Source organism: Nothobranchius furzeri, chromosome 15 (genome assembly GCF_043380555.1).
Source record: "Nothobranchius furzeri strain GRZ-AD chromosome 15, NfurGRZ-RIMD1, whole genome shotgun sequence".
Taxonomy (NCBI): Eukaryota; Metazoa; Chordata; class Actinopteri; order Cyprinodontiformes; family Nothobranchiidae; genus Nothobranchius; species Nothobranchius furzeri.
Window position 1 is genome coordinate 16514587 of NC_091755.1, and position 72089 is coordinate 16586675.

The following is a 72089-nucleotide window of genomic DNA, read 5'->3' on the forward strand; positions in this document are numbered from 1 at the left end:
CCAAAGGTCACCGGATCTGGTGTCAATTTAAAGAAGTAGTCCAGTTACACATTTGTGGGCTTATAACTTGGCTTCTGAATGTCCTAGAGCGATCAGGTTTGCTTTAGTGTACTCCAATCAACAGCCCCTACAACCACAAAAAGGAATGGAGACATTAGCACTTATGGTTTTTAAATGGCACCCAGAATTATGTTGCACGAAGCACAATTTCACATCATTCTGGGTTCATTTGTGTGAAAACAAGGTCCAATCAGGCTGAAACAATACAGGAAGGTAGAATCTATTGAGTTGTAAGTGATCTGAACGTTTCATGATGATCGCACTTTCCTAAGGGGGTCAAACCATGTCCCAAAGGTCACCGGATCTGGTGTCACTTTAAAGAAGTAGTCCAGTTACACATTTGTTGGCTTATAACTTGGCTTCTGAATGTCCTGGAGAGGTCATGGTTGTTTTAGTGTACTCCAATCAACAGCCCCTACAACCACAAAAAGGAATGGAGTCATTAGCACTTATGGTTTTTAAATGGCACCCAGAATTATGTTGCACGAAGCACAATTTCACATCATTCTCGGTTCGTTTGTGTGAAAACAAGGTCCAATCAGGCTGAAACGTTACAGGAAGGTAGAATCTACTGAGTTGTAAGTGATCTGAACGTTTCATGATGATAGCACTTTCCTAAGGGGGTCAAACCATGTCCCAAAGATCACCGGTTCTGGTGTCAATTTAAAGAAGTAGTCCAGTTACACATTTGTGGGCTTATAACTTGGCTTCTGAATGTCCTAGAGAGATCAGGTTTGTTTTAGTGTACTCCAATCAACAGCCCCTACAACGACAAAAAGGAATGGAGTCATTAGCACTTATGGTTTGTAAATGGCACCCAGAATTATGTTGCACGAAGCACAATTTCACATCATTCTGGGTCCATTTGTGTGAAAACAAGGTCCAATCAGGCTGAAACGTTACAGGAAGGTAGAATATATTGAGTTGTAAGTGATCTGAACGTTTCATGATGATAGCACTTTCCTAAGGGGGTCAAACCATGTCCCAAAGGTCACCGGATCTGGTGTCAATTTAAAGTAGTCCAGTTACACATTTGTAGGCTTATAACTTGGCTTCTGAATGTCCTAGAGAGATCAGGTTTGTTTTAGTATACTCCAATCAACAGCCCCTACAACCACAATAAGGAATGGAGTCATTAGCACTTATGGTTTTTAAATGGCACCCAGAATTATGTTGCACGAAGCACAATTTCACTTCATTCTGGGTTCATTTGTGTGAAAACAAGGTACAATCAGGCTGAAACGTTACAGGAAGGTAGAATCTATTGAATTGTAAGTGATCTGAACGTTTCATGATGATAGCACTTTCCTAAGGGGGTCAAACCATGTCCCAAAGGTCACCGGGCCTGGTGTCACTTTAAAGAAGTAGTCCAGTTACACCTTTGTGGGCTTATAACTTGGCTTCTGAATATCCTAGAGAGGTCAGGTTTGTTTTAGAGTACTCCAATTAGCAGCCCCCATTACCACTAAAAGGAATGAAGTCATTAGCATTTATGGTTTGTAAATGGCACCCAGAATTATGTTGCACGAAGCACAATTTCACATCATTCTGGGTTCATTTGTGTGAAAACAAGGTCCAATCAGGCTGAAACGTTACAGGAAGGTAGAATCTACTGAGTTGTAAGTGATCTGAACGTTTCATGATGATAGCACTTTCCTAAGGGGGTCAAACCATGTCCCAAAGATCACCGGATCTGGTGTCAATTTAAAGAAGTAGTCCAGTTACACATTTGTGGGCTTATAACTTGGCTTCTGAATGTCCTAGAGAGATCAGGTTTGTTTTAGTGTACTCCAATCAACAGCCCCTACAACCACAAAAAGGAATGGAGTCATTAGCACTTATGGTTTGTAAATGGCACCCAGAATTATGTTGCACGAAGCACAATTTCACATCATTCTGGGTCCATTTGTGTGAAAACAAGGTCCAATCAGGCTGAAACGCTACAAGAAGGTAGAATCTATTGAGTTGTAAGTGATCTGAACATTTCAAGATGATCGCACATTCCTATAGGGGGTAAAACCATGTCCCAAAGGTCACCGGGCCTGGTGTCACTTTAAAGAAGTAGTCCAGTTACACCTTTGTGGGCTTATAACTTGGCTTCTGAATGTCCTAGAGAAATCAGGTTTGTTTTAATGTACTCCAATCAACAGCCCCTACAACCACAAAAAGGAATGGAGTCATTAGCATTTATGGTTTGTAAATGGCACCCAGAATTATGTTGCACGAAGCACAATTTCACATCATTCTGGGTTCATTTGTGTGAAAACAAGGTCCAATCCGGCTGAAACGTTACAGGAAGGTAGAATCTATTGAGTTGTAAGTGATCTGAACGTTTCATGATGATAGCACTTTCCTAAGGGGGTCAAACCATGTCCCAAAGGTCACCGGATCTGGTGTCAATTTAAAGAAGTAGTCCAGTTACACATTTGTGGGCTTATAACTTGGCTTCTGAATGTCCTAGAGCGATCAGGTTTGCTTTAGTGTACTCCAATCAACAGCCCCTACAACCACAAAAAGGAATGGAGACATTAGCACTTATGGTTTGTAAATGGCACCCAGAATTATGTTGCACGAAGCACAATTTCACATCATTCTGGGTTCATTTGTGTGAAAACAAGGTCCAATCAGGCTGAAACAATACAGGAAGGTAGAATCTATTGAGTTGTAAGTGATCTGAACTTTTCATGATGATTGCACTTTCCTAATGGGGTCAAACCATGTCCCAAAGGTCACCGGATCTGGTGTCACTTTAAAGAAGTAGTCCAGTTACACATTTGTGGGCTTATAACTTGGCTTCTGAATGTCCTAGAGAGGTCATGGTTGTTTTAGTGTACTCCAATCAACAGCCCCTACAACCACAAAAAGGAATGGAGTCATTAGCACTTATGGTTTTTAAATGGCACCCAGAATTATGTTGCACGAAGCACAATTTCACATCATTCTGGGTTCATTTGTGTGAAAACAAGGTCCAATCAGGCTGAAACATTACAGGAAGGTAGAATCTACTGAGTTGTAAGTGATCTGAACGTTTCATGATGATAGCACTTTCCTAAGGGGGTCAAACCATGTCCCAAAGATCACCGGATCTGGTGTCAATTTAAAGAAGTGGTCCAGTTACACATTTGTGGGCTTATAACTTGGCTTCTGAATGTCCTAGAGAGATCAGGTTTGTTTTAGTGTACTCCAATCAACAGCCCCTACAACCACAAAAAGGAATGGAGTCATTAGCACTTTTGGTTTGTAAATGGCACCCAGAATTATGTTGCACGAAGCACAATTTCACATCATTCTGGGTCCATTTGTGTGAAAACAAGGTCCAATCAGGCTGAAACGCTACAAGAAGGTAGAATCTATTGAGTTGTAAGTGATCTGAACATTTCAAGATGATCGCAAATTCCTATAGGGGGTAAAACCATGTCCCAAAGGTCACCGGGCCTGGTGTCACTTTAAAGAAGTAGTCCAGTTACACCTTTGTGGGCTTATAACTTGGCTTCTGAATGTCCTAGAGAGGTTAGGTTTGTTTTAGTGTACTCCAATCAACAGCCCCTACAACCACAAAAAGGAATGGAGTCATTAGCACTTATGGTTTGTAAATGGCACCCAGAATTATGTTGCACGAAGCACAATTTCACATCATTCTGGGTCCATTTGTGTGAAAACAAGGTCCAATCAGGCTGAAACGTTACAGGAAGGTAGAATCTATTGAGTTGTAAGTGATCTGAACGTTTCATGATGATAGCACTTTCCTAAGGGGGTCAAACCATGTCCCAAAGGTCACCGGATCTGGTGTCAATTTAAAGAAGTAGTCCAGTTACACATTTGTGGGCTTATAACTTGGCTTCTGAATGTCCTAGAGAGATCAGGTTTATTTTAGTGTACTCCAAACAACAGTCCCTACAACTACAAAAAGGAATGGAGTCATTAGCACTTATGGTTTTTAAATGGCACCCAGAATTATGTTGCACGAAGCACAATTTCACATCATTCTGGGTTCATTTGTGTGAAAACAAGGTCCAATCAGGCTGAAACGTTACAGGAAGGTACAATCTATTGAGTTGTAACTGATCTGAACGTTTCATGATGATAGCACTTTCCTAAGGGGGTCAAACCATGTCCCAAAGGTCACTGGATCTGGTGTCAATTTAAAGAAGTAGTCCAGTTACACATTTGTGGGCTTATAACTTGGCTTCTGAATGTCCTAGAGAGATCAGGTTTGTTTTAATGTACTCCAATCAACAGCCCCTACAACCCCAAAAAGGAATGGAGTCATTAGCACTTATGGTTTGTAAGAGGCACCCAGAATTATGTTGCACGAAGCACAATTTCACATCATTCTGGGTCCATTTGTGTGAAAACAAGGTCCAATCCGGCTGAAACGCTACAAGAAGGTAGAATCTATTGAGTTGTAAGTGATCTGAACGTTTCAAGATGATCGCACATTCCTATAGGGGGTCAAACCATGTCCCAAAGGTCACCGGGCCAAGTGTCACTTTAAATAAGTAGTCCAGTTACACCTTTGTGGGCTTATAACTTGGCTTCTGAATGTCCTAGAGAGATCAGGTTTGTTTTAATGTACTCGAATCAACAGCCCCTACAACCACAAAAAGGAATGGAGTCATTAGCATTTATGGTTTGTAAATGGCACCCAGAATTATGTTGCACGAAGCACAATTTCACATCATTCTGGGTTCATTTGTGTGAAAACAAGGTCCAATCCGGCTGAAACGTTACAGGAAGGTAGAATCTATTGAGTTGTAAGTGATCTGAACGTTTCATGATGATAGCACTTTCCTAAGGGGGTCAAACCATGTCCCAAAGGTCACCGGATCTGGTGTCAATTTAAAGAAGTAGTCCAGTTACACATTTGTGGGCTTATAACTTGGCTTCTGAATGTCCTAGAGCGATCAGGTTTGCTTTAGTGTACTCCAATCAACAGCCCCTACAACCACAAAAAGGAATGGAGACATTAGCACTTATGGTTTTTAAATGGCACCCAGAATTATGTTGCACGAAGCACAATTTCACATCATTCTGGGTTCATTTGTGTGAAAACAAGGTCCAATCAGGCTGAAACAATACAGGAAGGTAGAATCTATTGAGTTGTAAGTGATCTGAACGTTTCATGATGATCCCACTTTCCTAAGGGGGTCAAACCATGTCCCAAAGGTCACCGGATCTGGTGTCACTTTAAAGAAGTAGTCCAGTTACACATTTGTTGGCTTATAACTTGGCTTCTGAATGTCCTAGAGAGGTCATGGTTGTTTTAGTGTACTCCAATCAACAGCCCCTACAACCACAAAAAGGAATGGAGTCATTAGCACTTATGGTTTTTAAATGGCACCCAGAATTATGTTGCACGAAGCACAATTTCACATCATTCTCGGTTCGTTTGTGTGAAAACAAGGTCCAATCAGGCTGAAACGTTACAGGAAGGTAGAATCTACTGAGTTGTAAGTGATCTGAACGTTTCATGATGATAGCACTTTCCTAAGGGGGTCAAACCATGTCCCAAAGATCACCGGTTCTGGTGTCAATTTAAAGAAGTAGTCCAGTTACACATTTGTGGGCTTATAACTTGGCTTCTGAATGTCCTAGAGAGATCAGGTTTGTTTTAGTGTACTCCAATCAACAGCCCCTACAACGACAAAAAGGAATGGAGTCATTAGCACTTATGGTTTGTAAATGGCACCCAGAATTTTGTTGCACGAAGCACAATTTCACATCATTCTGGGTCCATTTGTGTGAAAACAAGGTCCAATCAGGCTGAAACGTTACAGGAAGGTAGAATATATTGAGTTGTAAGTGATCTGAACGTTTCATGATGATAGCACTTTCCTAAGGGGGTCAAACCATGTCCCAAAGGTCACCGGATCTGGTGTCAATTTAAAGTAGTCCAGTTACACATTTGTAGGCTTATAACTTGGCTTCTGAATGTCCTAGAGAGATCAGGTTTGTTTTAGTATACTCCAATCAACAGCCCCTACAACCACAATAAGGAATGGAGTCATTAGCACTTATGGTTTTTAAATGGCACCCAGAATTATGTTGCACGAAGCACAATTTCACTTCATTCTGGGTTCATTTGTGTGAAAACAAGGTACAATCAGGCTGAAACGTTACAGGAAGGTAGAATCTATTGAATTGTAAGTGATCTGAACGTTTCATGATGATAGCACTTTCCTAAGGGGGTCAAACCATGTCCCAAAGGTCACCGGGCCTGGTGTCACTTTAAAGAAGTAGTCCAGTTACACCTTTGTGGGCTTATAACTTGGCTTCTGAATATCCTAGATAGGTCAGGTTTGTTTTAGAGTACTCCAATTAGCAGCCCCCATTACCACTAAAAGGAATGAAGTCATTAGCATTTATGGTTTGTAAATCGCACTCAGAATTATGTTGCACGAAGCACAATTTCACATCATTCTGGGTTCATTTGTGTGAAAACAAGGTCCAATCAGGCTGAAACGTTACAGGAAGGTAGAATCTATTTAGTTGTAAGTGATCTGAACGTTTCATGATGATAGCACTCTCCTAAGGGCGGTCAAACCATGTCCCAAAGGTCACCGGGCCTGGTGTCATTTTAAAGAAGTAGTCCAGTTACACATTTGTGGGCTTATAACTTGGCTTCTGAATGTCCTAGAGAGATCAGGTTTGTTTTAATGTACTCCAATCAACAGCCCCTACAACCACAAAAGGAATGGAGTCATTAGCCTTATGGTTTGTAAATGGCACCCAGAATTATGTTGCACGAAGCACAATTTCACATCATTCTGGGTCCATTTGTGTGAAAACAAAGTCCAATCAGGCTGAAACGTTACAAGAAGGTAGAATCTATTGAGTTGTAAGTGATCTGAACGTTTCATGATGATCTCACATTCCCATAGGGGGTCAAACCATGTCCCAAAGGTCACCGGGCCTGGTGTCACTTTAAAGAAGTAGTCCAGTTACACCTTTGTGGGCTTATAACTTGGCTTCTGAATGTCCTAGAGAAATCAGGTTTGTTTTAATGTACTCCAATAAACAGCCCCTACAACCACAAAAATGAATGGAGTCATTAGCATTTATGGTTTGTAAATGGCACCCAGAATTATGTTGCACGAAGCACAATTTCACATCATTCTGGGTTCATTTGTGTGAAAACAAGGTCCAATCAGGCTGAAACGTTACAGGAAGGTAGAATCTATTTAGTTGTAAGTGATCTGAACGTTTCATGATGATAGCGCTTTCCTAAGGGGATCAAACCATGTCCCAAAGGTCACCGGATCTGGTGTCAATTTAAAGAAGTAGTCCAGTTACACATTTGTGGGCTTATAACTTGGCTTCTGAATGTCCTAGAGAGATCAGGTTTGTTTTAATGTACTCCAATCAACAGCCCCTACAACCACAAAAATGAATGGAGTCATTAGCATTTATGGTTTGTAAATGGCACCCAGAATTATGTTGCACGAAGCACAATTTCACATCATTCTGGGTTCATTTGTGTGAAAACAAGGTCCAATCAGGCTGAAACGTTACAGGAAGGTAGAATCTATTTAGTTGTAAGTGATCTGAACGTTTCATGATGATAGCGCTTTCCTAAGGGGATCAAACCATGTCCCAAAGGTCACCGGATCTGGTGTCAATTTAAAGAAGTAGTCCAGTTACACATTTGAGGGCTTATAACTTGGCTTCTGAATGTCCTAGAGAGATCAGGTTTGTTTTAGTGTACTCCAATCAACAGCCCCTACAACCACAAAAGGAATGGAGTCATTAGCCTTATGGTTTGTAAATGGCACCCAGAATTATGTTGCACGAAGCACAATTTCACATCATTCTGGGTCCATTTGTGTGAAAACAAGGTCCAATCAGGCTGAAACGTTACAAGAAGGTAGAATCTTTTGAGTTGTAAGTGATCTGAACGTTTCATGATGATCTCACATTCCCATAGGGGGTCAAACCATGTCCCAAAGGTCACCGGGCCTGGTGTCACTTTAAAGAAGTAGTCCAGTTACACCTTTGTGGGCTTATAACTTGGCTTCTGAATGTCCTAGAGAGGTCAGGTTTGTTTTAGTGTACTCCAATCAACAGCCCCTACAACCACAAAAAGGAATGGAGTCATTAGCACTTATGGTTTGTAAATGGCAACCAGAATTATGTTGCACGAAGCACAATTTCACATCATTCTGGATCCATTTGTGTGAAAACAAGGTCCAATCAGGCTGAAACGTTACAGGAAGGTAGAATCTATTGAGTTGTAAGTGATCTGAACGTTTCATGATGTTAGCACTTTCCTAAGGGGGTCACACCATGTCCCAAAGGTCACCGGATCTGGTGTCAATTTAAAGAAGTAGTCCAGTTACACATTTGTGGGCTTATAACTTGGCTTCTGAATGTCCTAGAGAGATCAGGTTTGTTTTAATGTACTCCAATCAACAGCCCCTACAACCACAAAAAGGAATGGAGTCATTAGCATTTATGGTTTGTAAATATTGACGTCTGTGTCAATACAGGACTCTCTATAAGCCGGGAGCTGGACGCTAACGACCCGTGCATGCGCCACACAAAAGGTATCGTACATGTGTTAACCCACCTGTATGCGACAGACTTTGTGTGTTGCATGACATCGAGATGTATTGACGTCTGTGTCAATACAGGACTCTCTAAGCTGGGAGCTGGACGCTAACGACCCGTGCATGCGCCACACAAAAGGTAACTCGACTAACTACAAAACAAATATTGTGATGTAGAAAGTTGGCTCGACTGTTTGAATCAGCTGCAGCTGCGGTTTACTCACGAAGTGAATCGCACGCTTGTTAGAAGTACATTCGGAGCACTTAAAAAATACATTGCTCTCATCGAGTTCTGTCTCAGCGTTCACCGGCTGATGTGCAAGAGCGTGACATGGGATCGCCAGGAACTTACTTAAGGACTATCATCTCATTTGGCATTTACTCACGGACCCAAGAAACCAGTTCCGAAAAATGGTCGAGAATTATAACTTGTCTAATAGCAACTGGAAGATATGTTGCGTCATAAGCCTCTGATGGTTCACAAGGTGCACGGTCCACTCGAAATCCTAATGCTGTATTTGTAGTACATACACTAAGTCTTCTCTGTTGATGTCAGACTAGAGTTTTATTAGAGTTTTACTTTGCAACAATGGGATTCGAGCAATTGATGTGTATATTTTTAATAGCCTATTCCTAGGCTGAATGTATGACATGGCTCTTATGTATCATTATGTATCGTTTCCATTAAGTACTAATTTAAATAAAGTCCCTCTGTCCTCAGTGCTAGGTTGTGGGTTTAATACACATTATTATGATCAACCTGTTGAATAGTATAATAACAATATTCCTGTAAAAGTCATTTAGTAATGAACAACCTCAGTTCTTTGAAAGAACATCATGTCTCTGATGTGTACACTGCAGGCCTGACCAGGGTTTGCACGCAAGGGCCTGTGTGTGTGTGTGTGTGTGTGTGTGTGTGTGTGTGTGTGTGTGTGTGTGTGTGTGTGTGTGTGTGTGTGTGTGTGAAACAAATAAAGATAAATATAGCTAGTGCGGCCACGAGCGGTCGTGCAGGGTAGAGGCTGCGCGAAAACGCCTCTAAAACAAGCGCGTGCCCACGCCCGATCCGTGGAAGCACGTAGAACTAGCAAACATACTAGCAGAAATCAACGATCGCACACGGGTCATTGAGTGTGTACAGGGTTCGTCTGCATGTGTGGCATTGGGCAATCTAGCGGCAACCGAGTGGCCTGAAGGCGGAACCGGCCAACCCGTCGCCCTCACCATCGTTGCGCTTCGAGATGAACTATTGCTAAAGATGATCGTCCTCGTCAACCACGGCGCTACCAGAGTTACCACGATATGCGCCTTAAAAGCGTTCTCGTTTGGGTCAGCGCCACCAGAATTGAATCGGCAAGTCAGCGGATATTACACAACTCGTAACGAAGACCCTCTCCGCGACCTCGCGGCCAGTGTGCGCAGTGTACAGCAAATGACAAACGATGTTGCGAGCGATATATCGGAAAAACTTTGCACTGACTCGACGGTCGCCACTGCAGGTTGTGTGAGTCTCGCGCAAAGTGCCATATCAAACGTGCGCAAGCTAGTGACAGGCAACTTCACCAGATCCGTAGATTCTGCATACGCTTGGATACGAATGAAAGTATCGAGAGATAACACCGACACGAGTTGCGCGACGGCGCTGGCTGCAGTCGCTACAACACTGGATTTATTAATCAACGCAATTGTGATCGTAATGGCGTATCGAGTGTGCACCAGAAACTACAACCAGTACTACAGAAAACTGGCATGAGGGTCGCGGTCTAACGTTATGTTGGTGTCTCGCATCGACCGTCGACAGCCGTTTGCCAGCGGCTGAAAATGGCACAGTTGACGAAATGGAAACGCCGACCGTCGATAGTGCACTCTCGCAAGTTCCAACCGCACCATCTCAGGAGACTTACCACAGAGTCATATTAGCGGAGGGTAGATAGAAAATGCGCAAACCGCCGCAACCGCCCATATACATACTATACGAGTTCAACATAGAGTGGAGTAAGAAGTTACTACCGATTGTATTTCCAACGTGCAAGCAGCTGGTGTGTGACGCTTTACTTGAGTATCACAGAGGTTGCGATGTCCTGTGTTCCACGAGCGCATGGAAACAAGTGAACGAACTTCTACGGACCGTACTGTTGGGGTATGAGCGAGCTGTAAAATCAATACAACCTAGACACGCGGACTTTGCCGCCTTACTGGACACGCATATCGCCACAACAAAACCGGGTCAAGTGTTCGGGGCGTCACCGCGCTCGACTATACAGGTCTTGGCCTACCACGAGTACATGAGCCCACAGATCCTAAGCGAGGTCGAAGCCGTTGTGTCTACCCAACGCAAATTCAGCACAGCCGTGCGCGCTAAGACAAGTCACTCTAGACTGCTGGAAACTTTGGAAACGTGGAAGGCTGGCGTGTACGCGCTTTCTACACATCTCAACGGTATGATCGCGATACTCTCGGCCGCACAACAACTAATGGTCATGTGTTCGGAAGGTCTGATCAGGTCTGACATGACCGGTTGTCAATCGCCGTCGAGCGTGCACTCACACACGGATATCCTGGCGTACAGTAAAGCGACAGCGACCTCTACGCTCACGTTGATCGCCGATGTTTCGAAGGGCAATCGAGTGTGTTGGGCTGACGAAAGCTATGGTGACCGACGGTCGCGTCGACTACAATGTGCCTCATTGCGACTGGAGAGGCGTATGTGATCCTTTGCAAATCGACAACACCACCGCGGTCGAGTGCGAAGTCACGGTCGGCGGCGTGTTGTCCTTACTGTGCCCCATACAATGTGACGGTCCGTGTCACGGACCGGTGTGTTACGACCCGACTAACGAAACGTACCAGGTGATAACATTGCATCTGCCCATTACAGCGGAGCGAGCTTTTGGTCACACTCCCAAACCAAGGTTAATAGTTGTAGAGCACGCCCTTTCGGACCTCGGTGCACGCGAAACACTGGCGTACACTCACAACATCACGCTCGAGACAGCTCAAGCGTTACGCGAAACAAAGGACGTCTTCAAATCCATAGAGAATATACGGTCTTTAGCGTATGCGTATATAAAGAAGGTCGATGACATTTACAGACCCGGCGGCGTGGGCACCACAGTAGAACAACAAGGTGCTCTCAAGCGCACACAGATACTGGCCACATTATCACTCGCGATGTCTATCCTGACATGCCCGTTTCTGATTTTTATGTATATTAAATTGTGACAAGAGCTACGGTGGTTACGATTACACTCTGACCACGTGCCTTAGTTTCTGCTAGTGACCTATAAATACATTTGACCACTTCCTCTCACTGCCATTAAAGCGGCTGTACCCACACGTACAACACCCAAGAAAAAAAATGATCTCGCTGTCTGAACTGGGTGTACTCTCAGTAGTCGCAGTTGCTCAGGCCATGGTGGTATGCTCACATAACACCTCTGAGATACGTCCAATCACACCACCTCCTAGACTACTCGCGAAGGAGTATTCAACACCCCCTTTGTACGAAGACAACCATTATAACGAGCACAGCACAACGCTTGCCGCACGCGAAGACAACATGCAGGAGACAACGCTACCACCTGTCGTGAAAACAACGGATTCGAGTGACAACGATCGCGACTATGACGAGCACATTACAACACCCTCTGTGCACGAAGACCAGGTGCAGGAGACAACGCTACCACCTGTCGTGAGAAACAAGAGTTTGGTTAACAATGATCATCGTCGTGTCCCATTGTAAACGGGCGCGCCATTGCACACATCGTACATGTGTGTTAACCCACCTGTATGCGACAGACTTTGTGTGTTGCATGACATCGAGATGTATTGACGTCTGTGTCAATACAGGACTCTCTATAAGCCGGGAGCTGGACGCTAACGACCCGTGCATGCGCCACACAAAAGGTATCGTACATGTGTTAACCCACCTGTATGCGACAGACTTTGTGTGTTGCATGACATCGAGATGTATTGACGTCTGTGTCAATACAGGACTCTCTAAGCTGGGAGCTGGACGCTAACGACCCGTGCATGCGCCACACAAAAGGTAACTCGACTAACTACAAAACGAATATTGTGATGTAGAAAGTTGGCTCGACTGTTTGAATCAGCTGCAGCTGCGGTTTACTCACGAAGTGAATCGCACGCTTGTTAGAAGTACATTCGGAGCACTTAAAAAAGACATCGCTCTCATCGAGTTCCGTCTCAGCGTTCACCGGCTGATGGGCAAGAGCGTGACATGGGATCGCCAGGAACTTACTTAAGGACTATCATCTCATTTGGCATTTACTCACGGACCCAAGAAACCAGTTCCGAAAAATGGTCGAGAATTATAACTTGTCTAATAGCAACTGGAAGATATGTTGCGTCATAAGCCTCTGGTGGTTCACAAGGTGCACGGTCCACTCGAAATCCTAATGCTGTATTTGTAGTACATACACTAAGTCTTCTCTGTTGATGTCAGACTAGAGTTTTATTAGAGTTTTACTTTGCAACAATGGGATTCGAGCAATTGATGTGTATATTTTTAATAGTGCACAATGCTACTGTTCCTAGGCTGAATGTATGACATGGCTCTTATGTATCATTATGTATCGTTTCCATTAAGTACTAATTTAAATAAAGTCCCTCTGTCCTCAGTGCTAGGTTGTGGGTTTAATACACATTATTATGATAAACCTGTTGAATAGTATAATAACAATATTCCTGTAAAAGTCATTTAGTAATGAACAACCTCAGTTCTTTGAAAGAACATCATGTCTCTGATGTGTACACTGCAGGCCTGACCGGGGTTTGCACGCAAGGGCCTGTGTGTGTGTGTGTGTGTGTGTGTGTGTGTGTGTGTGTGTGTGTGTGTGTGTGTGTGTGTGAAACAAATAAAGATAAATATAGCTAGTGCGGCCACGAGCGGTCGTGCAGGGTAGAGGCTGCGCGAAAACGCCTCTAAAACAAGCGCGTGCCCACGCCCGATCCGTGGAAGCACGTAGAACTAGCAAACGTGCTAGCAGAAATCAACGATCGCACACGGATCATTGAGTGTGTACAGGATTCGTCTGCGTGTGTGGCATTGGGCAATCTAGCGGCAACCGAGTGGCCTGAATGCGGAATCGGCCAACCCGTCGCCCTCACCATCGTTGCGCTTCGAGATGAACTATTGCTAAAGATGATCATCCTCGTCAACCACGGCGCTACCAGAGTTACCACGACATGCGCCTTAAAAGCGTTCTCGTTTGGGTCAGCGCCACCAGAATTGGATCGGCAAGTCAGCAGATTACACAACTCGTAACGAAGACCCTCTCCGCGACCTCGCGGCCAGTGTGCGCAGTGTACAGCAAATGACAAACGATGTTGCGAGCGATATATCGGAAAAACTTTGCACTGACTCGACGGTCGCCACTGCAGGTTGTGTGAGTCTCGCGCAAAGTGCCATATCAAACGTGTGCAAGCTAGTGACAGGCAACTTCACCAGATCCGTAGATTCTGCATACGCTTGGATACGAATGAAAGTATCGAGAGATAACACCGACACGAGTTGCGCGACGGCGCTGGCTGCAGTCGCTACAATACTGGATTTATTAATCAACGCAATTGTGATCGTAATGGCGTATCGAGTGTGCACCAGAAACTACAACCAGTACTACAGAAAACTGGCATGAGGGTCGCGGTCTAACGTTATGTTGGTGTCTCGCATCGACCGTCGACAGCCGTTTGCCAGCGGCTGAAAATGGCACAGTTGACGAAATGGAAACGCCGACCGTCGATAGTGCACTCTCGCAAGTTCCAACCGCACCATCTCAGGAGACAGACCACAGAGGCATATTAGCGGAGGGTAGATAGAAAATGCGCAAACCGCCGCAACCGCCCATATACATACTATATGAGTTCAACATAGAGTGGAGTAAGAAGTTACTACCGATTGTATTTCCAACGTGCAAGCAGCTGGTGTGTGACGCTTTACTTGAGTATCACAGAGGTTGCGATGTCCTGTGTTCCACGAGCGCATGGAAACAAGTGAACGAACTTCTACGGACCGTACTGTTGGGGTATGAGCGAGCTGTAAAATCAATACACGCTAGACACGCGGACTTTGCCGCGTTACTGGACATGCATATCGCCACAACAAAACCGGGTCAAGTGTTCGGGGCGTCACCACGCTCGACTATACACGTCTTGGCCTACCACGAGTACATGAGCCCACAGATCCTAAGCGAGGTCGAAGCCGTTGTGTCTACCCAACGCAAATTCAGCACAGCCGTGCGCACTAAGACAAGTCCCTCTAGACTGCTGGAAACTTTGGAAACGTGGAAGGCTGGCGTGTACGCGCTTTCTACACATCTCAACGGTATGATCACGATACTCTCGGCCGCACAACAACTAATGGTCATGTGTTCGGAAGGTCTGATCAGGTCTGACATGACCGGTTGTCAATCGACGTCGAGCGTGCACTCACACACGGATATCCTGGCGTACAGTAAAGCGACGGCGACCTCTACGCTCACGTTGATCACCGATGTTTCGAAGGGCAATCGAGTGTGTTGGCTGACGAAAGCTATGGTGACCGACGGTCGCGTCGACTACAATGTGCCTCATTGCGACTGGAGAGGCGTATGTGATCCTTTGCAAATCGATAACACCACCGCGGTCGAGTGCGAAGTCACGGTCGGCGGCGTGTTGTCCTTACTGTGCCCCATACAATGTGACGGTCCATGTGACGGACCGGTGTGTTACGACCCGACTAACGAAACGTACCAGGTGATAACATTGCATCCGCCCTTTACAGCGGAGCGAGCGTTTCGCCACACTCCCAAACCAAGGTTAATAGTTGTAGCGCACGCCCTTTCGGACCTCGGTGCACGTGAAACACTGGCGTACACTCACAACATCACGCTCGAGACAGCTCAAGCGTTACGCGAAACAAAGGACGTGTTCAAATCCATAGAGAATATACGGTCTTTAGCGTATGCGTATATAAAGAAGGTCGATGACATTTACAGACCCGGCGGCGTTGGCACCACAGTAGAACAACAAGGTGCTCTCAAGCGCACACAGATACTAGCCGCATTATCACTCGCGATGTCTATCCTGACATGCCCGTTTCTGATTTCTATGTATATTAAATTATGACAAGAGCTACGGTGGTTACGATTACACTCTGACCACGTGCCTTAGTTTCTGCTAGTGACCTATAAATACATTTGCCCACTTGCTCTCACTGCCATTAAAGCGGCTGTACCCACACATACAACATCCAAGAAAAAAAAGATCTCGCTGTCTGTACTGGGTGTACTCTCAGTAGTTGCAGTTGCTCAGGCCATGGTGGTACGCTCACATAACGCCTCTGAGATACGTCCCATCACACCACCTCCTAGACTACTCGCGAAGGAGTATTCAACACCCCCTTTGTACGAAGACAACCATTATAACGAGCACAGCACAACGCTTGCCGCACGCGAACACAACATGCAGGAGACAACGCTACCACCTGTCGTGAGAACAACGGATTCGAGTGACAACGATCGCGACTATGACGAGCACATTACAACACCCTCTGTGCACGAAGACAAGGGGCAGGAGACAACGCTACCACCTGTCGTGAGAAACAAGAATTTGGTTAACAATGATCATCGTCGTGTCCCATTGTAAACGGGCGTGCCATCGCACACATCGTACATGTGTGTTAACCCACCTGTATGCGACAGACTTTGTGTGTTGCATGACATCGAGATGTATTGACGTCTGTGTCAATACAGGACTCTCTATAAGCCGGGAGCTGGACGCTAACGACCCGTGCATGCGCCACACAAAAGGTATCGTACATGTGTTAACCCACCTGTATGCGACAGACTTTGTGTGTTGCATGACATCGAGATGTATTGACGTCTGTGTCAATACAGGACTCTCTAAGCTGGGAGCTGGACGCTAACAACCCGTGCATGCGCCACACAAAAGGTAACTCGACTAACTACAAAACGCATATTGTGATGTAGAAAGTTGGCTTGACTGTTTGAATCAGCTGTAGCTGCGGTTTACTCACGAAGTGAATCGCACGCTTGTTAGAAGTGCATTCGGAGCACTAAAAAATACATCGCTCTCATCGAGTTCCGTCTCAGCGTTCACCGGCTGATGGGCAAGAGCGTGACGTGGGATCGCCAGGAACTTACTTAAGGACTATCATCTCATTTGGCATTTACTCACGGACCCAAGAAACCAGTTCCGAAAAATGGTCGAGAATTATAACTTGTCTAATAGCAACTGGAAGATATGTTGCGTCATAAGCCTCTGATGGTTCACAAGGTGCACGGTCCACTCGAAATCCTAATGCTGTATTTGTAGTACATACACTAAGTCTTCTCTGTTGATGTCAGACTAGAGTTTTATTAGAGTTTTACTTTGCAACAATGGGATTCGAGCAATTCATGTGTATATTTTTAATAGTGCACAATGCTACTATTCCTAGGCTGAATGTATGACATGGCTCTTATGTATCATTATGTATCGTTTCCATTAAGTACTAATTTAAATAAAGTCCCTCTGTCCTCACTGCTAGGTTGTGGGTTTAATACACATTATTATGATTAACCTGTTGAATAGTATAATAACAATATTCCTGTAAAATTCATTTAGTAATGAACAACCTCAGTTCTGTGAAAGAACATCATGTCTCTGATGTGTACACTGCAGGCCTGACCGGTCTTGCTGGGGCCTCTCTCCTGGAGGCGCTCAATCAGACCCAGTGGTGACACGTGGCAAGACGCTCCTCGGGGCGCGTCTTGCTTGGGCCTCTCTCCTGGAGGCGCTCAGTCAGACCCAGTGGTGACATGTGGCAAGAAGCTCCTCGGGGCGCATCTTGCTTGGGCCTCTCTCCTGGAGGCGCTCAGTCAGACCCAGTGTTGACACATGGCAAGACGCTCGTCGGGGCGCGTCTTGCTTGGGCCTCTCTCCTGGAGGCGCTCAGTCAGACCCAGTGTTGACATGTGGCAAGACACTCCTCGGGGCGCGTCTTGCTTGGGCCTCTCTCATGGAGGCCCTCTGTCAGACCCAGTGTTGACATGTGTCAAGACGCTCCTCGGGGCGCATCTTGCTTTGGCCTCTCTCCTGGAGGCGCTCAGTCAGACCGAGTGGTGACATGTGGCAAGAAGCTCCTCGGGGCGCGTCTTGCTTGGGCTTCTCTCCTGGAGGCCCTCAGTAAGACCCATTGTTGACATGTGGCAAGACGCTCCTCGTGGCGCGTCTTGCTTGGGCCTCTCTCCAGAAGGCCCTCAATCAGACCCAGTGTTGACACGTGGCAAGACGCTCCTCGGGGCGCGTCTTGCTTGGGCCTCTCTCCTGGAGTCGCTCAGTCAGACTGAGTAGTGACATGTGGCCTGAAGCTCCTCGGGGCACGTCTTGCTTGGGCCTCTCGCCTGGAGGCGCTCAGTCAGACCCAGTGGTGACATGTGGCAAGACACTCCTCGGGGCGCGTCTTGCTTGGGCCTCTCTCCTGGAGGCCCTCTGTCAGACCCAGTTTTGACATGTGTCAAGACGCTCCACGGGGCGCGTCTTGCTTGGGCTTCTCTCCTGGAGGCCCTCAGTCAGACCCATTGTTGACATGTGGCAAGACGCTCCTCGGGGCGCGTCTTGCTTGGGCCTCTCTCCTGGAGGCGCTCAGTCAGACCGAGTGCTGACATGTGGCAAGACGCTCCTCGGGCCGCGTGTTGCTTGGGCTTCTTTCCTGGAGGCCCTCAGTCAGACCCATTGTTGACATGTGGCAAGACGCTCCTCGGGGCGCGTCTTGCTTGGGCCTCTCTCCTGGAGGCGCTCAGTCAGAACCAGAGGTGACATGTGGCAAGACGCTCCTCGGGGCGCGTCTTGCTTGGGCCTCTCTCCTGGAGGCCCTCTGTCAGACCCAGTGTTGACATGTGGCAAGATGCTCCTCGGGGCGCATCTTGCTTGGGCCTCTCTCCTGGAGGCGCTCAGTCAGACCCAGTGGTGACACGTGGCAAGACGCTCCTCGGGGCGCATCTTGCTTGGGCCTCTCTCCTGGAGGCGCTCAGTCAGACCCAGTGTTGACACGTGGCAAGACGCTCCTCGGGGCGCGTCTTGCTTGGGCCTCTCTCCTGGAGGCGCTCAGTCAGACCCAGTGTTGATATGTGGCAAGAGACTCCTCAGGGCGCGTCTTGCTTGGGCCTCTCTCATGGAGGCCCTCTGTCAGACCGAGTAGTGACATAAGGCAAGACGCTCCTCGGGGCGCGTCTTGCTGGGGCCTCTCTCCTGGAGGCGCTCAATCAGACCCAGTGGTGACACGTGGCAAGATGCTCCTCGGGGCGCGTCTTGCTTGGGCCTCTCTCCTGGAGGCGCTCAGTCAGACACAGGGGTGACACCTGGCAAGACGCTCCTCGGGCCGCATCTTGCTTGGGCCTCTCTCCTGGAGGCGCTCAGTCAGACCCAGTGTTGACACGTGGCAAGATTCTCCTCGGGGCGCGTCTTGCTTGGGCCTCTCTCCAGAAGGCCCTCAATCAGACCCAGTGTTGACACGTGGCAAGACGCTCCTCGGGGCACGTCTTACTTTGGCCTCTCTCCTGGAGGCGCTCAGTCAGACTGAGTAGTGACATGTGGCCTGACGCTCCTCGGGGCGCGTGTTGCTTGGGCCTCTCTCCTGGAGGCGCTCAGTCAGACCAAGTGGTGACATGTGGCAAGACACTCCTCGGGGCGCGTCTTGCTTGGGCCTCTCTCCTGGAGGCCCTCTGTCAGACCCAGTGTTGACATGTGTCAAGACGCTCCTCGGGGCGCGTCTTGCTTGGGCTTCTCTCCGGGAGGCCCTCAGTCATACCCATTGTTGACATGTGGCAAGACGCTCCTCGGGGCGCGTCTTGCTTTGGCCTCTCTCCTGGAGGCGCTCAGTCAGACCGAGTGCTGACATGTGGCAAGACGATCCTCGGGCCGCGTGTTGCTTGGGCTTCTCTCCTGGAGGCCCTAAGTCAGACCCATTGTTGACATGTTGCAAGACGCTCCTTTGGGCGCGTCTTGCTTGGGCCTCTCTCCTGGAGGCGCTCAGTCAGACCGAGTGCTGACATGTGGAAAGACGCTCCTCGGGGCGCGTCTTGCTTGGGCTTCTCTCCTGGAGGCGCTCAGAAAGACCCAGTGTTGACATGTGACAAGACGCTCCTCGGGGCGCGTCTTGCTTGGGCCTCTCTCCTGGAGGCGCTCAGTCAGACCCAGTGGTGACATGTGGCAAGACACTCCTCGGGGCGCGTCTTGCTTGGGCCTCTCTCCTGGAGGCACTCTGTCAGACCCAGTGTTGGCATGTGGCAAGACGCTCCTCAGGGCGCGTCTTGGTTGGGTCTCTCTCCTGGAGGCGCTCAGTCAGACCCAGTGGTGACATGTGGCAAGACGCTCCTCGGGGCGTCTATTGCTTGGGCCTCTCTCCTGGATGCCCTCTGTCAGACCGAGTGTTGACATGTGGCAAGACTCTCCTCGGGGCACGTCTTGCTTGGGCCTCTCTCCTGGAGGCGCTCAAACAGACCGAGTAGTGACATGTGGCAAGACGCTCCTCGGGGCGCGTCTTGCTGGGGCTTCTCTCATGGAGGCACTCAGTCAGACCCAGTGTTGACATGTGGCAAGACGCTCCTCGGGGCGCGTCTTGCTTGGACCTCTCTCCCTGAGGCGCTCAGTCAGACCGAGTAGTGACATGTGGCAAGACGCTCCTCGGGGCGCGTCTTGCTTGGACCTCTCTCCCTGTGGCGCTCAGTCAGACCCAGTGTTGACATTTGGCAAGACACTCCTCGGGGCGCGTCTTGCTTGGGCCTCTCTCATGGAGGCCCTCTGTCAGACCCAGTGTTGACATGTGTCAAGATGCTCCTCGGGGCGCGTCTTGCTTGGGCCTCTCTCCTGGAGGAGCTCAGTCAGACCTAGTGCTGACATGTGGCAAGACGCTCCTCGAGCCGCGTGTTGCTTGGGCTTCTCTCCTGGAGGCCCTCAGTCAGACCCATTGTTGACATGTGGCAAGAGGCTCCTCGGGGCGCGTCTTGCTTGGGCTTCTCTCCTGGAGGCGCTCAGAAAGACCCAGTGTTGACATGTGACAAGACGCTCCTCGGGGCACGTCTCGCTTGGGCCTCTCTCCTGGAGGCGCTCAGTCAGAACCAGAGGTGACATGTGGCAAGACGCTCCTCGGGGCGCGTCTTGCTTGGGCCTCTCTCCTGGAGATCCTCTTTCAGACCCAGTGTTGACATGTGGCAAGACGCTCCTCCGGGCGCATCTTGCTTGGGCCTCTCTCCTGGAGGCCCTCAGTCAGACCCATTGTTGACATGTGGCAAGACGCTCCTCGGGGCGCGTCTTGCTTGGGCCTCTCTCCTGGAGGCGCTCAGTCAAACCGAGTGCTGACATAAGGCAAGACGCTCCTCGGGGCGCGTCTTGCTGGGGCCTCTCTCCTGGAGGCGCTCAGTCAGACCCAGTGCTGACATGTGGCAAGACGCTCCTCGGGGCGCGTCTTGCTTGGGCCTCTCTCCTGGAGGCGCTCAGTCAGACTGAGTAGTGACATGTGGCCTGACGCTCCTCGGGGCGCGTCTTGCTTGGGCCTCTCTCCTGGAGGCGCTCAGTCAGACCCAGTGGTGACATGTGGCAAGACACTCCTCGGGGCGCGTCTTGCTTGGGCCTCTCTCCTGGAGGCCCTCTGTCAGACCCAGTGTTGACATGTGTCAATACGCTCCTCGGGGCGTGTCTTGCTTGGGCCTCTCTCCTGGAGGCGCTCAGTCAGACCCAGTGGTGACACGTGGAAAGACGCTCCTCGGGGTGCGTCTTGCTTGGGCCTCTCTCCTGGAGGCGCTCAGTCAGACCCAGTGTTGACACGTGGCAAGACGCTCCTCGGGGCGCGTCTTGGTTGGGCCGCTTTCCTGGAGGCGCTCATTCAGACCCAGTGGTGACATGTGGCAAGACGCTCCTCGGGGCGCGTATTGCTTGGGCCTCTCTCCTGAATGCCCTCTGTCAGACCGAGTGTTGACATGTGGCAAGACTCTCCTCGGGGCGCGTCTTGCTTGGGCTTCTCTCATGGAGGCCCTCAGTCCGACCCAGTGTTGACATGTGTCAATACGCTCCTCGGGGCGTGTCTTGCTTGGGCCTCTCTCCTGGAGGCGCTCAGTCAGACCCAGTGCTGACATGTGGCAAGACGCTCCTCCGGGCGCGTCTTGCTTGGGCCTCTCTCCTGGAGGCGCTCAGTCAGACCGAGTGCTGACATGTGGCAAGACGCTCCTCGGGGCGCGTCTTGCTTGGGCCTCTCTCCTGGAGGCGCTCAGTCAGACCCAGTTTTGACATGTGGCAAGACGCTCCTCGGGGCGCGTCTTGCTTGGGCCTCTCTCCTGGAGGCGCTCAGTCAGACCGAGTGCTGACATGTGGCAAGACGCTCCTCGGGGCGCGTCTTGCTTGGGCTTCTCTCCTGGAGGCCCTCAGTCAGACCCAGTGTTCACATGTGGCAAGACTCTCCTCGGGGCGCGTCTTGCTTGGGCCTCTCTCCTGGAGGCGCTCAGTCAGACCCAGTTTTGACATGTGGCAAGACGCTCCTCGGGGCGCGTCTTGCTTGGGCCTCTCTGCTGGAAGCCCTCAGTCAGACCCATTGTTGACATGTGGCAAGACGCTCCTCGGGGCGCGTCTTATTTGGACCTCTCTCCTAGAGGCCCTCAGTCAGACCCAGTTTTGACATGTGGCAAGACGCTCCTCGGGGCGCGTCTTGCTTGGGCTTCTCTCCTGGAGGCCCTCAGTCAGACCCATTGTTGACATGTGGCAAGACGCTCCTCGGGGCACGTCTTGCTTGGGCCTCTCTCCTGGAGGCGCTCAGTCAAACCGAGTAGTGACATGTGGCAAGACGCTCCTCGGGGCGCGTCTTGCTGGGGCCTCTCTCCTGGAGGCGCTCAGTCAGACCCAGTGGTGACACATGGCAAGACGCTCCTCGGGGCGCATCTTGCTTGGGCCTCTCTCCTGGAGGCGCTCAGTCAGACCCAGTTTTGACACGTGGCAAGACGCTCCTCGGGGCGCGTCTTGCTTGGGCCTCTCTCCTGGAGGCGCTCAGTCAGACCGAGTGCTGACATGTGGCAAGACGCTCCTCGGGGCGCGTCTTGCTTGGGCTTCTCTCCTGGAGGCCCTCAGTAAGACCCAGTGTTCACATGTGGCAAGACTCTCCTCGGGGCGCGTCTTGCTTGGGCCTCTCTCCTGGAGGCGCTCAGTCAGACCCAGTTTTGACATGTGGCAAGACGCTCCTCGGGGCGCGTCTTGCTTGGGCCTCTCTCCTGGAGGCGCTCAGTCAGACCGAGTGCTGACATGTGGCAAGACGCTCCTCGGGGCGCGTCTTGCTTGGGCTTCTCTCCTGGAAGCCCTCAGTCAGACCCATTGTTGACATGTGGCAAGACGCTCCTCGGGGCGCGTCTTATTTGGACCTCTCTCCTAGAGGCCCTCAGTCAGACCCAGTGTTGACATGTGGCAAGACGCTCCTCGGGGCGCGTCTTGCTTGGGCTTCTCTCCTGGAGGCCCTCAGTCAGACCCATTGTTGACATGTGGCAAGACGCTCCTCGGGGCACGTCTTGCTTGGGCATCTCTCCTGGAGGCGCTCAGTCAAACCGAGTAGTGACATGTGGCAAGACGCTCCTCGGGGGGCGTCTTGCTTGGGCCTCTCTCCTGGAGGCGCTCAGTCAGACCGAGTGCTGACATAAGGCAAGACGCTCCTCGGGGCGCGTCTTGCTGGGGCCTCTCTCCTGGAGGCGCTCAGTCAGACCCAGTGGTGACACGTGGCAAGACGCTCCTCGGGGCGCATCTTGCTTGGGCCTCTCTCCTGGAGGCGCTCAGTCAGACCCAGTGTTGACACGTGGCAAGACGCTCCTCGGGGCGCGTCTTGCTTGGGCCTCTCTCCTGGAGGCGCTCAGTCAGACCCAGTGTTGACATGTGGCAAGACACTCCTCGGGGCGCGTCTTGCTTGGGCCTCTCTCATGGAGGCCCTCTGTCAGACCCAGTGTTGACATGTGTCAAGACGCTCCTCAGGGCGCGTCTTGCTTTGGCCTCTCTCCTGGAGGCGCCCAGTCAGACCGAGTGCTGACATGTGGCAAGAAGCTCCTCGGGGCGCGTGTTGCTTGGGCTTCTCTCCTGGAGGCCCTCAGTAAGACCCATTGTTGACATGTGGCAAGACGCTCCTCGGGGCGCGTCTTGCTTGGGCCTCTCTCCAGAAGGCCCTCAATCAGACCCAGTGTTGACACGTGGCAAGACGCTCCTCGGGGCACGTCTTACTTTGGCCTCTCTCCTGGAGGCGCTCAGTCAGACTGAGTAGTGACATGTGGCCTGACGCTCCTCGGGGCGCGTGTTGCTTGGGCCTCTCTCCTGGAGGCGCTCAGTCAGACCAAGTGGTGACATGTGGCAAGACACTCCTCGGGGCGCGTCTTGCTTGGGCCTCTCTCCTGGAGGCCCTCTGTCAGACCCAGTGTTGACATGTGTCAAGACGCTCCTCGGGGCGCGTCTTGCTTGGGCTTCTCTCCGGGAGGCCCTCAGTCATACCCATTGTTGACATGTGGCAAGACGCTCCTCAGGGCGCGTCTTGCTTTGGCCTCTCTCCTGGAGGCGCTCAGTCAGACCGAGTGCTGACATGTGGCAAGACGCTCCTCGGGCCGCGTGATGCTTGGGCTTCTCTCCTGGAGGCCCTCAGTCAGACCCATTGTTGACATGTTGCAAGACGCTCCTTTGGGCGCGTCTTGCTTGGGCCTCTCTCCTGGAGGCGCTCAGTCAGACCGAGTGCTGACATGTGAAAAGACTCTCCTCGGGGCGCGTCTTGCTTGGGCTTCTCTCCTGGAGGCGCTCAGAAAGACCCAGTGTTGACATGTGACAAGACGCTCCTCGGGGCGCGTCTTGCTTGGGCCTCTCTCCTGGAGGCGCTCAGTCAGAACCAGTGGTGACATGTGGCAAGACACTCCTCGGGGCGCGTCTTGCTTTGGCCTCTCTCCTGGTGGCCCTCTGTCAGACCCAGTGTTGGCATGTGGCAAGACGCTCCTCAGGGCGCGTCTTGGTTGGGTCTCTCTCCTGGAGGCGCTCAGTCAGACCCAGTGGTGACATGTGGCAAGACGCTCCTCGGGGCGTGTATTGCTTGGGCCTCTCTCCTGGATGCCCTCTGTCAGACCGAGTGTTGACATGTGGCAAGACTCTCCTCGGGGCACATCTTGCTTGGGCCTCTCTCCTGGAGGCGCTCAAACAGACCGAGTAGTGACATGTGGCAAGACGCTCCTCGGGGCGCGTCTTGCTTGGGCCTCTCTCCGGGAGGCGCTCAGTCAGACCCAGTGTTGACATTTGGCAAGACACTCCTCGGGGCGCGTCTTGCTTGGGCCTCTCTCATGGAGGCCCTCTGTCAGACCCAGTGTTGACATGTGTCAAGACGCTCCTCGGGGCGCGTCTTGCTTGGGCCTCTCTCCTGGAGGCGCTCAGTCAGACCGAGTGCTGACATGTGGCAAGAAGCTCCTCGGGGCGCGTCTTGCTTGGGCTTCTCTCCTGGAGGCCCTCAGTCAGACCCATTGTTGACATGTGGCAAGACGCTCCTCGGGGCGCGTCTTGCTTGGGCTTCTCTCCTGGAGGCGCTCAGAAAGACCCAGTGTTGACATGTGACAAGACGCTCCTCGGGGCGCGTCTTGCTTGGGCCTCTCTCCTGGAGGCGCTCAGTCAGAACCAGAGGTGACATGTGGCAAGACGCTCCTCGGGGCGCGTCTTGCTTGGGCCTCTCTCCTGGAGGCCCTCTTTCAGACTGAGTAGTGACATGTGGCCTGACGCTCCTCGGGGCGCGTCTTGCTTGGGCCTCTCTCCTGGAGGCGCTCAGTCAGACCCAGTGGTGACATGTGGCAAGACACTCCTCGGGGCGCGTCTTGCTTGGGCTTCTCTCCTGGAGGCCCTCAGTCAGACCCATTGTTGACATGTGGCAAGACGCTCCTCAGGACACGTCTTGCTTGGGCCTCTCTCCTGGATTCGCTCAGTCAGACCGAGTAGTGACATGTGGCAAGACGCTCCTCGGGGCGTGTCTTGCTTGGGCCTCTCTCCTGGAGGCGCTCAGTCAGACCCAGTGTTGACATTTGGCAAGACACTCCTCGGGGCGCGTCTTGCTTGGGCCTCTCTCATGGAGGCCCTCTGTCAGACCCAGTGTTGACATGTGTCAAGACGCTCCTCGGGGCGCGTCTTGCTTGGGCCTCTCTCCTGGAGGCGCTCAGTCAGACCGAGTGCTGACATGTGGCAAGAAGCTCCTCGGGGCGCATCTTATTTGGACCTCTCTCCTAGAGGCCCTCAGTCAGACCCAGTGTTGACATGTGGCAAGACACTCCTCGGGGCGCGTCTTGCTTGGGCTTCTCTCCTGGAGGCCCTCAGTCAGACCCATTGTTGACATGTGGCAAGACGCTCCTCGGGGCACGTCTTGCTTGGGCCTCTCTCCTGGAGGCGCTCAGTCAAACCGAGTAGTGACATGTGGCAAGACGCTCCTCGGGGCGCGTCTTGCTTGGACCTTTCTCCTGGAGGCGCTCAGTTAGACCGAGTAGTGACATGTGTCAAGACGCTCCTCGGGGCGCGTCTTGCTTGGGCCTCTCTCCTGGAGGCGCTCAGTCAGACCGAGTGCTGACATGTGGCAAGAAGCTCCTCGGGGCGCGTCTTGCTTGGGCTTCTCTCCTGGAGGCCCTCAGTCAGACCCATTGTTGACATGTGGCAAGACGCTCCTCAGGGCGCGTCTTGCTTGGGCCTCTCTCCAGAAGGCCCTCAATCAGACCCAGTGTTGACACGTGGCAAGACGCTCCTCGGGGCGCATCTTGCTTGGGCCTCTCTCCTGGAGGCGCTCAGTCAGACCCAGTGGTGACATGTGGCAAGACGCTCCTCGGGGTGCGTATTGCTTGGGCCTCTCTCCTGGATGCCCTCTTTCAGACCCAGTGTTGACATGTGGCAAGACTCTCCTCGGGGCGCGTCTTGCTTGGGCTTCTCTCATGGAGGCCCTCAGTCAGACCCAGTGTTGACATGTGGCAAGATGCTCCTCGGGGCGCATCTTGCTTGGGCCTCTCTCCTGGAGGCGCTCAGTCAGAACCAGAGGTGACATGTGGCAAGACGCTCCTCGGGGCGCGTCTTGCTTGGGCCTCTCTCCTGGAGGCCCTCTGTCAGACCCAGTGTTGACATGTGGCAAGATGCTCCTCGGGGCGCATCTTGCTTGGGCCTCTCTCCTGGAGGCGCTCAGTCAGACCCAGTGGTGACACGTGGCAAGACGCTCCTCGGGGCGCATCTTGCTTGGGCCTCTCTCCTGGAGGCGCTCAGTCAGACCCAGTGTTGACACGTGGCAAGACGCTCCTCGGGGCGCGTCTTGCTTGGGCATCTCTCCTGGAGGCGCTCAGTCAGACCCAGTGTTGACATGTGGCAAGAGACTCCTCAGGGCGCGTCTTGCTTGGGCCTCTCTCATGGAGGCCCTCTGTCAGACCGAGTAGTGACATAAGGCAAGACGCTCCTCGGGGCGCGTCTTGCTGGGGCCTCTCTCCTGGAGGCGCTCAATCAGACCCAGTGGTGACACGTGGCAAGATGCTCCTCGGGGCGCGTCTTGCTTGGGCCTCTCTCCTGGAGGCGCTCAGTCAGACCCAGTGGTGACACGTGGCAAGACGCTCCTCGGGGCGCATCTTGCTTGGGCCTCTCTCCTGGAGGCGCTCAGTCAGACCCAGTGTTGACACGTGGCAAGATTCTCCTCGGGGCGCGTCTTGCTTGGGCCTCTCTCCTGGAGGCGCTCAGTCAGACCCAGTGTTGACACGTGGCAAGACGCTCCTCGGGGCACGTCTTACTTTGGCCTCTCTCCTGGAGGCGCTCAGTCAGACTGAGTAGTGACATGTGGCCTGACGCTCCTCGGGGCGCGTGTTGCTTGGGCCTCTCTCCTGGAGGCGCTCAGTCAGACCAAGTGGTGACATGTGGCAAGACACTCCTCGGGGCGCGTCTTGCTTGGGCTTCTCTCCTGGAGGCCCTCAGTCATACCCATTGTTGACATGTGGCAAGACGCTCCTCGGGGCGCGTCTTGCTTTGGCCTCTCTCCTGGAGGCGCTCAGTCAGACCGAGTGCTGACATGTGGCAAGACGATCCTCGGGCCGCGTGTTGCTTGGGCTTCTCTCCTGGAGGCCCTCAGTCAGACCCATTGTTGACATGTTGCAAGACGCTCCTTTGGGCGCGTCTTGCTTGGGCCTCTCTCCTGGAGGCGCTCAGTCAGACCGAGTGCTGACATGTGGAAAGACGCTCCTCGGGGCGCATCTTGCTTGGGCTTCTCTCCTGGAGGCGCTCAGAAAGACCCAGTGTTGACATGTGACAAGACGCTCCTCGGGGCGCGTCTTGCTTGGGCCTCTCTCCTGGAGGCGCTCAGTCAGACCCAGTGGTGACATGTGGCAAGACACTCCTCGGGGCGCGTCTTGCTTGGGCCTCTCTCCTGGAGGCCCTCTGTCAGACCCAGTGTTGGCATGTGGCAAGACGCTCCTCAGGGCGCGTCTTGGTTGGGTCTCTCTCCTGGAGGCGCTCAGTCAGACCCAGTCTTGACATGTGGCAAGACGCTCCTCGGGGCGTCTATTGCTTGGGCCTCTCTCCTGGATGCCCTCTGTCAGACCGAGTGCTGACATGTGGCAAGAAGCTCCTCGGGGCTCGTCTTGCTTGGGCTTCTCTCCTGGAGGCCCTCAGTCAGACCCATTGTTGACATGTGGCAAGACGCTCCTCAGGGCGCGTCTTGCTTGGGCCTCTCTCCAGAAGGCCCTCAATCAGACCCAGTGTTGACACGTGGCAAGACGCTCCTCGGGGCGCATCTTGCTTGGGCCTCTCTCCTGGAGGCGCTCAGTCAGACCCAGTGGTGACATGTGGCAAGACGCTCCTCGGGGTGCGTATTGCTTGGGCCTCTCTCCTGGATGCCCTCTTTCAGACCCAGTGTTGACATGTGGCAAGACTCTCCTCGGGGCGCGTCTTGCTTGGGCTTCTCTCATGGAGGCCCTCAGTCAGACCCAGTGTTGACATGTGGCAAGATGCTCCTCGGGGCGCATCTTGCTTGGGCCTATCTCCTGGAGGCGCTCAGTCAGAACCAGAGGTGACATGTGGCAAGACGCTCCTCGGGGCGCGTCTTGCTTGGGCCTCTCTCCTGGAGGCCCTCTGTCAGACCCAGTGTTGACATGTGGCAAGATGCTCCTCGGGGCGCATCTTGCTTGGGCCTCTCTCCTGGAGGCGCTCAGTCAGACCCAGTGGTGACACGTGGCAAGACGCTCCTCGGGGCGCATCTTGCTTGGGCCTCTCTCCTGGAGGCGCTCAGTCAGACCCAGTGTTGACACGTGGCAAGACGCTCCTCGGGGCGCGTCTTGCTTGGGCATCTCTCCTGGAGGCGCTCAGTCAGACCCAGTGTTGACATGTGGCAAGAGACTCCTCAGGGCGCGTCTTGCTTGGGCCTCTCTCATGGAGGCCCTCTGTCAGACCGAGTAGTGACATAAGGCAAGACGCTCCTCGGGGCGCGTCTTGCTGGGGCCTCTCTCCTGGAGGCGCTCAATCAGACCCAGTGGTGACACGTGGCAAGATGCTCCTCGGGGCGCGTCTTGCTTGGGCCTCTCTCCTGGAGGCGCTCAGTCAGACCCAGTGGTGACACGTGGCAAGACGCTCCTCGGGGCGCATCTTGCTTGGGCCTCTCTCCTGGAGGCGCTCAGTCAGACCCAGTGTTGACACGTGGCAAGATTCTCCTCGGGGCGCGTCTTGCTTGGGCCTCTCTCCTGGAGGCGCTCAGTCAGACCCAATGTTGACACGTGGCAAGACGCTCCTCGGGGCACGTCTTACTTTGGCCTCTCTCCTGGAGGCGCTCAGTCAGACTGAGTAGTGACATGTGGCCTGACGCTCCTCGGGGCGCGTGTTGCTTGGGCCTCTCTCCTGGAGGCGCTCAGTCAGACCAAGTGGTGACATGTGGCAAGACACTCCTCGGGGCGCGTCTTGCTTGGGCTTCTCTCCTGGAGGCCCTCAGTCATACCCATTGTTGACATGTGGCAAGACGCTCCTCGGGGCGCGTCTTGCTTTGGCCTCTCTCCTGGAGGCGCTCAGTCAGACCGAGTGCTGACATGTGGCAAGACGATCCTCGGGCCGCGTGTTGCTTGGGCTTCTCTCCTGGAGGCCCTCAGTCAGACCCATTGTTGACATGTTGCAAGACGCTCCTTTGGGCGCGTCTTGCTTGGGCCTCTCTCCTGGAGGCGCTCAGTCAGACCGAGTGCTGACATGTGGAAAGACGCTCCTCGGGGCGCGTCTTGCTTGGGCTTCTCTCCTGGAGGCGCTCAGAAAGACCCAGTGTTGACATGTGACAAGACGCTCCTCGGGGCGCGTCTTGCTTGGGCCTCTCTCCTGGAGGCGCTCAGTCAGACCCAGTGGTGACATGTGGCAAGACACTCCTCGGGGCGCGTCTTGCTTGGGCCTCTCTCCTGGAGGCCCTCTGTCAGACCCAGTGTTGGCATGTGGCAAGACGCTCCTCAGGGCGCGTCTTGGTTGGGTCTCTCTCCTGGAGGCGCTCAGTCAGACCCAGTCTTGACATGTGGCAAGACGCTCCTCGGGGCGTCTATTGCTTGGGCCTCTCTCCTGGATGCCCTCTGTCAGACCAAGTGTTGACATGTGGCAAGACTCTCCTCGGGGCACGTCTTGCTTGGGCCTCTCTCCTGGAGGCGCTCAAACAGACCGAGTAGTGACATGTGGCAAGACGCTCCTCGGGGCGCGTCTTGCTGGGGCTTCTCTCATGGAGGCACTCAGTCAGACCCAGTGTTGACATGTGGCAAGACGCTCCTCGGGGCGCGTCTTGCTTGGACCTCTCTCCCTGAGGCGCTCAGTCAGACCGAGTAGTGACATGTGGCAAGACGCTCCTCGGGGCGCGTCTTGCTTGGACCTCTCTCCCTGTGGCGCTCAGTCAGACCCAGTGTTGACATTTGGCAAGACACTCCTCGGGGCGCGTCTTGCTTGGGCCTCTCTCATGGAGGCCCTCTGTCAGACCCAGTGTTGACATGTGTCAAGACGCTCCTCGGGGCGCGTCTTGCTTGGGCCTCTCTCCTGGAGGCGCTCAGTCAGACTGAGTGCTGACATGTGGCAAGACGCTCCTCGAGCCGCGTGTTGCTTGGGCTTCTCTCCTGGAGGCCCTCAGTCAGACCCATTGTTGACATGTGGCAAGAGGCTCCTCGGGGCGCGTCTTGCTTGGGCTTCTCTCCGGGAGGCGCTCAGAAAGACCCAGTGTTGACATGTGACAAGACGCTCCTCGGGGCGCGTCTCGCTTGGGCCTCTCTCCTGGAGGCGCTCAGTCAGAACCAGAGGTGACATGTGGCAAGACGCTCCTCGGGGCGCGTCTTGCTTGGGCCTCTCTCCTGGAGATCCTCTTTCAGACCCAGTGTTGACATGTGGCAAGACGCTCCTCCGGGCGCATCTTGCTTGGGCCTCTCTCCTGGAGGCCCTCAGTCAGACCCATTGTTGACATGTGGCAAGACGCTCCTTGGGGCGCGTCTTGCTTGGGCCTCTCTCCTGGAGGCGCTCAGTCAAACCGAGTGCTGACATAAGGCAAGACGCTCCTCGGGGCGCGTCTTGCTGGGGCCTCTCTCCTGGAGGCGCTCAGTCAGACCCAGTGCTGACATGTGGCAAGACGCTCCTCGGGGCGCGTCTTGCTTGGGCCTCTCTCCTGGAGGCGCTCAGTCAGACTGAGTAGTGACATGTGGCCTGACGCTCCTCGGGGCGCGTCTTGCTTGGGCCTCTCTCCTGGAGGAGCTCAGTCAGACCCAGTGGTGACATGTGGCAAGACACTCCTCGGGGCGCGTCTTGCTTTGGCCTCTCTCCTGGAGGCCCTCTGTCAGACCCAGTGTTGACATGTGTCAATACGCTCATCGGGGCGTGTCTTGCTTGGGCCTCTCTCCTGGAGGCGCTCAGTCAGACCCAGTGGTGACACGTGGAAAGACGCTCCTCGGGGTGCGTCTTGCTTGGGCCTCTCTCCTGGAGGCGCTCAGTCAGACCCAGTGTTGACATGTGGCAAGACGCTCCTCGGGGCGCGTCTTGGTTGGGCCGCTTTCCTGGAGGCGCTCATTCAGACCCAGTGGTGACATGTGGCAAGACGCTCCTCGGGGCGCGTATTGCTTGGGCCTCTCTCCTGAATGCCCTCTGTCAGACCGAGTGTTGACATGTGGCAAGACTCTCCTCGGGGCGCGTCTTGCTTGGGCTTCTCTCATGGAGGCCCTCAGTCCGACCCAGTGTTGACATGTGTCAATACGCTCCTCGGGGCGTGTCTTGCTTGGGCCTCTCTCCTGGAGGCGCTCAGTCAGACCCAGTGCTGACATGTGGCAAGACGCTCCTCCGGGCGCGTCTTGCTTGGGCCTCTCTCCTGGAGGCGCTCAGTCAGACCGAGTGCTGACATGTGGCAAGACGCTCCTCGGGGCGCGTCTTGCTTGGGCCTCTCTCCTGGAGGCGCTCAGTCAGACCCAGTTTTGACATGTGGCAAGACGCTCCTCGGGGCGCGTCTTGCTTGGGCCTCTCTCCTGGAGGCGCTCAGTCAGACCCAGTTTTGACATGTGGCAAGACGCTCCTCGGGGCGCGTCTTGCTTGGGCCTCTCTCCTGGAGGCGCTCAGTCAGACCGAGTGCTGACATGTGGCAAGACGCTCCTCGGGGCGCGTCTTGCTTGGGCTTCTCTCCTGGAGGCCCTCAGTCAGACCCAGTGTTCACATGTGGCAAGACTCTCCTCGGGGCGCGTCTTGCTTGGGCCTCTCTCCTGGAGGCGCTCAGTCAGACCCAGTTTTGACATGTGGCAAGACGCTCCTCGGGGCGCGTCTTGCTTGGGCCTCTCTCCTGGAAGCCCTCAGTCAGACCCATTGTTGACATGTGGCAAGACGCTCCTCGGGGCGCGTCTTATTTGGACCTCTCTCCTAGAGGCCCTCAGTCAGACCCAGTGTTGACATGTGGCAAGACGCTCCTCGGGGCGCTTCTTGCTTGGGCTTCTCTCCTGGAGGCCCTCAGTCAGACCCATTGTTGACATGTGGCAAGACGCTCCTCGGGGCACGTCTTGCTTGGGCCTCTCTCCTGGAGGCGCTCAGTCAAACCGAGTAGTGACATGTGGCAAGACGCTCCTCGGGGCGCGTCTTGCTGGGGCCTCTCTCCTGGAGGCGCTCAGTCAGACCCAGTGTTGACACGTGGCAAGACGCTCCTCGGGGCGCGTCTTGCTTGGGCCTCTCTCCTGGAGGCGCTCAGTCAGACCCAGTGCTGACACGTGGCAAGACGCTCCTCCGGGCGCGTCTTGCTTGGGCCTCTCTCCTGGAGGCGCTCAGTCAGACCGAGTGCTGACATGTGGCAAGACGCTCCTCGGGGCGCGTCTTGCTTGGGCCTCTCTCCTGGAGGCGCTCAGTCAAACCGAGTAGTGACATGTGGCAAGACGCTCCTCGGGGCACGTCTTGGTTGGGCCTCTCTCCTGGAGGCGCTCAGTCAGACCGAGTGCTGACATAAGGCAAGACGCTCCTCGGGGCGCGTCTTGCTGGGGCCTCTCTCCTGGAGGCGCTCAGTCAGACCCAGTGGTGACACGTGGCAAGACGCTCCTCGGGGCGCATCTTGCTTGGGCCTCTCTCCTGGAGGCGCTCAGTCAGACCCAGTGTTGACACGTGGCAAGACGCTCCTCGGGGCGCGTCTTGCTTGGGCCTCTCTCCTGGAGGCGCTCAGTCAGACCCAGTGTTGACATGTTGCAAGACACTCCTCGGGGCGCGTCTTGCTTGGGCCTCTCTCATGGAGGCCCTCTGTCAGACCCAGTGTTGACATGTGTCAAGACGCTCCTCAGGGCGCGTCTTGCTTTGGCCTCTCTCCTGGAGGCGCCCAGTCAGACCGAGTGCTGACATGTGGCAAGAAGCTCCTCGGGGCGCGTGTTGCTTGGGCTTCTCTCCTGGAGGCCCTCAGTAAGACCCATTGTTGACATGTGGCAAGACGCTCCTCGGGGCGCGTCTTGCTTGGGCCTCTCTCCAGAAGGCCCTCAATCAGACCCAGTGTTGACACGTGGCAAGACGCTCCTCGGGGCACGTCTTACTTTGGCCTCTCTCCTGGAGGCGCTCAGTCAGACTGAGTAGTGACATGTGGCCTGACGCTCCTCGGGGCGCGTGTTGCTTGGGCCTCTCTCCTGGAGGCGCTCAGTCAGACCAAGTGGTGACATGTGGCAAGACACTCCTCGGGGCGCGTCTTGCTTGGGCCTCTCTCCTGGAGGCCCTCTGTCAGACCCAGTGTTGACATGTGTCAAGACGCTCCTCGGGGCGCGTCTTGCTTGGGCTTCTCTCCGGGAGGCCCTCAGTCATACCCATACCCTGGTGTCAATTTAAAGAAGTCATTAGCACTTATGGTTTTTAAATGGCACCCAGAATTATGTTGCACGAAGCACAATTTCACATCATTCTGGGTCCATTTGTGTGAAAACAAGGTCCAATCAGGCTGATACGTTACAAGAAGGTAGAATCTATTGAGTTGTAAGTGATCTGAACGTTTCATGATGATAGCACTTTCCTAAGGGGGTCAAACCATGTCCCAAAGGTCACCGGATCAGGTGTCAATTTCAAGAAGTAGTCCAGTTACACATTTGTGGGCTTATAACATGGCTTCTGAATGTCCTAGAGAGATCAGGTTTGTTTTAATGTTCTCCAATCAACAGCCCCTACAACCACAAAAAGGAATGGAGTCATTAGCATTTATGGTTTGTAAATGGCACCCAGAATTATGTTGCACGAAGCACAATTTCACATCATTCTGGGTTCATTTGTGTGAAAACAAGGTCCAATCAGGCTGAAACGTTACAGGAAGGTAGAATCTATTTAGTTGTAAGTGATCTGAAAGTTTCATGATGATAGCGCTTTCCTAAGGGGATCAAACCATGTCCCAAAGGTCACCGGATCTGGTGTCAATTTAAAGAAGTAGTCCAGTTACACATTTGTGGGCTTATAACTTGGCTTCTGAATGTCCTAGAGAGATCAGGTTTGTTTTAGTGTACTCCAATCAACAGCCCCTACAACCACAAAAGGAATGGAGTCATTAGCCTTATGGTTTGTAAATGGCACCCAGAATTATGTTGCACGAAGCACAATTTCACATCATTCTGGGTCCATTTGTGTGAAAACAAGGTCCAATCAGGCTGAAACATTACAAGAAGGTAGAATCTATTGAGTTGTAAGTGATCTGAACGTTTCATGATGATCTCACATTCCCATAGGGGGTCAAACCATGTCCCAAAGGTCACCGGGCCTGGTGTCACTTTAAAGAAGTAGTCCAGTTACACCTTTGTGGTCTTATAACTTGGCTTCTGAATGTCCTAGAGAGGTCAGGTTTGTTTTAGTGTACTCCAATCAACAGCCCCTACAACCACAAAAAGTAATGGAGTCATTAGCACTTATGGTTTGTAAATGGCACCCAGAATTATGTTGCACGAAGCACAATTTCACATCATTCTGGGTCCATTTGTGTGAAAACAAGGTCCAATCAGGCTGAAATGTTACAGGAAGGTAGAATCTATTGAGTTGTAAGTGATCTGAACGTTTCATGATGATAGCACTTTCCTAAGGGGGTCAAACCATGTCCCAAAGGTCACCGGATCTGGTGTCAATTTAAAGAAGTAGTCCAGTTACACATTTGTGGGCTTATAACTTGGCTTCTGAATGTCCTAGAGCGATCAGGTTTGCTTTAGTGTACTCCAATCAACAGCCCCTACAACCACAAAAAGGAATGGAGACATTAGCACTTATGGTTTTTAAATGGCACCCAGAATTATGTTGCACGAAGCACAATTTCACATCATTCTGGGTTCATTTGTGTGAAAACAAGGTCCAATCAGGCTGAAACAATACAGGAAGGTAGAATCTATTGAGTTGTAAGTGATCTGAACGTTTCATGATGATCGCACTTTCCTAAGGGGGTCAAACCATGTCCCAAAGGTCACCGGATCTGGTGTCAATTTAAAGAAGTAGTCCAGTTACACATTTGTGGGCTTATAACTTGGCTTCTGAATGTCCTAGAGAGGTCAGGGTTGTTTTAGTGTACTCCAATCAACAGCCCCTACAACCACAAAAAGGAATGGAGTCATTAGCACTTATGGTTTTTAAATGGCACCCAGAATTATGTTGCACGAAGCACAATTTCACATCATTCTGGGTTCATTTGTGTGAAAACAAGGTCCAATCAGGCTCAAACGCTACAAGAAGGTAGAATCTATTGAGTTGTAAGTGATCTGAACGTTTCAAGATGATCGCACATTCCTATAGGGGGTAAAACCATGTCCCAAAGGTCACCGGGCCTGGTGTCACTTTAAAGAAGTAGTCCAGTTACACCTTTGTGGGATTATAACTTGGCTTCTGAATGTCCTAGAGAGGTTAGGTTTGTTTTAGTGTACTCCAATCAACAGCCCCTACAACCACAAAAAGGAATGGAGTCATTAGCACTTATGGTTTGTAAATGGCACCCAGAATTATGTTGCACGAAGCACAATTTCACATCATTCTGGGTCCATTTGTGTGAAAACAAGGAAAATCAGGCTGAAACGTTACAGGAAGGTAGAATCTATTGAGTTGTAAGTGATCTGAACGTTTCATGATGATAGCACTTTCCTAAGGGGGTCAAACCATGTCCCAAAGGTCACCGGATCTGGTGTCAATTTAAAGAAGTAGTCCAGTTACACATTTGTGGGCTTATAACATGGCTTCTGAATGTCCTAGAGAGATCAGGTTTGTTTTAATGTTCTCCAATCAACAGCCCCTACAACCACAAAAAGGAATGGAGTCATTAGCATTTATGGTTTGTAAATGGCACCCAGAATTATGTTGCACGAAGCACAATTTCACATCATTCTGGGTTCATTTGTGTGAAAACAAGGTCCAATCAGGCTGAAACGTTACAGGAAGGTAGAATCTATTTAGTTGTAAGTGATCTGAACGTTTCATGATGATAGCGCTTTCCTAAGGGGATCAAACCATGTCCCAAAGGTCACCGGATCTGGTGTCAATTTAAAGAAGTAGTCCAGTTACACATTTGTGGGCTTATAACTTGGCTTCTGAATGTCCTAGAGAGATCAGGTTTGTTTTAGTGTACTCCAATCAACAGCCCCTACAACCACAAAAGGAATGGAGTCATTAGCCTTATGGTTTGTAAATGGCACCCAGAATTATGTTGCACGAAGCACAATTTCACATCATTCTGGGTCCATTTGTGTGAAAACAAGGTCCAATCAGGCTGAAACATTACAAGAAGGTAGAATCTATTGAGTTGTAAGTGATCTGAACGTTTCATGATGATCTCACATTCCCATAGGGGGTCAAACCATGTCCCAAAGGTCACCGGGCCTGGTGTCACTTTAAAGAAGTAGTCCAGTTACACCTTTGTGGTCTTATAACTTGGCTTCTGGCTTTAAATTCACACCAGATCCGGTGACCTTTGGGACATGGTTTGACCCTCTTTGGAAAGTGTGATCATCTTGAAACGTTCAGATCACTTACAACTCAATAGATTCTACCTTCTTGTAACATTTCAGCCTGATTGGCCCTTGTTTTCACACAAATGGACCCAGAATGATGTGAAATTGTGCTTCATGCAACATAATTCTGGGTGCCATTTACAAACCATAAGTGCTAATGACTCCATTCCTTTTAGTGGTAATGTGGGCTGCTAACTGGAGTACTCTAAAACAAACCTGACCTCTCTAGGATATTCAGAAGCCAAGTTATAAGCCCACAAAGGTGTAACTGGACTACTTCTTTAAAGTCACACCAGGCCCGGTGACCTTTGGGACATGGTTTGACCCCCAATAGGAATGTGCGATCATCATGAAACGTTCAAATCACTTACAACTCAATAGATTCTACCTTCTTGTAACGTTTCAGCCTGATTGGACCTTGTTTTCACACAAATGGACCCAGAATGATGTGAAATTGTGCTTCGTGCAACATAATTCTGGGTGCCATTTAAAAACCATAAGTGCTAATGACTCCATTCCTTTTTGAGGTTGTAGGGGCTGTTGATTGGAGTACACTAAAACAAACCTGATCTCTCTAGGACATTCAGAAACCAAGTTATAAGCCCTCAAAGGTGTAATTGGACTACTTCTTTAAAGTGACACCAGGCCCGGTGACCTTTGGGACATGGTTTGACCCCCTATAGGAATGTGCGATCATCATGAAATGTTCAGATCACTTACAACTCAATAGATTCTAAAGTCTTGTAACGTTTCAGCCTGATTGGACCTTGTTTTCACACAAATGGACCCAGAATGATGTGAAATTGTGCTTCGTGCAACATAATTCTGGGTGCCATTTACAAACCATAAGTGCTAATGACTCCATTCCTTTTTGTGGTTGTAGGGGCTGTTGATTGGAGTAAATTAAAACAAACCTGATCTCTCTAGGACATTCAGAAGCCAAGTTATAAGCCCACAAATGTGTAACTGGACTACTTCTTTAAATTGACACCAGATCCGGTGACCTTTGGGACATGGTTTGACCCCCTTAGGAAAGTGCTATCATCATGAAACGTTCAGATCTCTTACAACTCAATAGAATCTACCTTCCTGTAACGTTTCAGCCTGATTGGACCTTGTTTTCACCCAAATGGGCCCAGAATGATGTGAAATTGTGCTTCGTGCAAAATAATTCTGGGTGCCATTTACAAACCATAAATGCTAATGACTCCATTCCTTTTTGTGGTTGTAGGGGCTGTTGATTGGAGTACATTAAAACAAACCTGATCTCTCTAGGACATTCAGAAGCCAAGTTATAAGTCCACCAATGTTTAACTGGACTACTTCTTTAAATTGACACCAGATCCAGTGACCTTTGGGACATGGTTTGACCCCCTTAGGAAAGTGCTATCATCATGAAACGTTCAGATCACTTACAACTCAATAGATTCTACCTTCCTGTAACGTTTCAGCCATATTGGACCTTGTTTTCACACAAATGGGCCCAGAATGATGTGAAATTGTGCTTCGTGCAACATAATTCTGGGTGCCATTTACAAACCATAAGTGCTAATGACTCCATTCCTTTTGTGGTTGTAGGGGCTGTTGATTGGAGTACACTAAAACAAACCTGATCTCTCTAGGACATTCAGAAGCCAAGTTATGAGCCCACAAATGTGTAACTGGACTACTTCTTTAAATTGACACCAGATCCGGTGACCTTTGGGACATGGTTTGATCCCCTTAGGAAAGCGCTATCATCATGAAATGTTCAGATCACTTACAACTAAATAGATTCTACCTTCCTGTAACGTTTCAGCCTGATTGGACCTTGTTTTCACACAAATGAACCCAGAATGATGTGAAATTGTGCTTCGTGCAACATAATTCTGGGTGCCATTTACAAACCATAAATGCTAATGACTCCATTCCTTTTTGTGGTTGTAGGGGCTGTTGATTGGAGTACATTAAAAATAACCTGATCTCTCTAGGACATTCAGAAGCCAAGTTATAAGCCCACAAATGTGTAACTGGACTACTTCTTTAAATTGACACCAGATCCGGTGACCTTTGGGACATGGTTTGACCCCCTTAGGAAAGTGCTATCATCATGAAACGTTCAGATCACTTACAACTCAATAGATTCTACCTTCTTGTAATGTATCAGCCTGATTGGACCTTGTTTTCACACAAATGGACCCAGAATGATGTGAAATTGTGCTTCGTGCAACATAATTCTGGGTGCCATTTACAAACCATAAGTGCTAATGACTCCATTCCTTTTTGTGGTTGTAGGGGCTGTTGATTTGAGTATACTAAAACAAACCTGATCTCTCTAGGACATTCAGAAGCCAAGTTATAAGCCCACAAAGGTGTAACTGGACTACTTCTTTAAAGTGACACTTGGCCCGGTGACCTTTGGGACATGGTTTGACCCCCTATAGGAATGTGCGATCATCTTGAAACGTTCAGATCACTTACAACTCAATAGATTCTACCTTCTTGTAGCGTTTCAGCCGGATTGGACCTTTTTTTCACACAAATTGACCCAGAATGATGTGAAATTGTGCTTCGTGCAACATGATTCTGGGTGCCATTTAAAAACCATAAGTGCTAATGACTCCATTCCTTTTTGTGGTTGTAGCGGGTGTTGATTGGAGTATACTAAAACAAACCTGATCTCTCTAGGACATTCAGAAGCTAAGTTATAAGCCAACAAATGTGTAACTGGACTACTTCTTTAAATTGACACCAGATCCGGTGACCTTTGGGACAGGGTTTGACTCCCTTAGGAAAGTGCTATCATCATGAAACGTTCAGATCACTTACAATTCAATAGATTCTACCGTCTTGTAACGTTTCAGCCTGATTGGACCTTGTTTTCACACATATGAACCCAGAATGATGTGAAATTGTGCTTCGTGCAACATAATTCTGGGTGCCATTTAAAAACCATAAGTGCTAATGTCTCCATTCCTTTTTGTGGTTGTAGGGGCTGTTGATTGGAGTACACTAAAGCAAACCTGATCGCTCTAGGACATTCAGAAGCCAAGTTATAAGCCCACAAATGTGTAACTGGACTACTTCTTTAAATTGACACCAGATCCGGTGACCTTTGTGACATGGTTTGACCCCCTTAGGAAAGTGCTATCATCATGAAACATTCAGATCACTTACAACTCAATAGATTCTACCTTCCTGTAACATTTCAGCCTGATTGGACCTTGTTTTCACACAAATGGACCCAGAATGATGTGAAATTGTGCTTCGTGCAACATAATTCTGGGTGCCATTTACAAACCATAAGTGCTAATGACTCCATTACTTTTTGTGGTTGTAGGGGCTGTTGATTGGAGTACACTAAAACAAACCTGACCTCTCTAGGACATTCAGAAGCCAAGTTATAAGCCCACAAAGGTGTAACTGGACTACTTCTTTAAAGTGACACCAGGCCCGGTGACCTTTGGGACATGGTTTGACCCCCTATGGGAATGTGAGATCATCATGAAACGTTCAGATCACTTACAACTCAATAGATTCTACCTTCTTGTAATGTTTCAGCCTGATTGGACCTTGTTTTCACACAAATGGACCCAGAATGATGTCAAATTGTGCTTCGTGCAACATAATTCTGGGTGCCATTTACAAACCATAAGGCTAATGACTCCATTCCTTTTGTGGTTGTAGGGGCTGTTGATTGGAGTACAATAAAACAAACCTGATCTCTCTAGGACATTCAGAAGCCAAGTTATAAGCCCACAAATGTGTAACTGGACTACTTCTTTAAATTGACACTAGATCCGGTGACCTTTGGGACATGGTTTGATCCCCTTAGGAAAGCGCTATCATCATGAAACGTTCAGATCAATTACAACTAAATAGATTCTACCTTCCTGTAACGTTTCAGCCTGATTGGACCTTGTTTTCACACAAATGAACCCAGAATGATGTGAAATTGTGCTTCGTGCAACATAATTCTGGGTGCCATTTACAAACCATAAGTGCTAATGACTCCATTACTTTTTGTGGTTGTAGGGGCTGTTGATTGGAGTACACTAAAACAAACCTGACCTCTCTAGGACATTCAGAAGCCAAGTTATAAGCCCACAAAGGTGTAACTGGACTACTTCTTTAAAGTTACACCAGGCCCGGTGACCTTTGGGACATGGTTTGACCCCCTATGGGAATGTGAGATCATCATGAAACGTTCAGATCACTTACAACTCAATAGATTCTACCTTCTTGTAATGTTTCAGCCTGATTGGACCTTGTTTTCACACAAATGGACCCAGAATGATGTGAAATTGTGCTTCGTGCAACATAATTCTGGGTGCCATTTACAAACCATAAGGCTAATGACTCCATTCCTTTTGTGGTTGGGTTGTAGGGGCTGTTGATTGGAGTACACTAAAACAAACCTGATCTCTCTAGGACATTCAGAAGCCAAGTTATAAGCCCACAAATGTGTAACTGGACTACTTCTTTAAATTGACACCAGATCCGGTGACCTTTGGGACATGGTTTGATCCCCTTAGGAAAGCGCTATCATCATGAAACGTTCAGATCACTTACAACTAAATAGATTCTACCTTCCTGTAACGTTTCAGCCTGATTGCACCTTGTTTTCACACGAACCCAGAATGATGTGAAATTGTGCTTCGTGCAACATAATTCTGGGTTCCATTTACAAACCATAAATGCTAATGACTCCATTCCTTTTTGTGGTTGTAGGGGCTGTTGATTGGAGAACATTAAAACAAACCTGATCTCTCTAGGACATTCAGAAGCCATGTTATAAGCCCACAAATGTGTAACTGGACGACTTCTTTAAATTGACACCAGATCCGGTGACCTTTGGGACATGGTTTGACCCCCTTAGGAAAGTGCTATCATCATGAAACGTTCATATCACTTACAACTCAATAGATTCTACCTTCTTGTAACGTATCAGCCTGATTGGACCTTGTTTTCACACAAATGGACCCAGAATGATGTGAAATTGTGCTTCGTGCAACATAATTCTGGGTGCCATTTACAAACCATAAGTGCTAATGACTCCATTCCTTTTTGTGGTTGTAGGGGCTTTGATTGGAGTACACTAAAACAAACCTGATCGCTCTAGGACATTCAGAAGCCAAGTTATAAGTCCACAAATGTGTAACTGGACTACTTCTTTAAATTGACACCAGATCCAGTGACCTTTGGGACATGGTTTGACCCCCTTAGGAAAGTGCTATCATCATGAAACGTTCAGATCACTTACAACTCAATAGATTCTACCTTCCTGTAACGTTTCAGCCTGATTGGACCTTGTTTTCACACAAATGGGCCCAGAATGATGTGAAATTGTGCTTCGTGCAACATAATTCTGGGTGCCATTTACAAACCATAAGTGCTAATGACTCCATTCCTTTTGTGGTTGTAGGGGCTGTTGATTGGAGTACACTAAAACAAACCTGATCTCTCTAGGACATTCAGAAGCCAAGTTATAAGCCCACAAATGTGTAACTGGACTACTTCTTTAAATTGACACCAGATCCGGTGACCTTTGGGACATGGTTTGATCCCCTTAGGAAAGCGCTATCATCATGAAACGTTCAGATCACTTACAACTAAATAGATTCTACCTTCCTGTAACGTTTCAGCCTGATTGGACCTTGTTTTCACACAAATGAACCCAGAATGATGTGAAATTGTGCTTCGTGCAACATAATTCTGGGTGCCATTTACAAACCATAAGTGCTAATGACTCCATTCCTTTTTGTGGTTGTAGGGGCTGTTGATTGGAGTACATTAAAACAAACCTGATCTCTCTAGGACATTCAGAAGCCAAGTTATAAGCCCACAAATCTGTAACTGGACTACTTCTTTAAATTGACACCAGATCCGGTGACCTTTGGGACATGGTTTGACCCCCTTAGGAAAGTGCTATCATCATGAAACGTTCAGATCACTTACAACTCATTAGATTCTACCTTCTTGTAACGTATCAGCCTGATTGGACCTTGTTTTCACACAAATGGACCCAGAATGATGTGAAATTGTGCTTCGTGCAACATAATTCTGGGTGCCATTTACAAACCATAAGTGCTAATGACTCCATTCCTTTTTGTGGTTGTAGGGGCTGTTGATTTGAGTATACTAAAACAAACCTGATCTCTCTAGGACATTCAGAAGCCAAGTTATAAGCCCACAAAGGTGTAACTGGACTACTTCTTTAAAGTGACACCAGATCCGGTGACCTTTGGGACATGGTTTGACCCCCTTAGGAAAGTGCTATCATCATGAAACGTTCAGATCACTTACAACTCAATAGATTCTACCTTCCTGTAACGTTTCAGCCTGATTGGACCTTGTTTTCACACAAATGGACCCAGAATGATGTGAAATTGTGCTTCGTGCAACATAATTCTGGGTGCCATTTACAAACCATAAGTGCTAATGACTCCATTCCTTTTTGTGGTTGTAGGGGCTGTTGATTGGAGTACACTAAAACAAACCTAACCTCTCTAGGACATTCAGAAGCCAAGTTATAAGCCCACAAAGGTGTAACTGGACTACTTCTTTAAAGTGACACCAGGCCCGGTGACCTTTGGGACATGGTTTGACCCCCTATAGGAATGTGCGATCATCTTGAAACGTTCAGATCACTTACAACTCAATAGATTCTACCTTCTTGTAGCGTTTCAGCCGGATTGGACCTTGTTTTCACACAAATTGACCCAGAATGATGTGAAATTGTGCTTCGTGCAACATAATTCTGGGTGCCACTTACAAACCATAAGTGCTAATGACTCCATTCCTTTTTGTGGTTGTAGGGGCTGTTGATTGGAGTACATTAAAACAAACCTGATCTCTCTAGGACATTCAGAAGCCAAGTTATAAGCCCACAAATGTGTAACTGGACTACTTCTTTAAATTGACACCAGATCCAGTGACCTTTGGGACATGGTTTGACCCCCTTAGGAAAGTGCTATCATCATGAAACGTTCAGATCAGTTACAACTCAATAGATTCTACCTTCCTGTAACGTTTCAGCCTGATTGGACCTTGTTTTCACTCAAATGAACCCAGAATGATGTGAAATTGTGCTTCGTGCAACATAATTCTGGGTGCCATTTACAAACCATAAGTGCTAATGACTCCATTCCTTTTTGTGGTTGTAGGGGCTGTTGATTGGAGTACACTAAAACAAACCTAACCTCTCTAGGACATTCAGAAGCCAAGTTATAAACCCACAAAGGTGTAACTGGACTACTTCTTTAAAGTGACACCAGGCCCGGTGACCTTTTGGACATGGTTTTACCCCCTATAGGAATGTGCGATCATCTTGAAATGTTCAGATCACTTACAACTCAATATATTCTACCTTCTTGTAGCGTTTCAGCCTGATTGGACCTTGTTTTCACACAAATGGACCCAGAATGATGTGAAATTGTGTTTCGTGCAACATAATTCTGGGTGCCATTTACAAACCATAAGTGCTAATGACTCCATTCCTTTTTGTGGTTGTAGGGGCTGTTGATTGGAGTACACTAAAACAAACCTGATCTCTCTAGGACATTCAGAAGCCAAGTTATAAGCCCACAAATGTGTAACTGGACTACTTCTTTAAATTGACACCAGATCCGGTGATCTTTGGGACATGGTTTGACCCCCTTAGGAAAGTGCTATCATCATGAAACGTTCAGATCACTTACAACTCCGTAGATTCTACCTTCCTGTAACGTTTCAGCCTGATTGGACCTTGTTTTCACACATATGAACCCAGAATGATGTGAAATTGTGCTTCGTGCAACATAATTCTGGGTGCCATTTAAAAACCATAAGTGCTAATGTCTCCATTCCTTTTTGTGGTTGTAGGGGCTGTTGCTTGGAGTACACTAAAGCAAACCTGATCGCTCTAGGACATTCAGAAGCCAAGTTATAAGCCCACAAATGTGTAACTGGACTACTTCTTTAAATTAACACCAGATCCGGTGACCTTTGGGACATGGTTTGACCCCCTTAGGAAAGTGCTATCATCATGAAACATTCAGATCACTTACAACTCAATAGATTCTACCTTCCTGTAACATTTCAGCCTGATTGGACCTTGTTTTCACACAAATGGACCCAGAATGATGTGAAATTGTGCTTCGTGCAACATAATTCTGGGTGCCATTTACAAACCATAAGTGCTAATGACTTCATTACTTTTTGTGGTTGTAGGGGCTGTTGATTGGAGTACACTAAAACAAACCTGACCTCTCTAGGACATTCAGAAGCCAAGTTATAAGCCCACAAAGGTGTAACTGGACTACTTCTTTAAAGTGACACCAGGCCCGGTGACCTTTGGGACATGGTTTGACCCCCTATGGGAATGTGAGATCATCATGAAACGTTCAGATCACTTACAACTCAATAGATTCTACCTTCTTGTAATGTTTCAGCCTGATTGGACCTTGTTTTCACACAAATGGACCCAGAATGATGTGAAATTGTGCTTCGTGCAACATAATTCTGGGTGCCATTTACAAACCATAAGGCTAATGACTCCATTCCTTTTGTGGTTGTAGGGGCTGTTGATTGGAGTACACTAAAACAAACCTGATCTCTCTAGGACATTCAGAAGCCAAGTTATAAGCCCACAAATGTGTAACTGGACTACTTCTTTAAATTGACACCAGATCCGGTGACCTTTGGGACATGGTTTGATCCCCTTAGGAAAGCGCTATCATCATGAAACGTTCAGATCACTTACAACTAAATAGATTCTACCTTCCTGTAACGTTTCAGCCTGATTGGACCTTGTTTTCACACAAATGAACCCAGAATGATGGGAAATTGTGCTTCGTGCAACATAATTCTGGGTGCCATTTACAAACCATAAATGCTAATGACTCCATTCCTTTTTGTGGTTGTAGGGGCTGTTGATTGGAGAACATTAAAACAAACCTGATCTCTCTAGGACATTCAGAAGCCATGTTATAAGCCTACAAATGTGTAACTGGACTACTTCTTTAAATTGACACCAGATCCGGTGACCTTTGGGACATGGTTTGACCCCCTTAGGAAAGGGCTATCATCATGAAACGTTCAGATCACTTACAACTCAATAGATTCTACCTTCTTGTAACGTATCAGCCTGATTGGACCTTGTTTTCACACAAAAGGACCCAGAATGATGTGAAATTGTGCTTCGTGCAACATAATTCTGGGTGCCATTTACAAACCATAAGTGCTAATGACTCCATTCCTTTTTGTGGTTGTAGGGGCTGTTGATTGGAGTACACTAAAACAAACCTGACCTCTCTAGGACATTCAGAAGCCAAGTTATAAGCCCACAAAGGTGTAACTGGACTACTTCTTTAAAGTGACACCAGGCCCGGTGACCTTTGGGACATGGTTTGACCCCCTATGGGAATGTGAGATCATCATGAAACGTTCAGATCACTTACAACTCAATAGATTCTACTTTCTTGTAATGTTTCAGCCTGATTGGACCTTGTTTTCACACAAATGGACCCAGAATGATGTGAAATTGTGCTTCGTGCAACATAATTCTGGGTGCCATTTACAAACCATAAGGCTAATGACTCCATTCCTTTTGTGGTTGTAGGGGCTGTTGATTGGAGTACACTAAAACAAACCTGATCTCTCTAGGACATTCAGAAGCCAAGTTATAAGCCCACAAATGTGTAACTGGACTACTTCTTTAAATTGACACCAGATCCGGTGACCTTTGGGACATGGTTTGATCCCCTTAGGAAAGCGCTATCATCATGAAACGTTCAGATCACTTACAACTAAATAGATTCGACCTTCCTGTAACGTTTCAGCCTGATTGGACCTTGTTTTCACACAAATGAACCCAGAATGATGTGAAATTGTGCTTCGTGCAACATAATTCTGGGTGCCATTTACAAACCATAAATGCTAATGACTCCATTCCTTTTTGTGGTTGTAGGGGCTGTTGATTGGAGAACATTAAAACAAACCTGATCTCTCTAGGACATTCAGAAGCCAAGTTATAAGCCCAAAAATGTGTAACTGGACTACTTCTTTAAATTGACACCAGATCCGGTGACCTTTGGGACATGGTTTGACCCCCTTAGGAAAGTGCTATCATCATGAAACGTTCAGATCACTTACAACTCAATAGATTCTACCTTCTTGTAACGTATCAGCCGGATTGGACCTTGTTTTCACACAAATGGACCCAGAATGATGTGAAATTGTGCTTCGTGCAACATAATTCTGGGTGCCATTTACAAACCATAAGTGCTAATGACTCCATTCCTATTTGTGGTTGTAGGGGCTGTTGATTTGAGTATATTAAAACAAACCTGATCTCTCTAGGACATTCAGAAGCCAAGTTATAAGCCCACAAAGGTGTAACTGGACTACTTCTTTAAAGTGACACTTGGCCCGGTGACCTTTGGGACATGGTTTGACCCCCTATAGGAATGTGCGATCATCTTGAAACGTTCAGATCACTTACAACTCAATAGATTCTACCTTCTTGTAGCGTTTCAGCCGGATTGGACCTTGTTTTCACACAAATTGACCCAGAATGATGTGAAATTGTGCTTCGTGCAACATAATTCTGGGTGCCACTTACAAACCATAAGTGCTAATGACTCCATTCCTTTTTGTGGTTTTAGGGGCTGTTGATTGGAGTACATTAAAACAAACCTGATCGCTCTAGGACATTCAGAAGCCAAGTTATAAGCCCACAAATGTGTAACTGGACTACTTTAAATTGACACCAGATCCAGTGACCTTTGGGACATGGTTTGACCCCCTTAGGAAAGTGCTATCATCATGAAACGTTCAGATCAGTTACAACTCAATAGATTCTACCTTCCTGTAACGTTTCAGCCTGATTGGACCTTGTTTTCACACAAATGAACCCAGAATGATGTGAAATTGTGCTTCGTGCAACATAATTCTGGGCGCCATTTACAAACCATAAGTGCTAATGACTCCATTCCTTTTTGTGGTTGTAGGGGCTGTTGATTGGAGTACACTAAAACAAACCTAACCTCTCTAGGACATTCAGAAGCCAAGTTATAAACCCACAAAGGTGTAACTGGACTACTTCTTTAAAGTGACACCAGGCCCGGTGACCTTTTGGACATGGTTTTACCCCCTATAGGAATGTGCGATCATCTTGAAATGTTCAGATCAATTACAACTCAAAATATTCTACCTTCTTGTAGCGTTTCAGCCTGATTGGACCTTGTTTTCACACAAATGGACCCAGAATGATGTGAAATTGTGCTTCGTGCAACATAATTCTGGGTGCCATTTACAAACCATAAGTGCTAATGTCTCCATTCCTTTTTGTGGTTGTAGGGGCTGTTGATTGGAGTACACTAAAGCAAACCTGATCGCTCTAGGACATTCAGAAGCCAAGTTATAAGCCCACAAATGTGTAACTGGACTACTTCTTTAAATTGACACCAGATCCGGTGACCTTTGGGACATGGTTTGACCCCCTTAGGAAAGTGCTATCATCATGAAACGTTCAGATCACTTACAACTCAATAGATTCTACCTTCTTGTAACGTATCAGCCTGATTGGACCTTGTTTTCACACAAATGGACCCAGAATGATGTGAAATTGTGCTTCGTGCAACATAATTCTGGCTGCCATTTACAAACCATAAGTGCTAATGACTCCATTCCTTTTTGTGGTTGTAGGGGCTGTTGATTTGAGTATATTAAAACAAACCTGATCTCTCTAGGACATTCAGAAGCCAAGTTATAAGCCCACAAAGGTGTAACTGGACTACTTCTTTAAAGTGACACTTGGCCCGGTGACCTTTGGGACATGGTTTGACCCCCTATAGGAATGTGCGATCATCTTGAAACGTTCAGATCACTTACAACTCAATAGATTCTACCTTCTTGTAGCGTTTCAGCCGGATTGGACCTTGTTTTCACACAAATTGACCCAGAATGATGTGAAATTGTGCTTCGTGCAACATAATTCTGGGTGCCACTTACAAACCATAAGTGCTAATGACTCCATTCCTTTTTGTGGTTGTAGGGGCTGTTGATTGGAGTACATTAAAACAAACCTGATCTCTCTAGGACATTCATAAGCCAAGTTATAAGCCCACAAATGTGTAACTGGACTACTTTAAATTGACACCAGATCCAGTGACCTTTGGGACATGGTTTGACCCCCTTAGGAAAGTGCTATCATCATGAAACGTTCAGATCAGTTACAACTCAATAGATTCTACCATCCTGTAACGTTTCAGCCTGATTGGACCTTGTTTTCACACAAATGAACCCAGAATGATGTGAAATTGTGCTTCGTGCAACATAATTCTGGGTGCCATTTACAAACCATAAGTGCTAATGACTCCATTCCTTTTTGTGGTTGTAGGGGCTGTTGATTGGAGTACACTAAAACAAACCTAACCTCTCTAGGACATTCAGAAGCCAAGTTATAAACCCACAAAGGTGTAACTGGACTACTTCTTTAAAGTGACACCAGGCCCGGTGACCTTTTGGACATGGTTTTACCCCCTATAGGAATGTGCGATCAATCTTGAAATGTTCAGATCACTTACAACTCAAAATATTCTACCTTCTTGTAGCGTTTCAGCCTGATTGGACCTTGTTTTCACACAAATGGACCCAGAATGATGTGAAATTGTGCTTCGTGCAACATAATTCTGGGTGCCATTTACAAACCATAAGTGCTAATGACTCCATTCCTTTTTGTGGTTGTAGGGGCTGTTGATTGGAGTACACTAAAACAAACCTGATCCCTCTAGGACATTCAGAAGCCAAGTTATAAGCCCACAAATGTGTAACTGGACTACTTCTTTAAATTGACACCAGATCCGGTGATCTTTGGGACATGGTTTGACCCCCTTAGGAAAGTGCTATCATCATGAAACGTTCAGATCACTTACAACTCAGTAGATTCTACCTTCCTGTAACGTTTCAGCCTGATTGGACCTTGTTTTCACACATATGAACCCAGAATGATGTGAAATTGTGCTTCGTGCAACATAATTCTGGGTGCCATTTAAAAACCATAAGTGCTAATGTCTCCATTCCTTTTTGTGGTTGTAGGGGCTGTTGATTGGAGTACACTAAAGCAAACCTGATCGCTCTAGGACATTCAGAAGCCAAGTTATAAGCCCACAAATGTGTAACTGGACTACTTCTTTAAATTGACACCAGATCCGGTGACCTTTGGGACATGGTTTGACCCCCTTAGGAAAGTGCTATCATCATGAAACGTTCAGATCACTTACAACTCCGTAGATTCTACCTTCCTGTAACGTTTCAGCCTGATTGGACCTTGTTTTCACACATATGAACCCAGAATGATGTGAAATTGTGCTTCGTGCAACATAATTCTGGGTGCCATTTAAAAACCATAAGTGCTAATGTCTCCATTCCTTTTTGTGGTTGTAGGGGCTGTTGCTTGGAGTACACTAAAGCAAACCTGATCGCTCTAGGACATTCAGAAGCCAAGTTATAAGCCCACAAATGTGTAACTGGACTACTTCTTTAAATTGACACCAGATCCGGTGACCTTTGGGACATGGTTTGACCCCCTTAGGAAAGTGCTATCATCATGAAACATTCAGATCACTTACAACTCAATAGATTCTACCTTCCTGTAACATTTCAGCCTGATTGGACCTTGTTTTCACACAAATGGACCCAGAATGATGTGAAATTGTGCTTCGTGCAACATAATTCTGGGTGCCATTTACAAACCATAAGTGCTAATGACTCCATTACTTTTTGTGGTTGTAGGGGCTGTTGATTGGAGTACACTAAAACAAACCTGACCTCTCTAGGACATTCAGAAGCCAAGTTATAAGCCCACAAAGGTGTAACTGGACTACTTCTTTAAAGTGACACCAGGCCCGGTGACCTTTGGGACATGGTTTGACCCCCTATGGGAATGTGAGATCATCATGAAACGTTCAGATCACTTACAACTCAATAGATTCTACCTTCTTGTAATGTTTCAGCCTGATTGGACCTTGTTTTCACACAAATGGACCCAGAATGATGTGAAATTGTGCTTCGTGCAACATAATTCTGGGTGCCATTTACAAACCATAAGGCTAATGACTCCATTCCTTTTGTGGTTGTAGGGGCTGTTGATTGGAGTACACTAAAACAAACCTGATCTCTCTAGGACATTCAGAAGCCAAGTTATAAGCCCACAAATGTGTAACTGGACTACTTCTTTAAATTGACACCAGATCCGGTGACCTTTGGGACATGGTTTGATCCCCTTAGGAAAGCGCTATCATCATGAAACGTTCAGATCACTTACAACTAAATAGATTCTACCTTCCTGTAACGTTTCAGCCTGATTGGACCTTGTTTTCACACAAATGAACCCAGAATGATGGGAAATTGTGCTTCGTGCAACATAATTCTGGGTGCCATTTACAAACCATAAATGCTAATGACTCCATTCCTTTTTGTGGTTGTAGGGGCTGTTGATTGGAGAACATTAAAACAAACCTGATCTCTCTAGGACATTCAGAAGCCACGTTATAAGCCCACAAATGTGTAACTGGACTACTTCTTTAAATTGACACCAGATCCGGTGACCTTTGGGACATGGTTTGACCCCCTTAGGAAAGGGCTATCATCATGAAACGTTCAGATCACTTACAACTCAATAGATTCTACCTTCTTGTAACGTATCAGCCTGATTGGACCTTGTTTTCACACAAAAGGACCCAGAATGATGTGAAATTGTGCTTCGTGCAACATAATTCTGGGTGCCATTTACAAACCATAAGTGCTAATGACTCCATTCCTTTTTGTGGTTGTAGGGGCTGTTGATTGGAGTACACTAAAACAAACCTGACCTCTCTAGGACATTCAGAAGCCAAGTTATAAGCCCACAAAGGTGTAACTGGACTACTTCTTTAAAGTGACACCAGGCCCGGTGACCTTTGGGACATGGTTTGACCCCCTATGGGAATGTGAGATCATCATGAAACGTTCAGATCACTTACAACTCAATAGATTCTACTTTCTTGTAATGTTTCAGCCTGATTGGACCTTGTTTTCACACAAATGGACCCAGAATGATGTGAAATTGTGCTTCGTGCAACATAATTCTGGGTGCCATTTACAAACCATAAGGCTAATGACTCCATTCCTTTTGTGGTTGTAGGGGCTGCTGATTGGAGTACACTAAAACAAACCTGATCTCTCTAGGACATTCAGAAGCCAAGTTATAAGCCCACAAATGTGTAACTGGACTACTTCTTTAAATTGACACCAGATCCGGTGACCTTTGGGACATGGTTTGATCCCCTTAGGAAAGCGCTATCATCATGAAACGTTCAGATCACTTACAACTAAATAGATTCTACCTTCCTGTAACGTTTCAGCCTGATTGGACCTTGTTTTCACACAAATGAACCCAGAATGATGTGAAATTGTGCTTCGTGCAACATAATTCTGGGTGCCATTTACAAACCATAAATGCTAATGACTCCATTCCTTTTTGTGGTTGTAGGGGCTGTTGATTGGAGAACATTAAAACAAACCTGATCTCTCTAGGACATTCAGAAGCCACGTTATAAGCCCACAAATGTGTAACTGGACTACTTCTTTAAATTGACACCAGATCCGGTGACCTTTGGGACATGGTTTGACCCCCTTAGGAAAGTGCTATCATCATGAAACGTTCAGATCACTTACAACTCAATAGATTCTACCTTCTTGTAACGTATCAGCCTGATTGGACCTTGTTTTCACACAAATGGACCCAGAATGATGTGAAATTGTGCTTCGTGCAACATAATTCTGGGTGCCATTTACAAACCATAAGTGCTAATGACTCCATTCCTATTTGTGGTTGTAGGGGCTGTTGATTTGAGTATATTAAAACAAACCTGATCTCTCTAGGACATTCAGAAGCCAAGTTATAAGCCCACAAATGTGTAACTGGACTACTTCTTTAAAGTGACACTTGGCCCGGTGACCTTTGGGACATGGTTTGACCCCCTATAGGAATGTGCGATCATCTTGAAACGTTCAGATCACTTACAACTCAATAGATTCTACCTTCTTGTAGCGTTTCAGCCGGATTGGACCTTGTTTTCACACAAATTGACCCAGAATGATGTGAAATTGTGCTTCGTGCAACATAATTCTGGGTGCCACTTACAAACCATAAGTGCTAATGACTCCATTCCTTTTTGTGGTTGTAGGGGCTGTTGATTGGAGTACATTAAAACAAACCTGATCGCTCTAGGACATTCAGAAGCCAAGTTATAAACCCACAAATGTGTAACTGGACTACTTTAAATTGACACCAGATCCAGTGACCTTTGGGACATGGTTTGACCCCCTTAGGAAAGTGCTATCATCATGAAACGTTCAGATCAGTTACAACTCAATAGATTCTACCTTCCTGTAACGTTTCAGCCTGATTGGACCTTGTTTTCACACAAATGAACCCAGAATGATGTGAAATTGTGCTTCGTGCAACATAATTCTGGGTGCCATTTACAAACCATAAGTGCTAATGACTCCATTCCTTTTTGTGGTTGTAGGGGCTGTTGATTGGAGTACACTAAAACAAACCTAACCTCTCTAGGACATTCAGAAGCCAAGTTATAAACCCACAAAGGTGTAACTGGACTACTTCTTTAAAGTGACACCAGGCCCGGTGACCTTTTGGACATGGTTTTACCCCCTATAGGAATGTGCGATCATCTTGAAATGTTCAGATCACTTACAACTCAAAATATTCTACCTTCTTGTAGCGTTTCAGCCTGATTGGACCTTGTTTTCACACAAATGGACCCAGAATGATGTGAAATTGTGCTTCGTGCAACATAATTCTGGGTGCCATTTACAAACCATAAGTGCTAATGTCTCCATTCCTTTTTGTGGTTGTAGGGGCTGTTGATTGGAGTACACTAAAGCAAACCTGATCGCTCTAGGACATTCAGAAGCCAAGTTATAAGCCCACAAATGTGTAACTGGACTACTTCTTTAAATTGACACCAGATCCGGTGACCTTTGGGACATGGTTTGACCCCCTTAGGAAAGTGCTATCATCATGAAACATTCAGATCACTTACAACTCAATAGATTCTACCTTCCTGTAACATTTCAGCCTGATTGGACCTTGTTTTCACACAAATGGACCCAGAATGATGTGAAATTGTGCTTTGTGCAACATAATTCTGGGTGCCATTTACAAACCATAAGTGCTAATGACTCCATTACTTTTTTGTGGTTGTAGAGGCTGTTGATTGGAGTACACTAAAACAAACCTGATCTCTCTAGGACATTCAGAAGCCAAGTTATAAGCCCACAAATGTGTAACTGGACTACTTCTTTAAATTGACACCAGATCCGGTGACCTTTGGGACATGTTTTGACCCCCTTAGGAAAGTGCTATCATCATGAAACGTTCAGATCACTTACAACTCAATAGATTCTACCTTCTTGTAACGTATCAGCCTGATTGGACCTTGTTTTCCCACAAATGGACCCAGAATGATGTGAAATTGTGCTTCGTGCAACATAATTCTGGGTGCCATTTACAAACCATAAGTGCTAATGACTCCATTCCTTTTTGTGGTTGTAGGGGCTGTTGATTTGAGTATATTAAAACAAACCTGATCTCTCTAGGACATTCAGAAGCCAAGTTATAAGCCCACAAAGGTGTAACTGGACTACTTCTTTAAAGTGACACTTGGCCCGGTGACCTTTGGGACATGGTTTGACCCCCTATAGGAATGTGCGATCATCTTGAAACGTTCAGATCACTTACAACTCAATAGATTCTACCTTCTTGTAGCGTTTCAGCCGGATTGGACCTTGTTTTCACACAAATTGACCCAGAATGATGTGAAATTGTGCTTCGTGCAACATAATTCTGGGTGCCACTTACAAACCATAAGTGCTAATGACTCCATTCCTTTTTGTGGTTGTAGGGGCTGTTGATTGGAGTACATTAAAACAAACCTGATCTCTCTAGGACATTCATAAGCCAAGTTATAAGCCCACAAATGTGTAACTGGACTACTTTAAATTGACACCAGATCCAGTGACCTTTGGGACATGGTTTGACCCCCTTAGGAAAGTGCTATCATCATGAAACGTTCAGATCAGTTACAACTCAATAGATTCTACCTTCCTGTAACGTTTCAGCCTGATTGGACCTTGTTTTCACACAAATGAACCCAGAATGATGTGAAATTGTGCTTCGTGCAACATAATTCTGGGTGCCATTTACAAACCATAAGTGCTAATGACTCCATTCCTTTTTGTGGTTGTAGGGGCTGTTGATTGGAGTACACTAAAACAAACCTAACCTCTCTAGGACATTCAGAAGCCAAGTTATAAACCCACAAAGGTGTAACTGGACTACTTCTTTAAAGTGACACCAGGCCCGGTGACCTTTTGGACATGGTTTTACCCCCTATAGGAATGTGCGATCATCTTGAAATGTTCAGATCACTTACAACTCAAAATATTCTACCTTCTTGTAGCGTTTCAGCCTGATTGGACCTTGTTTTCACACAAATGGACCCAGAATGATGTGAAATTGTGCTTCGTGCAACATAATTCTGGGTGCCATTTACAAACCATAAGTGCTAATGACTCCATTCCTTTTTGTGGTTGTAGGGGCTGTTGATTGGAGTACACTAAAACAAACCTGATCCCTCTAGGACATTCAGAAGCCAAGTTATAAGCCCACAAATGTGTAACTGGACTACTTCTTTAAATTGACACCAGATCCGGTGATCTTTGGGACATGGTTTGACCCCCTTAGGAAAGTGCTATCATCATGAAACGTTCAGATCACTTACAACTCAGTAGATTCTACCTTCCTGTAACGTTTCAGCCTGATTGGACCTTGTTTTCACACATATGAACCCAGAATGATGTGAAATTGTGCTTCGTGCAACATAATTCTGGGTGCCATTTAAAAACCATAAGTGCTAATGTCTCCATTCCTTTTTGTGGTTGTAGGGGCTGTTGATTGGAGTACACTAAAGCAAACCTGATCGCTCTAGGACATTCAGAAGCCAAGTTATAAGCCCACAAATGTGTAACTGGACTACTTCTTTAAATTGACACCAGATCCGGTGACCTTTGGGACATGGTTTGACCCCCTTAGGAAAGTGCTATCATCATGAAACATTCAGATCACTTACAACTCAATAGATTCTACCTTCCTGTAACATTTCAGCCTGATTGGACATTGTTTTCACACAAATGGACCCAGAATGATGTGAAATTGTGCTCTGTGCAACATAATTCTGGGTGCCATTTACAAACCATAAGTGCTAATGACTCCATTACTTTTTTGTGGTTGTAGAGGCTGTTGATTGGAGTACACTAAAACAAACCTGACCTCTCTAGGACATTCAGAAGCCAAGTTATAAGCCCACAAAGGTGTAACTGGACTACTTCTTTAAAGTGACACCAGGCCCGGTGACCTTTGGGACATGGTTTGACCCCCTTAGGAAAGTGCTATCATCATGAAACATTCAGATCACTTACAACCCAATAGATTCTACCTTCCTGTAACATTTCAGCCTGATTGGACCTTGTTTTCACACAAATGGACCCAGAATGATGTGAAATTGTGCTTTGTGCAACATAATTCTGGGTGCCATTTACAAACCATAAGTGCTAATGACTCCATTACTTTTTTGTGGTTGTAGAGGCTGTTGATTGGAGTACACTAAAACAAACCTGATCTCTCTAGGACATTCAGAAGCCAAGTTATAAGCCCACAAATGTGTAACTGGACTACTTCTTTAAATTGACACCAGATCCGGTGACCTTTGGGACATGGTTTGACCCCCTTAGGAAAGTGCTATCATCATGAAACGTTCAGATCACTTACAACTCAATAGATTCTACCTTCTTGTAACGTATCAGCCTGATTGGACCTTGTTTTCACACAAATGGACCCAGAATGATGTGAAATTGTGCTTCGTGCAACATAATTCTGGGTGCCATTTACAAACCATAAGTGCTAATGACTCCATTCCTTTTTGTGGTTGTAGGGGCTGTTGATTTGAGTATATTAAAACAAACCTGATCTCTCTAGGACATTCAGAAGCCAAGTTATAAGCCCACAAAGGTGTAACTGGACTACTTCTTTAAAGTGACACTTGGCCCGGTGACCTTTGGGACATGGTTTGACCCCCTATAGGAATGTGCGATCATCTTGAAACGTTCAGATCACTTACAACTCAATAGATTCTACCTTCTTGTAATGTTTCAGCCTGATTGGACCTTGTTTTCACACAAATGGACCCAGAATGATGTGAAATTGTGCTTCGTGCAACATAATTCTGGGTGCCATTTACAAACCATAAGGCTAATGACTCCATTCCTTTTGTGGTTGTAGGGGCTGTTGATTGGAGTACACTAAAACAAACCTGATCTCTCTAGGACATTCAGAAGCCAAGTTATAAGCCCACAAATGTGTAACTGGACTACTTCTTTAAATTGACACCAGATCCGGTGACCTTTGGGACATGGTTTGATCCCCTTAGGAAAGCGCTATCATCATGAAACGTTCAGATCACTTACAACTCAATAGATTCTACCTTCCTGTAACGTTTCAGCCTGATTGGACCTTTTTTTCACACATATGAACCCAGAATGATGTGAAATTGTGCTTCGTGCAACATAATTCTGGGTGCCATTTAAAAACCATAAGTGCTAATGTCTCCATTCCTTTTTGTGGTTGTAGGGGCTGTTGATTGGAGTACACTAAAGCAAACCTGATCGCTCTAGGACATTCAGAAGCCAAGTTATAAGCCCACAAATGTGTAACTGGACTACTTCTTTAAATTCACACCAGATCCGGTGACCTTTGGGACATGGTTTGACCCCCTTAGGAAAGTGCTATCATCATGAAACATTCAGATCACTTACAACTCAATAGATTCTACCTTCCTGTAACATTTCAGCCTGATTGGACATTGTTTTCACACAAATGGACCCAGAATGATGTGAAATTGTGCTCTGTGCAACATAATTCTGGGTGCCATTTACAAACCATAAGTGCTAATGACTCCATTACTTTTTTGTGGTTGTAGAGGCTGTTGATTGGAGTACACTAAAACAAACCTGACCTCTCTAGGACATTCAGAAGCCAAGTTATAAGCCCACAAAGGTGTAACTGGACTACTTCTTTAAAGTGACACCAGGCCCGGTGACCTTTGGGACATGGTTTGACCCCCTTAGGAAAGTGCTATCATCATGAAACATTCAGATCACTTACAACTCAATAGATTCTACCTTCCTGTAACATTTCAGCCTGATTGGACCTTGTTTTCACACAAATGGACCCAGAATGATGTGAAATTGTGCTTTGTGCAACATAATTCTGGGTGCCATTTACAAACCATAAGTGCTAATGACTCCATTACTTTTTTGTGGTTGTAGAGGCTGTTGATTGGAGTACACTAAAACAAACCTGATCTCTCTAGGACATTCAGAAGCCAAGTTATAAGCCCACAAATGTGTAACTGGACTACTTCTTTAAATTGACACCAGATCCGGTGACCTTTGGGACATGGTTTGACCCCCTTAGGAAAGTGCTATCATCATGAAACGTTCAGATCACTTACAACTCAATAGATTCTACCTTCTTGTAACGTATCAGCCTGATTGGACCTTGTTTTCACACAAATGGACCCAGAATGATGTGAAATTGTGCTTCGTGCAACATAATTCTGGGTGCCATTTACAAACCATAAGTGCTAATGACTCCATTCCTTTTTGTGGTTGTAGGGGCTGTTGATTTGAGTATATTAAAACAAACCTGATCTCTCTAGGACATTCAGAAGCCAAGTTATAAGCCCACAAAGGTGTAACTGGACTACTTCTTTAAAGTGACACTTGGCCCGGTGACCTTTGGGACATGGTTTGACCCCCTATAGGAATGTGCGATCATCTTGAAACGTTCAGATCACTTACAACTCAATAGATTCTACCTTCTTGTAATGTTTCAGCCTGATTGGACCTTGTTTTCACACAAATGGACCCAGAATGATGTGAAATTGTGCTTCGTGCAACATAATTCTGGGTGCCATTTACAAACCATAAGGCTAATGACTCCATTCCTTTTGTGGTTGTAGGGGCTGTTGATTGGAGTACACTAAAACAAACCTGATCTCTCTAGGACATTCAGAAGCCAAGTTATAAGCCCACAAATGTGTAACTGGACTACTTCTTTAAATTGACACCAGATCCGGTGACCTTTGGGACATGGTTTGATCCCCTTAGGAAAGCGCTATCATCATGAAACGTTCAGATCACTTACAACTCAATAGATTCTACCTTCCTGTAACGTTTCAGCCTGATTGGACCTTGTTTTCACACAAATGAACCCAGATTGATGTGAAATTGTGCTTCGTGCAACATAATTCTGGGTGCCATTTACAAACCATAAATGCTAATGACTCCATTCCTTTTTGTGGTTGTAGGGGCTGTTGATTGGAGAACATTAAAAAAACCTGATCTCTCTAGGACATTCAGAAGCCATGTTATAAGCCCACAAATGTGTAACTGGACTACATCTTTAAATTGACACCAGATCCGGTGACCTTTGGGACATGGTTTGACCCCCTTAGGAAAGTGCTATCATCATGAAACGTTCAGATCACTTACAACTCAATATATTCTACCTTCTTGTAATGTATCAGCCTGATTGGACCTTGTTTTCACACAAATGGACCCAGAATGATGTGAAATTGTGCTTCGTGCAACATAATTCTGGGTGCCATTTACAAACCATAAGTGCTAATGACTCCATTCCTTTTTGTGGTTGTAGGGGCTGTTGATTGGAGTACACTAAAACAAACCTGACCTCTCTAGGACATTCAGAAGCCAAGTTATAAGCCCACAAAGGTGTAACTGGACTACTTCTTTAAAGTGACACCAGGCCCGGTGACCTTTGGGACATGGTTTGACCCCCTATGGGAATGTGAGATCATCATGAAACGTTCAGATCACTTACAACTCAATAGATTCTACTTTCTTGTAATGTTTCAGCCTGATTGGACCTTGTTTTCACACAAATGGACCCGGAATGATGTGAAATTGTGCTTCGTGCAACATAATTCTGGGTGCCATTTACAAACCATAAGGCTAATGACTCCATTCCTTTTGTGGTTGTAGGGGCTGTTGATTGGAGTACACTAAAACAAACCTGATCTCTCTAGGACATTCAGAAGCCAAGTTATAAGCCCACAAATGTGTAACTGGACTACTTCTTTAAATTGACACCAGATCCGGTGACCTTTGGGACATGGTTTGATCCCCTTAGGAAAGCGCTATCATCATGAAACGTTCAGATCACTTACAACTAAATAGATTCTACCTTCCTGTAACGTTTCAGCCTGATTGGACCTTGTTTTCACACAAATGAACCCAGAATGATGTGAAATTGTGCTTCGTGCAACATAATTCTGGGTGCCATTTACAAACCATAAATGCTAATGACTCCATTCCTTTTTGTGGTTGTAGGGGCTGTTGATTGGAGAACATTAAAACAAACCTGATCTCTCTAGGACATTCAGAAGCCATGTTATAAGCCCACAAATGTGTAACTGGACTACTTCTTTAAATTGACACCAGATCCGGTGACCTTTGGGACATTGTTTGACCCCCTTAGGAAAGTGCTATCATCATGAAACGTTCAGATCACTTACAACTCAATAGATTCTACCTTCTTGTAACGTATCAGCCTGATTGGACCTTGTTTTCACACAAATGGACCCAGAATGATGTGAAATTGTGCTTCGTGCAACATAATTCTGGGTGCCATTTACAAACCATAAGTGCTAATGACTCCATTCCTTTTTGTGGTTGTAGGGGCTGTTGATTGGAGTATATTAAAACAAACCTGATCTCTCTAGGACATTCAGAAGCCAAGTTATAAGCCCACAAATGTGTAACTGGACTACTTCTTTAAATTGACACCAGATCCGGTGACCTTTGGGACATGGTTTGACCCCCTTAGGAAAGCGCTATCATCATGAAACGTTCAGATCACTTACAACACAATAGATTCTAGCTTCCAGTAACGTTTCAGCCTGATTGGACCTTGTTTTCACACAAATGAACCCAGAATAATGTGAAATTGTGCTTCGTGCAAAATAATTCTGGGTGCCATTTACAAACCATAATTGCTAATGACTCCATTCCTTTTTGTGGTTGTAGGGGCTGTTGATTGGAGTACATTAAAACAAACCTGATCTCTCTAGGACATTCAGAAGCCAAGTTATAAGCCCACAAATGTGTAACTGGACTACTTCTTTAAATTGACACCAGATCCGGTGACATTTGGGACATGGTTTGACCCCCTTAGGAAAGTGCTATCATCATGAAACGTTCAGATCACTTACAACTCAATAGATTCTACCTTCCTGTAACGTTTCAGCCTGATTGGACCTTGTTTTCACACAAATGGACCCGGAATGATGTGAAATTGTGCTTCGTGCAACATAATTCTGGGTGCCATTTACAAACCATAAGTGCTAATGACTCCATTCCTTTTTGTGGTTGTAGGGGCTGTTGATTGGAGTACACTAAAACAAACCTAACCTCTCTAGGACATTCAGAAGCCAAGATATAAGCCCACAAAGGTGTAACTGGACTACTTCTTTAAAGTGACACCAGGCCCGGTGACCTTTGGGACATGGTTTTACCCCCTATAGGAATGTGCGATCATCTTGAAACGTTCAGATCACTTACAACTCAATAGATTCTACCTTCTTGTAGCGTTTCAGCCTGATTGGACCTTGTTTTCACACAAATGGACCCAGAATGATGTGAAATTGTGCATCGTGCAACATAATTCTGGGTGCCATTTACAAACCATAAGTGCTAATGACTCCATTCCTTTTTGTGGTTGTAGGGGCTGTTGATTGGAGTACACTAAAACAAACCTGATCTCTCTAGGACATTCAGAAGCCAAGTTATAAGCCCACAAATGTGTAACTGGACTACTTCTTTAAATTGACACCAGATCCGGTGATCTTTGGGACATGGTTTGACCCCCATAGGAAAGTGCTATCATCATGAAACGTTCAGATCACTTACAACTCAGTAGATTCTACCTTCCTGTAACGTTTCAGCCTGATTGGACCTTGTTTTCACACAAATGAACCCAGAATGATGTGAAATTGTGCTTCGTGCAACATAATTCTGGGTGCCATTTACAAACCATAAGTGCTAATGACTCCATTCTTTTTTGTGGTTGTAGGGGCTGTTGATTGGAGTACACTAAAACAACCCTGACCTCTCTAGGACATTCAGAAGCCAAGTTATAAGCCCACAAATGTGTAACTGGACTACTTCTTTAAATTGACACCAGATCCGGTGATCTTTGGGACATGGTTTGACCCCCTTAGGAAAGTGCTATCATCATGAAACGTTCAGATCACTTACAACTCAGTAGATTCTACCTTCCTGTAACGTTTCAGCCTGATTGGACCTTGTTTTCACACATATGAACCCAGAATGATGTGAAATTGTGCTTCGTGCAACATAATTCTGGGTGCCATTTAAAAACCATAAGTGCTAATGTCTCCATTCCTTTTTGTGGTTGTAGGGGCTGTTGATTGGAGTACACTAAAGCAAACCTGATCGCTCTAGGACATTCAGAAGCCAAGTTATAAGCCCACAAATGTGTAACTGGACTACTTCTTTAAATTGACACCAGATCCGGTGACCTTTGGGACATGGTTTGACCCCCTTAGGAAAGTGCTATCATCATGAAACATTCAGATCACTTACAACTCAATAGATTCTACCTTCCTGTAACATTTCAGCCTGATTGGACATTGTTTTCACACAAATGGACCCAGAATGATGTGAAATTGTGCTTTGTGCAACATAATTCTGGGTGCCATTTACAAACCATAAGTGCTAATGACTCCATTACTTTTTTGTGGTTGTAGAGGCTGTTGATTGGAGAACATTAAAACAAACCTGATCTCTCTAGGACATTCAGAAGCCATGTTATAAGCCCACAAATGTGTAACTGGACTACTTCTTTAAATTGACACCAGATCCGGTGACCTTTGGGACATTGTTTGACCCCCTTAGGAAAGTGCTATCATCATGAAACGTTCAGATCACTTACAACTCAATAGATTCTACCTTCTTGTAACGTATCAGCCTGATTGGACCTTGTTTTCACACAAATGGACCCAGAATGATGTGAAATTGTGCTTCGTGCAACATAATTCTGGGTGCCATTTACAAACCATAAATGCTAATGACTCCATTCCTTTTTGTGGTTGTAGGGGCTGTTGATTGGAGAACATTAAAACAAACCTGATCTCTCTAGGACATTCAGAAGCCATGTTATAAGCCCACAAATGTGTAACTGGACTACTTCTTTAAATTGACACCAGATCCGGTGACCTTTGGGACATTGTTTGACCCCCTTAGGAAAGTGCTATCATCATGAAACGTTCAGATCACTTACAACTCAATAGATTCTACCTTCTTGTAACGTATCAGCCTGATTGGACCTTGTTTTCACACAAATGGACCCAGAATGATGTGAAATTGTGCTTCGTGCAACATAATTCTGGGTGCCATTTACAAACCATAAGTGCTAATGACTCCATTCCTTTTTGTGGTTGTAGGGGCTGTTGATTGGAGTATATTAAAACAAACCTGATCTCTCTAGGACATTCAGAAGCCAAGTTATAAGCCCACAAATGTGTAACTGGACTACTTCTTTAAATTGACACCAGATCCGGTGACCTTTGGGACATGGTTTGACCCCCTTAGGAAAGCGCTATCATCATGAAACGTTCAGATCACTTACAACACAATAGATTCTAGCTTCCAGTAACGTTTCAGCCTGATTGGACCTTGTTTTCACACAAATGAACCCAGAATAATGTGAAATTGTGCTTCGTGCAAAATAATTCTGGGTGCCATTTACAAACCATAATTGCTAATGACTCCATTCCTTTTTGTGGTTGTAGGGGCTGTTGATTGGAGTACATTAAAACAAACCTGATCTCTCTAGGACATTCAGAAGCCAAGTTATAAGCCCACAAATGTGTAACTGGACTACTTCTTTAAATTGACACCAGATCCGGTGACATTTGGGACATGGTTTGACCCCCTTAGGAAAGTGCTATCATCATGAAACGTTCAGATCACTTACAACTCAATAGATTCTACCTTCCTGTAACGTTTCAGCCTGATTGGACCTTGTTTTCACACATATGAACCCAGAATGATGTGAAATTGTGCTTCGTGCAACATAATTCTGGGTGCCATTTAAAAACCATAAGTGCTAATGTCTCCATTCCTTTTTGTGGTTGTAGGGGCTGTTGATTGGAGTACACTAAAGCAAACCTGATCGCTCTAGGACATTCAGAAGCCAAGTTATAAGCCCACAAATGTGTAACTGGACTACTTCTTTAAATTGACACCAGATCCGGTGACCTTTGGGACATGGTTTGACCCCCTTAGGAAAGTGCTATCATCATGAAACATTCAGATCACTTACAACTCAATAGATTCTACCTTCCTGTAACATTTCAGCCTGATTGGACATTGTTTTCACACAAATGGACCCAGAATGATGTGAAATTGTGCTTTGTGCAACATAATTCTGGGTGCCATTTACAAACCATAAGTGCTAATGACTCCATTACTTTTTTGTGGTTGTAGAGGCTGTTGATTGGAGAACATTAAAACAAACCTGATCTCTCTAGGACATTCAGAAGCCATGTTATAAGCCCACAAATGTGTAACTGGACTACTTCTTTAAATTGACACCAGATCCGGTGACCTTTGGGACATTGTTTGACCCCCTTAGGAAAGTGCTATCATCATGAAACGTTCAGATCACTTACAACTCAATAGATTCTACCTTCTTGTAACGTATCAGCCTGATTGGACCTTGTTTTCACACAAATGGACCCAGAATGATGTGAAATTGTGCTTCGTGCAACATAATTCTGGGTGCCATTTACAAACCATAAATGCTAATGACTCCATTCCTTTTTGTGGTTGTAGGGGCTGTTGATTGGAGAACATTAAAACAAACCTGATCTCTCTAGGACATTCAGAAGCCATGTTATAAGCCCACAAATGTGTAACTGGACTACTTCTTTAAATTGACACCAGATCCGGTGACCTTTGGGACATTGTTTGACCCCCTTAGGAAAGTGCTATCATCATGAAACGTTCAGATCACTTACAACTCAATAGATTCTACCTTCTTGTAACGTATCAGCCTGATTGGACCTTGTTTTCACACAAATGGACCCAGAATGATGTGAAATTGTGCTTCGTGCAACATAATTCTGGGTGCCATTTACAAACCATAAGTGCTAATGACTCCATTCCTTTTTGTGGTTGTAGGGGCTGTTGATTGGAGTATATTAAAACAAACCTGATCTCTCTAGGACATTCAGAAGCCAAGTTATAAGCCCACAAATGTGTAACTGGACTACTTCTTTAAATTGACACCAGATCCGGTGACCTTTGGGACATGGTTTGACCCCCTTAGGAAAGCGCTATCATCATGAAACGTTCAGATCACTTACAACACAATAGATTCTAGCTTCCAGTAACGTTTCAGCCTGATTGGACCTTGTTTTCACACAAATGAACCCAGAATAATGTGAAATTGTGCTTCGTGCAAAATAATTCTGGGTGCCATTTACAAACCATAATTGCTAATGACTCCATTCCTTTTTGTGGTTGTAGGGGCTGTTGATTGGAGTACATTAAAACAAACCTGATCTCTCTAGGACATTCAGAAGCCAAGTTATAAGCCCACAAATGTGTAACTGGACTACTTCTTTAAATTGACACCAGATCCGGTGACATTTGGGACATGGTTTGACCCCCTTAGGAAAGTGCTATCATCATGAAACGTTCAGATCACTTACAACTCAATAGATTCTACCTTCCTGTAACGTTTCAGCCTGATTGGACCTTGTTTTCACACAAATGGACCCGGAATGATGTGAAATTGTGCTTCGTGCAACATAATTCTGGGTGCCATTTACAAACCATAAGTGCTAATGACTCCATTCCTTTTTGTGGTTGTAGGGGCTGTTGATTGGAGTATATTAAAACAAACCTGATCTCTCTAGGACATTCAGAAGCCAAGTTATAAGCCCACAAATGTGTAACTGGACTACTTCTTTAAATTGACACCAGATCCGGTGACCTTTGGGACATGGTTTGACCCCCTTAGGAAAGCGCTATCATCATGAAACGTTCAGATCACTTACAACACAATAGATTCTAGCTTCCAGTAACGTTTCAGCCTGATTGGACCTTGTTTTCACACAAATGAACCCAGAATAATGTGAAATTGTGCTTCGTGCAAAATAATTCTGGGTGCCATTTACAAACCATAATTGCTAATGACTCCATTCCTTTTTGTGGTTGTAGGGGCTGTTGATTGGAGTACATTAAAACAAACCTGATCTCTCTAGGACATTCAGAAGCCAAGTTATAAGCCCACAAATGTGTAACTGGACTACTTCTTTAAATTGACACCAGATCCGGTGACATTTGGGACATGGTTTGACCCCCTTAGGAAAGTGCTATCATCATGAAACGTTCAGATCACTTACAACTCAATAGATTCTACCTTCCTGTAACGTTTCAGCCTGATTGGACCTTGTTTTCACACAAATGGACCCGGAATGATGTGAAATTGTGCTTCGTGCAACATAATTCTGGGTGCCATTTACAAACCATAAGTGCTAATGACTCCATTCCTTTTTGTGGTTGTAGGGGCTGTTGATTGGAGTACACTAAAACAAACCTAACCTCTCTAGGACATTCAGAAGCCAAGATATAAGCCCACAAAGGTGTAACTGGACTACTTCTTTAAAGTGACACCAGGCCCGGTGACCTTTGGGACATGGTTTTACCCCCTATAGGAATGTGCGATCATCTTGAAACGTTCAGATCACTTACAACTCAATAGATTCTACCTTCTTGTAGCGTTTCAGCCTGATTGGACCTTGTTTTCACACAAATGGACCCAGAATGATGTGAAATTGTGCATCGTGCAACATAATTCTGGGTGCCATTTACAAACCATAAGTGCTAATGACTCCATTCCTTTTTGTGGTTGTAGGGGCTGTTGATTGGAGTACACTAAAACAAACCTGATCTCTCTAGGACATTCAGAAGCCAAGTTATAAGCCCACAAATGTGTAACTGGACTACTTCTTTAAATTGACACCAGATCCGGTGATCTTTGGGACATGGTTTGACCCCCATAGGAAAGTGCTATCATCATGAAACGTTCAGATCACTTACAACTCAGTAGATTCTACCTTCCTGTAACGTTTCAGCCTGATTGGACCTTGTTTTCACACAAATGAACCCAGAATGATGTGAAATTGTGCTTCGTGCAACATAATTCTGGGTGCCATTTACAAACCATAAGTGCTAATGACTCCATTCTTTTTTGTGGTTGTAGGGGCTGTTGATTGGAGTACACTAAAACAACCCTGACCTCTCTAGGACATTCAGAAGCCAAGTTATAAGCCCACAAATGTGTAACTGGACTACTTCTTTAAATTGACACCAGATCCGGTGATCTTTGGGACATGGTTTGACCCCCTTAGGAAAGTGCTATCATCATGAAACGTTCAGATCACTTACAACTCAGTAGATTCTACCTTCCTGTAACGTTTCAGCCTGATTGGACCTTGTTTTCACACATATGAACCCAGAATGATGTGAAATTGTGCTTCGTGCAACATAATTCTGGGTGCCATTTAAAAACCATAAGTGCTAATGTCTCCATTCCTTTTTGTGGTTGTAGGGGCTGTTGATTGGAGTACACTAAAGCAAACCTGATCGCTCTAGGACATTCAGAAGCCAAGTTATAAGCCCACAAATGTGTAACTGGACTACTTCTTTAAATTGACACCAGATCCGGTGACCTTTGGGACATGGTTTGACCCCCTTAGGAAAGTGCTATCATCATGAAACATTCAGATCACTTACAACTCAATAGATTCTACCTTCCTGTAACATTTCAGCCTGATTGGACATTGTTTTCACACAAATGGACCCAGAATGATGTGAAATTGTGCTTTGTGCAACATAATTCTGGGTGCCATTTACAAACCATAAGTGCTAATGACTCCATTACTTTTTTGTGGTTGTAGAGGCTGTTGATTGGAGTACACTAAAACAAACCTGACCTCTCTAGGACATTCAGAATCCAAGTTATAAGCCCACAAAGGTGTAACTGGACTACTTCTTTAAAGTGACACCAGGCCCGGTGACCTTTGGGACATGGTTTGACCCCCTTAGGAAAGTGCTATCAACATGAAACATTCAGATCACTTACAACTCAATAGATTCTACCTTCCTGTAACATTTCAGCCTGATTGGACCTTGTTTTCACACAAATGGACCCAGAATGATGTGAAATTGTGCTTTGTGCAACATAATTCTGGGTGCCATTTACAAACCATAAGTGCTAATGACTCCATTACTTTTTTGTGGTTGTAGAGGCTGTTGATTGGAGTACACTAAAACAAACCTGATCTCTCTAGGACATTCAGAAGCCAAGTTATAAGCCCACAAATGTGTAACTGGACTACTTCTTTAAATTGACACCAGATCCGGTGACCTTTGGGACATGGTTTGACCCCCTTAGGAAAGTGCTATCATCATGAAACGTTCAGATCACTTACAACTCAATAGATTCTACCTTCTTGTAACGTATCAGCCTGATTGGACCTTGTTTTCACACAAATGGACCCAGAATGATGTGAAATTGTGCTTCGTGCAACATAATTCTGGGTGCCATTTACAAACCATAAGTGCTAATGACTCCATTCCTTTTTGTGGTTGTAGGGGCTGTTGATTTGAGTATATTAAAACAAACCTGATCTCTCTAGGACATTCAGAAGCCAAGTTATAAGCCCACAAAGGTGTAACTGGACTACTTCTTTAAAGTGACACTTGGCCCGGTGACCTTTGGGACATGGTTTGACCCCCTATAGGAATGTGCGATCATCTTGAAACGTTCAGATCACTTACAACTCAATAGATTCTACCTTCTTGTAATGTTTCAGCCTGATTGGACCTTGTTTTCACACAAATGGACCCAGAATGATGTGAAATTGTGCTTCGTGCAACATAATTCTGGGTGCCATTTACAAACCATAAGGCTAATGACTCCATTCCTTTTGTGGTTGTAGGGGCTGTTGATTGGAGTACACTAAAACAAACCTGATCTCTCTAGGACATTCAGAAGCCAAGTTATAAGCCCACAAATGTGTAACTGGACTACTTCTTTAAATTGACACCAGATCCGGTGACCTTTGGGACATGGTTTGATCCCCTTAGGAAAGCGCTATCATCATGAAACGTTCAGATCACTTACAACTCAATAGATTCTACCTTCCTGTAACGTTTCAGCCTGATTGGACCTTGTTTTCACACAAATGAACCCAGATTGATGTGAAATTGTGCTTCGTGCAACATAATTCTGGGTGCCATTTACAAACCATAAATGCTAATGACTCCATTCCTTTTTGTGGTTGTAGGGGCTGTTGATTGGAGAACATTAAAAAAAACCTGATCTCTCTAGGACATTCAGAAGCCATGTTATAAGCCCACAAATGTGTAACTGGACTACATCTTTAAATTGACACCAGATCCGGTGACCTTTGGGACATGGTTTGACCCCCTTAGGAAAGTGCTATCATCATGAAACGTTCAGATCACTTACAACTCAATAGATTCTACCTTCTTGTAATGTATCAGCCTGATTGGACCTTGTTTTCACACAAATGGACCCAGAATGATGTGAAATTGTGCTTCGTGCAACATACTTCTGGGTGCCATTTACAAACCATAAGTGCTAATGACTCCATTCCTTTTTGTGGTTGTAGGGGCTGTTGATTGGAGTACACTAAAACAAACCTGACCTCTCTAGGACATTCAGAAGCCAAGTTATAAGCCCACAAAGGTGTAACTGGACTACTTCTTTAAAGTGACACCAGGCCCGGTGACCTTTGGGACATGGTTTGACCCCCTATGGGAATGTGAGATCATCATGAAACGTTCAGATCACTTACAACTCAATAGATTCTACTTTCTTGTAATGTTTCAGCCTGATTGGACCTTGTTTTCACACAAATGGACCCGGAATGATGTGAAATTGTGCTTCGTGCAACATAATTCTGGGTGCCATTTACAAACCATAAGGCTAATGACTCCATTCCTTTTGTGGTTGTAGGGGCTGTTGATTGGATTACACTAAAACAAACCTGATCTCTCTAGGACATTCAGAAGCCAAGTTATAAGCCCACAAATGTGTAACTGGACTACTTCTTTAAATTGACACCAGATCCGGTGACCTTTGGGACATGGTTTGATCCCCTTAGGAAAGCGCTATCATCATGAAACGTTCAGATCACTTACAACTAAATAGATTCTACCTTCCTGTAACGTTTCAGCCTGATTGGACCTTGTTTTCACACAAATGAACCCAGAATGATGTGAAATTGTGCTTCGTGCAACATAATTCTGGGTGCCATTTACAAACCATAAATGCTAATGACTCCATTCCTTTTTGTGGTTGTAGGGGCTGTTGATTGGAGAACATTAAAACAAACCTGATCTCTCTAGGACATTCAGAAGCCATGTTATAAGCCCACAAATGTGTAACTGGACTACTTCTTTAAATTGACACCAGATCCGGTGACCTTTGGGACATTGTTTGACCCCCTTAGGAAAGTGCTATCATCATGAAACGTTCAGATCACTTACAACTCAATAGATTCTACCTTCTTGTAACGTATCAGCCTGATTGGACCTTGTTTTCACACAAATGGACCCAGAATGATGTGAAATTGTGCTTCGTGCAACATAATTCTGGGTGCCATTTACAAACCATAAGTGCTAATGACTCCATTCCTTTTTGTGGTTGTAGGGGCTGTTGATTGGAGTATATTAAAACAAACCTGATCTCTCTAGGACATTCAGAAGCCAAGTTATAAGCCCACAAATGTGTAACTGGACTACTTCTTTAAATTGACACCAGATCCGGTGACCTTTGGGACATGGTTTGACCCCCTTAGGAAAGCGCTATCATCATGAAACGTTCAGATCACTTACAACACAATAGATTCTAGCTTCCAGTAACGTTTCAGCCTGATTGGACCTTGTTTTCACACAAATGAACCCAGAATAATGTGAAATTGTGCTTCGTGCAAAATAATTCTGGGTGCCATTTACAAACCATAAGTGCTAATGACTCCATTCCTTTTTGTGGTTGTAGGGGCTGTTGATTGGAGTACATTAAAACAAACCTGATCTCTCTAGGACATTCAGAAGCCAAGTTATAAGCCCACAAATGTGTAACTGGACTACTTCTTTAAATTGACACCAGATCCGGTGACCTTTGGGACATGGTTTGACCCCCTTAGGAAAGTGCTATCATCATGAAACGTTCAGATCACTTACAACTCAATAGATTCTACCTTCCTGTAACGTTTCAGCCTGATTGGACCTTGTTTTCACACAAATGGACCCGGAATGATGTGAAATTGTGCTTCGTGCAACATAATTCTGGGTGCCATTTACAAACCATAAGTGCTAATGACTCCATTCCTTTTTGTGGTTGTAGGGGCTGTTGATTGGAGTACACTAAAACAAACCTAACCTCTCTAGGACATTCAGAAGCCAAGATATAAGCCCACAAAGGTGTAACTGGACTACTTCTTTAAAGTGACACCAGGCCCGGTGACCTTTGGGACATGGTTTTACCCCCTATAGGAATGTGCGATCATCTTGAAACGTTCAGATCACTTACAACTCAATAGATTCTACCTTCTTGTAGCGTTTCAGCCTGATTGGACCTTGTTTTCACACAAATGGACCCAGAATGATGTGAAATTGTGCATCGTGCAACATAATTCTGGGTGCCATTTACAAACCATAAGTGCTAATGACTCCATTCCTTTTTGTGGTTGTAGGGGCTGTTGATTGGAGTACACTAAAACAAACCTGATCTCTCTAGGACATTCAGAAGCCA